This window comes from Gossypium hirsutum, chromosome A10, assembly GCF_007990345.1.
Source record: "Gossypium hirsutum isolate 1008001.06 chromosome A10, Gossypium_hirsutum_v2.1, whole genome shotgun sequence".
Classification (NCBI taxonomy): Eukaryota; Viridiplantae; Streptophyta; class Magnoliopsida; order Malvales; family Malvaceae; genus Gossypium; species Gossypium hirsutum.
In genome coordinates this window covers 83,214,314-83,286,402 of record NC_053433.1, presented here as the reverse complement: position 1 = coordinate 83,286,402, position 72,089 = coordinate 83,214,314, and the positions used below count along the sequence as shown (strand labels likewise).

The following is a 72,089-nucleotide window of genomic DNA, read 5'->3' as shown; positions in this document are numbered from 1 at the left end:
AAGCCTTTGGAGTGCGATTCCTTTCATCCAAAATGTGACCATTGGGCCATAAGTACTGCACCTCAGTTGCGAGGAGTACGGTACCTCTTAAGTAGAGGTCCAGTACTTGAGCTTTTCGAGACCATAAAAAAGGAGGCTTGGGTGCGGTTCCTTTGAGGGGATGGTGTACCTTGTGTCCATTTTGCTTACTAATTCTTAGGTACTGCACCATTTTCCAAAATAGTTCAATTCTTTTTAGTCAATGTGCTTAGTGACTTTTAGGTACCATTTTTTGCCAGGGCATCACACTTGATTTGGTTCATTTAGAAAATTTTATTTTTCATTTAAAAGAAGATTTGAAAATAATTCTTAAAAATTTATTTTACCAAATTTAATTTAAAGAGTATTTGTTATATCAAAACATTAAAAAAATAAAACTAACAATATTAAATGATAAATAATATTTAAAATAATATAGTGAAACATTAGTCATCGGTAACTATCAAATAGTAAAAAATTAAAATATTTTAAAATGAACAAAAATAACCTAAAATGCTAAGTGAAGGTGTTGATGGGCCAAGTAACTTGCGCTTGGGTTTTACATTTTCGACTTCAAGCCTAGCCGATTTACTATACAATAATTGAAATATATAAAAATATTTTTTATTAATATTTATAATATTTATAATTAAATTTAAATAAAAATACTTTTATTATGATTTAATAAGTGAAATGAGCTTTTCGGATAAGCTAGTCTAGAAATTTTTTAGAATTAGGCCTAAGCTCAAGTAGACCTATGAATACCTCTACCGTCAAGTAAATATATTTACTTCAGTTAAAGGTAAACAATAAGTAATAAATTATAATCATTGTTAAAAATAAGTAGTAAAAAATGTAAAGTTAAACTATTCAAATAGTCAATCGAGTTTACCTATGTTCTTATTTTGGTCATCCATTTTAAAATTTTGTAATTTTAGTCATTCCCATTAGTTAAATTTCATGTTTTAGTGGCCTTATTTTGATTGTTATAATAACAATTCTAGCCATTAACATTTTATGCAATATGTCTATTTGATCCTAATTTTAAAAATTTTAACAATTTTCTCCCTCAATATTTACATTTTCGATCAACTCGGTCCTATAAATTCAAAAAATTTATGATTATAAAAATTTCAAAAAAATAATAAATAAAAAATTGCATAAATTTTCATAAAAAAAATTATAAAAATTTGCATAATTGATGGTGTTAATTTTTGTTTCGGTTGGCTGAGAGAGTTTGAGTGGTCTTGAAATTCTGAGGTAGTTGGGGTTGAATTATTAGTAGGAAATTGAGATTTAGTGGGGTGTTTATTTTGATTTTATTTTATTTTATTTTTCCCCCGAAAGACTTCTATGTTTGACATTCTGTCTTCTTCCTCTTTTTTGGACTTCTGCCAATTTTTTCTTTCCTTTTTCCTCTTTGATTCAGTAATCAAGTTTTAGTGCAATTCTTTGTGTTTCGGTGTTAGGTACCTAATTCTCGGTTTAGTAAGTGTGTTTATTGTTTTTGGCTAGTGAATCTTTGGTTGATGGGGTTTCGTTTTTGTTGCTTAGGAGAAGATCAAGGGACTGAGGGCTTCCAACAAGTGCTATACTTGTGCGAAATCATCGTTGCTCATTCGAAGGTAAAGGTTTTGGTGAAATAAGAGATTGTATGTTCCGGTGTAGTTTCGATTTAGTATCAATTTAAGTGACTAATTCGATGATTTATTGATCAATTTTAGGTGTTGCGTGGCTTGGGAGTGTTTTCGCATCGAAATCGTATCAGGTGTGTTCCCAAAATGCAAAAAATTGAGTTTTGGCTAGAGCCGAAAAAGTATTCTATCGACGCCACACGAGTGTGTGCCCAGCCGTATGGTTGACCGTCTGCGAGACACAATCGTGTGTCTGACGAAGGTACGACCGTGCACAAGACACGATCGTGTAATGGTGTGAATGTGGCCATGTAGGTCACACGGGCTAGGCCATATTGGCTGCGCCGGCCTACACGCTCAGCGTGTGGGTTTTGGACCAAGCCATATGGGCCACATGGGCAAGGCCAATCTGGGCGTCTGGGCCCAAATTTTGAAATTTTCCCTAAGGTCGCACGGGTCGTTCTGATCAGCTATGGGCCTACCGTAGGGTTGATAAAGGCTAATCAAACCCTAAATTATTTATCTGATATTTTGATAGTCTGCTCTGAATAGGACACCGTTATGCATGCTTGACTATTCTGTTAAATATATGGGTATTTGTATACGAGCATGTAAGCATGATATTTTTGTATATGTATTCTATATATATATTTGGGGTGGGAATCGCATATGTGGAGGAAGTGATTTGTACAGTGACCTTTCGCCTATATACTGGTAGCTCGATTACATATTATCTTCGATGTGTCGTATTGACACTATATGGTGTGTAGGGATGGGTGGGTGTTTTTAACCCCATATGGTGTGATGGGATGGTCAGAGCTGGTGTGTAGAGGATGGGATTAGGATTCTGTATATCTGTTCTGCTTATCTAATTTTGTTATCTGTATTTGTAAAGGACTTAAGTCTGAATCTGAATCCAACTGTATATGTGATTTCTGTATGTATAGCATGTCTATTTTTGTTGGGTTACTCATTGAGTTTACAAAAACTCACTTATGTTTGTCTGTTCTGTTCAGGTAATCCACAGACTTAAGTAGTTCGGTGTAGTGGAGTCTCACGGTGACCATAAGTTTGTGAATTATTTTTGATTAATGGTTTTTATATAATTAAGGATTGTTTCTGGGAGTTTTGTAATTAAGGGACTCTTCGAACTGTTTGGTTTTATTTTGGACTTGGATTTTTTATTTAACTCTTCATATACGACGGTTGGCTAAAGACATGGTTTTTACTAAAACAAAGGTTTTTTTCTGAAAATACGAACGGGATTTTCAAATATAACAATTTCTAAGACTTCCACTGTAAATTATGTTTTGACAAATGAATTAATTAAACAACGCTTTCAGTATTAGTTATAAACGAATATGAGTTATAAAACTTGAATGATTTATCGAAATCATTCTGTTTTCAAAACCCTTCTTTGTGACATCTCTAAATTCGGCCATAATGTTTAGGCCAGGGTTAGGGTGTTACATTTAGTGGTATTAGAGCCAGGTTGTAAAACTCGGGTTGTGAATTTTGGGTTCCGAAATTGTGTTTCAAAAAGAATTGGCTTTCAAATAATTTAGATCACTCAAAGTAAATTTGTGGTACACTGAGTCTCCGACGCCGATCCTGTAAGTATTTCTGAACTTAGATAGAATATTCTAAAAATACTGTAGTTAGCACTTTCTGAAGCTATGCTAAGCTAGTGAGAGACTAAAATCTCTGAAATACTTTTAAACTCTTGATAATTTACACATAAAATATCTGCTAATAAACACTGCAACTGATACATAAAATTTTATAATGTAGATAAATTTAAAATATACGATGAGTGCTCATGAAACTCGCGGCCGTGGCATTTGTGGGTGTAGTAGGGTCGTAGAGGGGCCTGAGCTGAGTCTTTCTTTTTGAGAAATATGTCAAATTTAGACACGAGTACGACACCAGTTTCACCTGCTAGTAAAACTGGGTCTCAAAGCCACTTGGTTGGGGACGAAGCACTGTTCCAAGCCATGTTGAGGGTGTTGGAGAGGGTTGCTAGACCCCATTTTGGATCTGGGGACTGTAGGTCGGTAACTGAACGACTCCGGTCCAATGGAGCTGAGCTGTTTAGGGGTGTCACTAAAGTCGTCCCCATTGTGGCTAAGTATTGGTTGGAGGCCACTGAGAGGATTATGAACAATATCGACTGTACTCCTAAGTAGAAACTAAAGGGTGCAGTCTCTTTGCTTCGCGATAAGGTATATCAGTGGTGGTTGAAATTGAGGAGGGTACTCAACCGAATTGTCTGAACTGAGATTATTTTAAGACTACTTTTCAGGGAAGTATGTGGGGGCGAGCTATGTTGATGCTCGTAGGCGTGATTTCATGAATCTCACGTAAGGTGATAGATCTGTAGCCGAGTATGAGGCCGAGTTTTTAAGGTTGAATCGCTACGCTCGAAGTATGGTGGCGTCTGAGTATGAGAAATGTGTCTGTTTTGAGGATGGTTTGAGAGACAGTTTAAGGGTTCTTATTGCTCTACAAAGGGAGCGTGAGTTCATTATTATTGTGGATAAGGTGAAGATCGCAGAGAGGTTAAGCGCGTGGAACGCCAAAATAGGGACCGAGAGAGAGGTAAGAATAAAAGGGATTCAAAGCCCTCTATTTACTTCCAGAGGCCTAAGAAACGGGCCAAACCTGATGGGCTTGTTAAAGTAGGGGTTCTTGTTGCTCCTATTGGGATTCAGCCATGTGGTGATTATGTAGGCACCATCTAGGTGAGTGTTGGAGGAGATTAAGGGCTTCTCTGAGATGTAGGTCTTTGGAGCATCGGATTAGAGAGTGTTCAAAGTGTACTAATCAGATGCAAGCTTCAAGACTGAGTCCAGTACAGCCTTAGAGGGCAGTTCAGCAGCCAATTAGGTATCATGGACCGGCTAGGGGTGGTAATGGTATGGGCCGAGAGTAGAGAGCACCGAGCAGATGTGCTAATCAGGTTGAGGTGAGACAGTTTGTACTAGTTTATGCTGCTCGACGTCGAGAGGACAGAGACGCCCTTGATGTGATCATGGGTGCACTTTTTATTTTTTATGTTCCTTATACTGCTCTAATAGACACATTCCTATGTAGCTAGTACTGTTTCAAAAAACTTGGGGATTTTTATTGAGTGTACTTCTAGTGAGATTATCATACTGAGTCCGTTGGGGCAGTCTGTTCAAGTAGACTTTATAGTTCTGCATTAAGTTGAGCAAGTGTGAGTTCTAGTTGCTAGAGGTAACTTTTCTGTGGCACGTGGTTTCTACTGAGGGGATCCGAGTTGATCCTAGAAAGATAGAGGCTGTGCTTGGTTGGAAACAGCCTAAGAACGTATCAGAGATTCATAGTTTTCTAAGTATTACAGGATATTATCAATGTTTTGTTGAGGGGTTCTATCTGATTGAAGCTCATTTGACTAAGCTTCTGCGCAAGGGTGTTCCTTTTGTCTAGACTGATGCACAACAATCGAGCTTCGAGAAGCTCAAGTCTGTTCTGACACTGGCTCATGTTCTGATACATCCTGAATCTGGTAAGGAGTTTGTAGTGTATAGTGATGTGTCACACATCAGTTTGGGTTGTGTATTAATGTAAGATGGTAAGGTTGTGGCTTATGCATTCTGTCAGCTTAAGTCGCACGAGGGGAATTATCCAAATGCATGATCTCGAGTTAACTACTATGGTATTTACGTTAAAGATCTGGAGGCACTATCTGTATGGTGAGAGGTGTATCATCTATACCGATTACAAGAGCCTCAAACACCTCCTTACTTAAAAGGAGTTGAATCAGACAACGTCGGTGGATTGAGCTGCTCAAATATTACGACTACATAATAGAGTATCATCTTGGTAAGGCCAATGTGGTGGTCGATGCTCTCAGTCGTCGAACGATGACTGAGTTAAGGGCGATGTTCGCTCATCTTAGTCTATTCGATTATAGCAGTCTGTTAGCTGAGTTACAAGTTAAACTGACTTGGATTGGACATATTCGAGAAAAGCAGTTAAGGGATGAGTCTTTGGTTTTGCGATTTCGTCAGGTTGAGAATGGCAGTACTTTTGATTTTGTGATGAATAAAGATGGGGTTCTATTTTTTTAAGGTCGGGTTTATGTACCGAGTAATTCTGATCTGAGACAGTCGACTCTGAGGGAGGCGCATAGTAGCCCTTATGTTATACATCCTAGTGGTAATAAAATGTATCGTGATCTTCGTGAGCTGTACTGGTGGCTGGGTTTGAAAGGTGAGGTTACGAATTTTGTTACTCGTTATCTGACGTCCCAGCAAGTTCAGGCTAAGCACCAGTAGTCTTTGGGTTTGCTACAACCTGTTAAGATTCTTTTATGGAAATGAGAATGAGTGACGATAGATTTTGTTAGTGGGTTACCCTTAACACTTACTAAAAAGGATTATGTTTGGTCATCATGGATCGATTGACCAAGTTCGTTCATTTTATTCCAGTTCAGGCAGACTACTCTCTACAAAAGTTAGCGAAGCTTTACATTTTTTAGATTGTAAGACTACATAGGGTTTTAGTTTCTATAATTTCTGATATAGATCCTCACTTCACTTTTCGGTTCTAGAAGAAACTGCATGAGGGTTTGGGTTCGAGATTGAACTTCAGGACTGCGTTCCATCCTCAGACCGATGGTCAATCTAAGAAGGTGATTAGAGTTGTGTGATAAATTTTCGAGGTAGTTGGGAGGATTTTTTGCTGTTATCTGAGTTCACCTATAGTAACAATTTCTAATCTAGCATCCAGATGGCACCTTATGAGGCATTGTATGGTCGTAAAGTGTCATACTTCGCTATGTTGGACTAAGTTGGGTGAGCGTTGGGTTTTGGGTCTTGAGTTGGTTTTTGACACTAAAGATAAGGTTAGACTGATTCAGGATCATCTGAAGGCGACTTCTGATAGACAGAAGTCTTATGCAGATTTGAAAAGGAGAGATATCGAGTACTCTGTGGGTGATTTCATTTTTCTTAAGGTTTCTCTGTGGAAGAAAATTCTGAGGTTTAGCAGTAAGGGCAAGTTATGCCCTAGGTTCATTGAGCCATATCAATTTTTGAAGCGTGTAGGACCGGTCGCTTATCAGTTGGAGCTACCTCCATAGTTGGACCGTATTCATGATATGTTTCATGTTTTGATGTTGAGGCGGTATCAATCTGATCCATCTCACATTGTCTCTGTTGAGGAGATCGAGGTTAGACTGGATTTGACTTTTGAGGAGGAGCCCGTTCAAATTTTGGATCGTGATATTAAGGTTCTGAGGAGGAAGTCCACCCCGTTGGTTAAGGTTCTGTGGCGAAATCATGGTATTGAGGAAGCCACGTTGGAATCTGAGGACTTGATGCATTAGCAGTATCCTCATCTGTCTGGATCAGGTAAATTTCGAGGTTGAAATTTCTTTTAGAGGGTGGAGTTGTAACACCCTGCTTAATTTATTTCTGTTTCTGTAAATACCTGATATAAATGAATATATGCTTCAGTGGTTAAGTGTTCTGGGTGTGTGTATGAGGTCTTGGGTTCAAGTCCCACATTTGAAATTTTTTGTTACTTTTCTAATTCTAGCCTTATCCTTGGTGGATAGGGTTATCTCTATCTTTAGTAAACTCATATCAGAATGAGTCTGCGAGTTTGAGTGGTAAGGGGTAGTTGTGCTAGAGGTCCTATGTTCGAATCCCTGTGGGAGCGATGGTGTTAATTTTTGTTTCGGTTGGCTGAGAGAGTTTGAGTGGTCTTAAAATTCTGAGGTAGCTAGGGTTGAATTGTTAATGGAAATTTAAGATTTAGTGGGGATTTTATTTTGATTTTATTTTATTTTATTTTTCCCCCAAAAGACTTTTCTGTTTGATGTTCTTTCTTCTTCCTTTTTCCTCACTGATTCGGTAATCAAGTTTTAGTGCAATTCATTGTGTTTCAGTGTTGGGTACCCAATTCTCGATTTGGTAAGTATGGTTATTGTTTTTTGTTAGTGAATCTTTGGTTGATGGGGTTTTGTTTTTGTTGCTTACGAGAAGATCAAGGGGTTGAAGGCTTCCAACCAATGCTATAGTCTGTTTCGACGTAGTTTTGGTTTAGTATCAACGTAGTTTCGATTTAGTATCGATTTAAACGACTAATTTGGTGATTTATTGGTCAATTTTAGGTGTTGTGTGGCTCAAGAGTGTTTTCGCATCGAAACCGTATCAAGTGTGTTCCCAAAACATATAAAATTGGGTTTCGGTAAGAACTGAAAAAGTATTCTATCGACGCCACATGCGAGTGTGCCTGGCAGTGTGGTTGGCCGTGTGCGACACACGGTCATGTGTCTGACTATGGTGCAGCCGTATGCGAGATACGAATGTGTGCTGGTGTGAGTGTGGCCATGTGGACCACACAGGCTAGGCCATATTGGGCATGTAGGCCACACGGGCATGTGGGCCCACATAGGCATACCACACGAGTAAAGCCAATCTTGACGTATGGGCCAATATAAGTAAGCCACGCGAGTATGTGGGCCCAATATTCTAAAATTTTCTCTAGGGTCACTCGGGTCGTTCTGATCGACTGTGGGCCTATCGTAGGGTCGATAAGGGCTAACCAAACCCTAAATTATGTGATCTGATATTATGATAGTCTGCTCTGAGTAGGACACCATTATGCATGCTTGACTATTTTGTTAAATATATATGTTATCTGTATATGAGCATGTAAGCATGATATTTCTATATATGTATTTTGTATATATGTTTAGGGTGGGAATTGTATATGTGGAGGAAGTGATCTGTACGGCGACCTTTCGCCTATATACTGGCAGCTCAACTGCATATTATCTTTGATGTGTCGTATCGACACTATATGGTTTGTAGGGATGGGTGGGTGTTTTTAACACCACATGGTGTGATGGGATAGTCGGAGCTGGTGATTAGAGGATAGGGGTAGGATTCTGTATATCTGTTCTGCTTATCTAATTTTGTTATCTGTATCTGTAAAAGACTTAAGTCTGAATCTGAATCCAACTATATATGTGATTTCTGTATGTATAGCATGTCTATTTCTTTTGAATTACACACTGAGTTTATGAAAACTCACTTTTGTTTGTTTGTTCTATTCAGGTAATCCACAGACTTAGGCAGTTCGGTGCAGCGGAGTCTCACGGTGACCACAAGTTTGTAAACTATTTTTGATTAATGGTTTTTATTTAATTAAATATTATTTTTGGGAGTTTTGTAATTAAGGGACTTCCGGACTGTTTGGTTTTATTTTGGATGTGGATTTTCGATTTGGCTTTTCGATTTAACTCTATATATGCGACGGTTAGCTAAAAACATGGTTTTTACTAAAACAAAGGTTTTCAGTAGTAATTATAAATGAATATGATTTATAAAACTTGGATGATTTATAGAAATGACTCTGTTTTCAAAACCCTTCTTTGTGACATCTCCAGATTCGACCATAACGTCTAGGTCGGGTTTGGGGTGTTACAGATTCAATCTTGGGCAAATTTAATAGCACGAGATTACTTCGACTAGACCCCTTATAGTTACGTAGTATTTTGTTATTTATAGTTAAATCATGTTCTTTATACATGTTTTCGACATTTAATCTGTCATTAAAAAAATCAAAAGTCTATTTTTTGCTAAAAATCAAAAAAGTTAAAAATATTTATTTATTTTACGATTATTTTCAATTCTCAACTCTAAATCAAAAGACCAACTCATTTAAGGTTGAGAACAAAAATTGAGAAAATTAAATCCAATTCAGATCATAGTTTTTTCTTTGATTCTGATTAAGAATTTAAGATAAATTAAATTTGATTCCATTGCAGTTCAGTCCATACTTAAAAAAATTTTGGTTTGATTTTAATTTCATAATAAAACCTACAATTATGTGAATTGAATTGAATTTTTAATTATTGTAGCATAAAATAAACATATGGTATTTAAAATATTATATAAAATATATTCAAGTGTACTAAACAATTTGATACAATTGAACAAGCAAATAATCAAGATCATGTATATCAAACCTAGATTAGCAATTAGCATCACAATCAACCATCAATAAAGTTTAAAACAACATGAAGTTCAAAGTAAAAACATCCATTCCAACATTCAACTAATAAAAGATGAATAAGAAAAAGAGTTAGAAATGCTCATTTATGGAGAAGAATTCAAATTGAGGGATGAAGCTTGCTTGATCTTCATTTACAATGTTATTGATCTACCGTCAAATATAGTAGTTAATTTGAGCTATTTTCCCACTTAAGGAGCTAGTTTTCTAGGCAATTTAATATTTAATATTATGTTATTAGTAATTAGTAATTAGTAATTAGTAATTAGTAATTAGTAATTAGGATTAAATATTAGTAAAATAAGTAGTTTTAACACATTTTAGGAGTGTTGTGACATATTAGGCCAACATGGGCCTTAGGTAGTTCTAATATCTGTAGCTGAGTGTGTAGGATGATGATTTATAGGCCCAACTGATGTAGAAGCAAGGGACAAGTGATGCACAAGCCTCCCGAGCTGTCAAAGCATAAAACAAACCAAACAAGGCATGGAACACCTGTCGAGTCATGCCATGCAAGGGCAATGGTGCGACATAGGTCAACTTGCTACCCAAGTATATCAGGGCTATTTTCACCATCACAATCAACTTTATACGAAGACCTAGGACGTATCAAAAACCTAATTTGGGCTGCCAACACTCCTATAAATAAAACCTTAGATGTTTGATGTAACTAACTCATCTTAGATGCAATAAAAAACCCTACTAGTTTAGGAGTAGGATTATAGTTAGTTTCTTTCAGCTTTTCTAAACTCCTTTTTTTCCTCTTGAAATCGGTTTCAATCCAAGAGTTCTTTTATGTTATTAAAGTATTTCAGTTTGATTCTTCTTTGCAAGCGGCATATTTTATTTTTCTGATCGAGAGATTTACTTCTTTGTACTCTACTCGACATCAATCTAGAATTATTCTAATATCTTTTCTCTACCAATTTATTTGTGTTCTTTACATGTTTATTTCAATTGAGATTAAGATTATGAATAACATGAATGGCTAAATCCCTTAGGGAGATTAATAAGTGGATGGGAATATGATTAACGGAGGATTCAGGGTTTCCCAAGAGGTTTAGTTGGTATAGATTACATGTTCTTAAACCATAGGCTTGACAACCTTAGGAAGTAATCATAGGTGAGACAAGATCAAGAGATAAGTCAAACCAAGTAAATCATAATTGATCTTCCATAAATCATACTATTACTTAAATTCCTTTTTCACACATAATTATAGCTTGTTTAATAGCAAATCAAACCATTTTAGTATATATTTAGGTTGCCATACTTAAAGTAGTAATTTATGCTTTCTAGTAGTTTTTATTACATTTTATATATCTAAATAAGGTTACATGGTCTTGTAGGTCTTGTAGATCCTTATTCTCTTCTTTATATTTCTTTCTTTAATGTTGTTAGATAAATGTTTGTGTAAATATTAGAATTAATTTAAACTTTCTACATATGTTTTAATTGCTTTAACTTAATTAATTGATTGAATGATAGAGTTTCTTAGAAAATCAACTATTTGGGAGAGGAAGAACTTAAACCCTAGGCTCCACAACCCTAGGAAGTCATTTAGGTGGGAATTAACCCAAAATTAGTATGGGTTATTCGTTAACACCTTAACCCTAAATTGGCCTAGACTATGAGGTCAGAGGATAAGTTGTCCTTGATGACTTGTTATTTTAGTGGAAGATCAGAAGATCCTGCTAGGGTATCGACTAGTTGATTGATTGGAACCCTACATTAATAATTAATTAGGTAAAACAATTGGATCTAGGCTAAAAGGAACTCGCATAGTCAAAATAAGGAATAAGAAAAGTTGATACAGGAACCTAGGAGTAGAGTTAGGTTTAGTTAAATTTATTTAGTTTCTTATTATTATTTTCACCTTGCTTCTTGATTAACACTACTAATTCGTGATTCGAGTAGATTAGTAATTATTTCCCGTATTTGGCTTGATAATAGTTTTCCCTAAACTGCAATCCCTTAGGTACGATCCTCAGAATCCTTACCAAGTGTTTTGTTGTAAACAAACCATATTGCAACCTGACCTGTATACGTGCGAACACCGCCTCAAATCTATATCTTTAGTTGTAGTATTCACACTTTAGACATCGGTACGTTCAGAGGCGGTTAGTAGTTATCCTGGTTAAGAAAGTGAGACTGAAAGATAATCGAGTATCAACCAATCGATTAATTAGTTTAAGGTTAGGAGGTAATACTTGGTTAATCGATAGTTAATCCACCTTAAAAACCTAATCCAAAGTTAATTACAAACCTTAAAGCGAGTTAACCTTCCTAATTGGTTTAATGATTTTAGTCGTTTGTTTATTTTCTTGTTTATTTACTTTAGTTATTTAATTTCTCTTATTAATCTATTTTATTGTTTATCATAATATAGGAATTAATTCTTACTATTTAGATTTATTATTTTAAAAAGATTTTGATAGATTTATTTCATCCTCCTTTGGATATGATCCTCGAAATATTTCTTATGTTCCATTGTACACAATACTATATTACAATTTGACTGCTATGATTGCAAACATCGTCGTTCTAATTATATATATATTTTTTGTACTATTTTGCTATAAAAGATTACTTGTTCATAGGCGGTCAAGTTGTTGACGTTGTTGCTAAGGAGATTTCGACATTAAATCTAGAAATATTTTTACAATTAATAAGATAAGTAGCAACATTAAAGCCTATATATACGATATTTTCAATTTTTTTTAATTTTTATTTGTTTTCATTCTTTTTAATTTTTTTTCAAATTGTTTATGACTTAAAGCTCCAGCACCTTAATTGAACCATATCCAAATCCGGAGCAATTACTTAGGCGCACTCCTCAATTAATGAATATCGATCCATACACGGTATTTAATTTACCCTGGGAAAATTCATTAATAAGTACATAACCGGGAAGAAGTCCTAATGGATCAACAGACGTGAATATGCCTTACCTACACTAGATGTTGTGCGCAGTAACATTGAGAGGCCGACAATTAACGGCAATAATTCCGAGATAAAGACAGCCTCAAATTATTTGAAATACACTGCAATTCAAGGGGAACATGGTGGACGACCCAAACTAGCACTTGAAGTGATTTTTACAACTCTGCAACACCTTTAAGTACAACAAGGTATCTATTGATGTCATGTGTCTTAGGTTATTCCATGTCTTGATTGTGTGACAATGTGACTGATTGGTTAGACTTATTAGAATTCCATTGCAACATAGAACGGTTTAGTGGGAAAATTTCTCTATAAATTTTTCCTAATAAGTAGAACCATTTAGGTTAGGCGAGAAATTGCCAACTTCAAACAATATGAAGGTGAGTCTCTGTACAAGCCATCGAAATGCTTCAAGATAACATTAAAAAAATACCTACACCATGGGATTGCAAGCGTGGCTCAAAATTCAAATTTTCTATAATAGTATTGACAGACACATCAGATCCAGCCTAGACAGAGTGGCTGAAGGATCTCTCATGTTCCATACATATGAATGAGCTTATAAAATCATAAAAAAACATGGCCATAAATTCGTGTACAAATCCAAACCCCCAACAGTAAAAGCTATAAATGAAGACAACGAAGATGATCAATTCCAACAGATCCTAGAAAAGATTAACCTTTTGGAGACGTCAGTCAAGCCGACAAGAACGGAGTCAAATTCGAAGAACCAACTGTAGGAGGTGAGCTACATCAGTTATAGGGGTGCAAATCCCTATTCAAATACCTAGAACCCTAGGTGGATAGATCATCTAAATCTTAAATGTGAAGCCAACCAATGAGGTACAAATGAATATCAAACTCGACAAAATCCTTTCTATCAACCTCCACCATTACAACAAAGAACCGTGGGGAATGACCATTCTGCATATGGTTAGAGATTTGATCGACTAAAAGGGAATATGCAAATAATGAAGACAGATATTCAACAAGTCTAAGCTACGTATGGACAACTCAAATCTAGAATGGATAGCCTCTGCAAGCAAATGAGCTAGTTAATGACGATGTTTCAAAATAAAATAGCCAAAGTCTCCCCAGTAATATAGAGAATAATCCTTAGAGAAATGGAAAGGAGTACATAAAGGCGATCGCATTGTGATCGGGCAAAGTATTGAAGCAGTCAAACATGTCCATCCATGAAGAGAAGGAGATTCTCGAAAAGGTCGGCAAACCCATGTAGGAAGGGGCCAAGCACAACGAACCGATCAAAGAGGTAGTCGAACTAGTGTCTGATCCGGTAATATCAAACCCAAGCACAAAAAAAGTACCATTCTTAATAAAACTAGAGGACAAGAAAAAAATGGACGAGACTGATTTTGTAAGTTTTCTGAATCTATTCAAATCCCTCAATGTTAACTTACTGCTCCTTGAACTTGTTGATAAAATTCCAAAATATGTTAGGTACCTACAAGAAATAATGGCACGGCATAACAAAATGAAAAAAGGGCAAGTGAATTGACATTTATGCCTCGTGTAGCGCTTTAATAGCTGAGAAGATACCCCCGAAATTAAAAGATCCAAGTAGCTTCATGATTCCAATAAAGATAGGGGATCAACACTTTAGTAAGACCCTTTTCAATTTAAGGGCCAACATAAATTTGATGCCCCTATCAATCTATAGGAAACTCAGACTCAGGAATCTCAAAAATATCTCGATAATGCTACAACTAGCTAATAACTCTTTGGTACACCTGAAAGGTGTAATCAAGGATGTATTGGTCAAGCTATGAAGATTTATAATCCCCATTAATTCTATAGTCCTATACTTCGAGGAAGATCGGGAAATCCTTATTCTATTGGGTAGGCCATTTCTAGCCACTTCTAAATTGACAATCGATCTCAAGTGAAATGAGCTTATTATAAAAATCTATGACCAGATAGAAGTGTTCAAATATTGTAAAGATTACCAAAGTGAGGGATTACTTAGGGAGGAATGCTACGTTCTATTCAATTTAATCCCTAACGTCCTTGATCAAATGTACTTTCCTAGTTGTGCAAGTATAGGTACTTGTAATACAAGAGAACAAACAGATGGTGAGATCCTGACAAAAATAGAATTGATTGGAAGGCCAATGATGGTCGAGAGCAATAAATGAGGTCGATGGTGAAGTTTAAGGAATTGTCAGAAAAGTCCAATAGTGCGACATAAATTTTAAATCATTAAACTTTAATTAATTTGTAATTTTTTTTTGATTTGTTAGAATTAAGAATTAGATTTGTTATTGTATGTTAGTATTAGAAGGAAACTGGTTTTCGAGAACAACAAAGGAGCTAGATGGTAGTTGGATACAAGTACGGGCAAATGAGGGCATTCTACAAGTCCTGAATGAGCCAAATCGAAGCCATGTCACAATGTACCAAGGTCATGCCACAATACAACCCCGTTGAACTAAAAAATGATAATTTTTTTCTAAGCAACTTAATGTTTAATATTATGTTTTTAGTATTTAGTAGTTAGGAGTAAATATTAGTAAAATAAGTGTTTTTTTAACACATTTTATGAGTGTTGTGACCTATTAGGCTGACACGGGACTTAGGTAGTTCTAATATGTGTAATTGAGTGTGTTGAATGATGATTTATAAGCCTAATTAACATAGAAGCAAGAGAAGAGTGATGCACAAGCTTCCCAAGCCATCAAAGTATAAAACAAACTACACAAGGTGTGGAGCATCTGTTGTGCCAGGCCATGTAAGGGTTATGGGGTAACATAGTTCGACTTGCTACCCAAGTATATCAAGGTTATTTTTATCTGCACAATCAACATTATATGAAGACCTAGGACGTGCCAAAGACCTAATTTGGGTTGCCAACACTCCTATAAATAAGACCTTAGGGATTTAATATAGCTAAGTTATCTTAGATGCAATAAAAAACCCTACTAGTTTAGGAGTGGGATTAGATTTAGTTTCTTTTAGCTTTTCTGAACTCTTTTTTTTTCTCTTAAAATCAGTTTTGATCCAAGAGTTCTTGTAACAGCCCATACCCAGTCTAGTCGTCGAACCCAAGCTATAGGATGCTACAATAGTAAACCAGAACATTCCCAAGCAATTTATTCAATAATACTCAATAATCAATAAAGACAAACTAATTTCATGTTAAACATGCATTACAATTAAAACCAAGTCTTAATCGGGCTTACGAAAGCCTTTGAGCAAAATCGAAACTAAATGGGGACTAATCTGAAACATTTATAAATAAACAAGCATAAATGCAAAATAGGGGTCACAAGGCAGTGTGGCCAAGCCATGTGATAGCCTGAAGCCGTGTGGTGCAAGGCGACACACTCGTATCCTCAAAAGCCTTTCAACGAAGATATTTGTCGATTTGGGTTCGGGTTTAGTTTCGGAAATTTATGGCCCATAAGTTGGTTTGGGAAATTAAAATTTGGTAACCGAAAAATATCTTCGTTGAAAGGCTTTTGAAAATAAAATCGGTTTATGAAAGAAATGAAAAAATGCTTTTAATTTTAAAATAGGATTGTTTTGTAAAGAGATTTAAAGTTGAGAGTAGCTCAAAAGAAAATATAACAAGGTTTTCAAATCATCTTATTTTCCCCCTTCACCTTACACTTGACTCACGACTTCCCTTTTCCCCATCTATTACCATTAATTGAAAACCCCTAAACACATTCATAAATTTTGATCTCCAAAAGCTTAATCATTGTGTCTTTCAAACAGAAAATTCTTTTCAAAATCAAAGAAGAACATCAAGAACACCATCAATTTCATTATTCTTCCCGAGTGAGTTTTTCGCAAATTTCAATTAACCATTCATTGTTTTCTTCAATTAGGGTAAGGTTTTGTTTTTCTATTATATTTTTATATAGTCTAGCCTTTCAAATCAAGTTTTAATCCGTTGAAACAAGAATTTTGGGTGTTAGCCAAAATTGGGCTCGTTAATGGCAGAATTTAGATTCTTAAATGAAACTATTGTTTCTAGGTTTTTTTTCAACTTGTTTCAGTGAGATTATAAGGTTTCTAAACTCGTTTTAATCTTTCATTAAAGGATTTTAAGGTTATATTGATTTTTCATTGAAAGTAGTCATGGATGTCGAAATTTTCCAAAACCATAAATCTGAAAAATTTTAGGTGATTTAAAAGTTGAGACCCATTCTTTATTGAGTAATAAGATGCGTTAATGCAGCAAGAATGTGTGATTTTATTAGGATGTGATATGGAATTTTTGGTTTTATGCATATATATGTGATTTAATATGGATATAGCTTATCGAGCATTATGTGAGCATTTGTAAGTGTGCAAATGGGAAGCATGATAAGCATGCTATGTGGAAGTGTTAGTGTTGTGTACATCAGGATTAAGAGCGGTGATGATATGCATTAAAATGATAGGTGAAAATGTGAGTACTAGTGGATACTTTGGCCTTATGATCTCTTGAAACCATTGGATATAGTTGGCATGCCATAGGATTTGTAAGTACTCACCCTTGTGTTGTGATTTGGACATTGAGGCCTAGGACAGTTTGGAGAAATAAGGGAATGTGAGCTAAAGTCAATTCATCGGGACATGTCAGTAACCGTCTTAGAACTGAATCTACAGGGTCGAAATCACGACCTCCACTATTGTGACATTGTGATGTTGATGAATGAATTCTTCTAAGATTTTCTCCAACATCGCAACTTCATCATGAGCACATGGTGACTTAGTGACCCAACATCATAAATTTGAGTCTTTCCATGACGCAATGTGACTGGCTATCGAGTTATTCTCCTATGGTCATGTTGCACGACGTCGCGACCACAAAGAGTTCATCATCACAACGTGACACACTATTCAACCTCTTGATTTCAATTTGGCCTCTCGATTCACCTGCATACTCATTTAACATTTATTAAGCATTACAACATTAAAAATATTAGATTAAACACAAAAACATGTCAAAACCTAAATTTAATGCAAGAAAGTATTGAGTACCTAAAAAGACTCAATTTAACTTGAAAACACACTAAAGTAAGCATGAACGAATCATATTTACATATGTTAGGCCCAAAAATACCAAGAAGGGGTGAATTGGTATTTTAAAATTCTTTGCAAACTTTTTTAAATGATAAGAAAATGAAAGAAAAGTTCAGACAATTTGATTTATAATGACTTGGCCTCAATTGTCTAACTCCACTACCTCGGTATACCTAAAGCAAGGATTTTACAATTCATTATAAGAATTTCTACCTTTCAAGGAAAAGTTATGACCTTTACAATATTTATCTTTTACAAAGGCTAAGATAGAACCTTCCCCCTAGTTTTTATAACTAAACTAGAACTCTCTCGCTATAATGGCTTAACTAGAAACCCTATACAATTTACCTAAGGTTTTATACCACAAAAACCTTAAATAGATCTTTACAACAAAGATGAAGGATGTAAACAATGAAAGCTCTCAAAGATGTGTGTTTACAAGTGTTAGCTCTCTCTCAGAGAAAGCAAATGAGAATGATAAATAGATCAAACAATAAGCACCTAAGAGATGTATACAAGAGAAAATGAGAAAAATAAAGAATTGGAGATTTTTCTCTTGATTTCTATGATTGAATGTCCATCTCTAATGTCTTGATGTGTCTTTAACTTGTATTTATACCAAGGAATGAGTTTGTGGACATTTATGGTCGGTGGAGATGAATTCTAGTCATTGGAAGTGTTAACTTTGTGCTTAAAAATACTTGTAGAGCTTTGGGGTATGGTACCTAGTCTTTAAGGTGCGATACCTTTCTTCAAAATTTGACCATTGAGCCATAGGTATTGCACCCCAGCTGGAAGGGTGCGATACATTTTGAAAAATGGTGCAATACCTCTTGAGTAGGGAGCAATACTTGGGTGGAAAAGTGTTATACCTTTGTGCCTTTTTGCACATTGGCTTCTAAGTACTATATCTATTGGCCAAGGTGTTGTACCTAGCCTAAAAACACTTTAAAAATCCTTAAAAATTATTTTTCAAGCCTTAAAATTGTTTTGAAAATGTTAGATAAAATTTTCAACCATTTTTTTTATTAAATGACCTAGAAAATGTAATATATAAAATTTATCTTAAATGTTGTTATATCAAAATCTTGGGACATCGAAGCTAACAACATATATCAAGTTACCACTCATCAACATAAGTAATGATTTTTTGAAGAGGATATTTCAAGTCATATTTGAATAAGAATGTCACTAGAGAAAGATGAAAGTTCATTCTAATCGATGATGAGGTAAAATTATGATATTCTTTCATCACACACATATTTAGTTTATAATACATATTACGCTAAGTTTATTTTAAACTTACCATTATTCACTTTCTCTTATCAGTCTGTTGTTTAATGTGAAAGTTTCACTTTATAATTATACATTCTTATGAATTTTAATTTTATTTTATGTTATTTTTTAATTACTATTATACTTATAATTATAATTTTATAAAAGTTTTCGATTTAAAACAATAATCTTTTTATTATTTATTTTCATAATTTTAGGATTGTTTAGTTAATTTGTAATTACAAAATAATTAATTACATTATAAATCTAATGTTGATCGAAAATGATGACACTAGCAATAGATTGATGAAGAAGATTAAAAAAATAAGATTTAAATATATTTGTAATCCTATTAGCATTTATTTTAAAATTTTATTTTATTTTAATTTTTTAGGAAGTTGAATTTTTTAATTTGTCTAAATATACTTTTATTTTAATTATTTTTAGGAAGTTTAATTTTTTTTTCATTTTTTTATAATACAACTAGATGATTTAATAATATCAGCATTTGTTTCACTTATTAAAATAAACTATTATAAAATTAAAAATTGTATGATAATCACATTTCAATTAGATAAGTTGAACAAGATTCATAAATTTTAATTTGATTATATTTGATAAAATTTGAATTTATTTTTAATTAATAAATTTTTATTTTGTTTTAAATTAGAAAAATATTAAATATGAATGGTTAAAATAGTTTTTAATATTAAAACTAAAAAATTGAATTCAATGTTTTAACATTAAATTTAATATTTAATAGTTAATTCAATAATTTTAATACATTAATTCAATAATTTTAATACATTAAAATCATAATTAATTTTCTCTATTATTAGTTTGACATCCAAATTGAATCAAACTCTATTATCAGTATCAAAGTATTTTTTTTATTTTTTTTGGAATTTAATTTTTAAGATATTTACATAGATTTTCAATATAGAATTGTTGTTTTATCTTTATTTACATTTGTTAAAGTAATTCATCTTCAATTACGCTTTCATTATAATTTAAATTATTCAATTTAATCAATAAATATTATTTTATTATTTTAAATTATTTTTATTTAAAATGTGATTAATTTTATTATTAGACGATAAAAGCACAAAAAAGAGGCATACACAACAAAATATGGTAAAAGAGGTGTTACTATGAGGCAAACAAATATAAAACATTTATTTTATTACTGAAAGCAACATTATTATTTAATACATTGATAACATAATTAATTTATTTACATCAATTTTGTAGATATTAAAAAATTAAGATTGAAAAATAAAAAAATTACACTTATCTCCATATTTTAAACATTATATAGGTACACCTTTCTAATAATACACAATTACTTAATTAAATTAAGATTGTTTTATCTTTTACCAGTTGTATTTTCTCTCCCCCCTAATGTTAAGAATGTTTTCATCAAAATGACAATCAATAAATCGTGCAGTAAATAAATCTCCAGTTAATGGTTCAATATATTTAATTATAGAAGAAGATTCATAACCAACATATATTCCCAACGTCCTTTGAGAACCCATCTTTGTGCGTAGCAATTGGAACATATTCTTCACATCTAAAAATTCCAAGATGGAAAATATTTGACTCTTGACCAAAAGCTAATTGTAATAGGGAGTACTTATTATAATTTGTTGGTCTTAAGCGCACAAGTGCTGCTGCATGCAAAATAGCATATCCCCTAGCTGTAATAGGGAGTTTTATTCTCATAAGTAATGGCTGAGCTATTAGTTGGAGGCGTTTGATAAACCATTCAGCTAAACCGTTTTGTGTATGAATATGAGCTACAAGATGTTCAACTTTTATCCCAATTGACATACAATAATCATTAAAAGCTTGGGATGTAAACTCACCAGCATTATCAAGACGAATAGTTTTGATTGCATAATTTGGAAATTGAGCTCTTAATCGAATTATTTGAGCAAGTAGTCTCACAAACGCCAAGTTGTGAGTCGATAATAAACACACATGTGACCACCTACTAGATGCATCTATTAATACCATAAAATATCTGAATGGCCTACATGGTGGATGAATGGTCCCAAATATATCACCTTGAATACGTTCCAGAAATGCAGGAGATTCAATCCCAACTTTAGCTGGTGATGGTCTAATTATCAATTTTCCTTGAGAATAAGCAACACAAGATAAATTTTTGAATTTAAGAATCTTTTGGTTCTTTAATGGGAGTCCAATTGAATTCTTGATGATTCTTCGCATCATAATAGATTCGGGATGACTTAATTGGTTATGCCAAATACTAAAAGTATGTGGTTCTACAAACTTTTGGTTTGTAGTAACATGTGACTCAATTGCACTAATATGTGTATAATATAAACATGATGAAAAAACAAGTTGCCTTTCCAAAACATATTTCTTTCCATGTTCAACATTTGTAATATATAGATATTCAATATTTTTCTTATTCATAGTCTCAATATGATATCCATTAAGACGAATATCTTTAAAACTCATTAAATTTCTTTGAGACTTAGTGGAATATAAAGCATTATCAATGATAAATTTTGTATATTTAGGCAATAATATAATAGCTCTTCTAGAGCCTTCAATAAGTTTTGAACTACCCGATATTGTATTAACATGGGCATTACTCATTGTCAAATGAAAAAAAATATTTTTTATCTATGAATATCGTGTGTGTTGTAGCACTATCTGCAAGACACATGTCTCCATTGATTTTGGGTCCATCGTAATTTTGTTGAATATTCATATTCGTATATAGTTTAACGGGAGTTATACGGGAAAATTATATAAAGTGAAATAACATGAACTTCACTATGAACTCGTAGAAACTCGTGCTGATAACGTGTTATAAAATAATTAAATAAAAGAACACTTAAAGTAAATAAAGAATTTTCTCGTCTCCTCTTTTCATTTATAAAAGAGCTATATATAAACCATTAATATTCAATGCAACATAAATGAATGAAGCTTATTTAACTGATTCATTAACACGTACATTAAGCATCTTTAATAATGAATTGGGAGGATTTAACTCATTATTTTCATAAATGTTTAAAGGTTATAGACATCCATTTAATGTATTTACAGCAAGTTGAATATATTTTTATTTTTATTATTGAATCTTAAATATTAAAAAATATTTTATTAAAGTTAATTTTTAGTTTATGCTGAAATACACGTTCTAGCTTTAATTATTCGATTTATCACTACAAAAATAGATGCATTAATATTCAATATTTAGATTTTTTTCATTTAATTTTTTATTAGATATTTTTTTCATTTAATTACTAGCTAACAATCAAAAAGAAAAAAAGAAATCAAAATTTATCATTATTTTCATTTTTACTTTAATTGGTTTCAAAAGTTTTTACCTACTCTTTTAATTATAAAATATTTAATTTATATTATATTATTTTATTATTTAAGCCCTTTATTGAGTTGGTATTATAATCGATTGGGCATCAACTTGGTTAGGAAAATTACAAAAATATCCTTTTGTAATTAAAATAAATTATATTATTTCAACATATTTTAATCTTTTATTTTTAACAAACCTAATAAAAAATTTGCATATTGTCTGGTTTGAACTTGTGTTTTTTACATAACCAACATATTAGTTTTACCACCGGACTAAAATTTTATTTTAATATAATATTTACACTTTAATCAAATTATGTATACTTTATTACTTAAATCAATTGTATTTGTACTTACTATTATTTACAGTGGCGGAGCCAGAATATTAATCTTGAGGGGCCTAGTCGATTTAACATATAAAAAATTTATTCAAAAGAAACAGTATTCTAACATGACAATCGGTTTAAACATATAAAAAATATATTCAAAAGCAGCAGTATTCGAACAATTAAGATGAAATAGCCATCATTTGACTCGGTTAACCATTTTTTATTCTGTTTTTCACAGAGATGCTCACTGCTTCACAAGCTCTCATTTGACATAATTTTAAACAAAGTGACCAATGTTTTCTTCCTCCCCTTCACTTTAGCCGAAACTTACTATAACATTATCTAACTATTTTTGTTTTATTTTTACACTTCTAACAAGTTAGAAGCCATGTCTTAATCATTTTCCATCAAAAAATATACACATTTCACTTAATTTTATAAGCTTCCAAGTTCCATCAATATCCTTTAATGACAACTTTTAATATACTTGATAAAACAAAAAATTATTGGTACATATATGTAAAACAAGTTTCATATATTCAAAATCTATGAAAAGTTTGAAGAAAGACATACCTTATACTTCAAATTTGGAGGAAAAATGATAAAGAATTTTTTTTCTTCTTTTCTTGCTAAGCACCAATATGAAGAAGAAAAATGATAAAAGCCTCTTCATCTTTTCTTTTCTTTTTATATATTTTATTATATTACTTATAAAATATTATTAGGTTAAGTAAAATATTAAATAAACATTAATTTATTATTTAGCATTTTCAAGAAGATTTTCTCTTTGTTTTTATTAAGAATTGTTAAAAAATAAAGAGAGATGAGGAGAATAAAGAACAAATAAAATATGAAAGCAATATAAAATGTACTTTATTGATCAAAAAAGGGTGATTACAATGCTTCATCAGAGTCTCTATTTATAGGCATAAGAAGTATAAAAGAAGTAGAGATCTAATTCTAATAATTATTAGAATTTAAAGTACATAAAAACTTTATCTTGATCATGATGGGCATCCACTTAATAAGATATTCATAACACTCCCCCTTGGATGTCTATTGGTAGATAGTGTGCCTCATTAAAACCTCATTAGGAAAAACTCGGTGGGATAAAAACCTAATAAAGGAAAAAGAGTACACAATCTATAATACGCATAATATGCTGCCTCATTAAAACCTTACAAGGAAAATCCAATGGGACAAAACCTCGGTTAAGGGAAAAAGAGTACAACTCGTATATACTCCCCTTCATGAAAACATCACATATTTTATCATATTCTACGTATTCAATCCTGAATACTAGTTTTTCAAATGATTATTTTAATGTATTTGCTAAGCATTTATATTACCATTCTTTTAAAAGTCATGAGTGGGGGAAATTTGGGGAAATATATTTTGATCTCTTCAGGAGATTCAACAATAATCATAACAAACTTTAATCATGATTCTTATATAAAAACACAAATAGGTATTTTGGATCATTTTATAATCCTCATTCAACTACTCAAATTTACCATATATGTTCAAATTATTTCAATTCATATAAATGAACAATTTCTCGAGAATTTCAATATGCTTCTAGCATCCTAAATCCTTCGAGGATTTTAATATAAACTTTACTATATAATGGTTCATAAAAGGTTGTAATATAACCATTAAATGCAAGTTAAATTTTTTATGAATTGTCAATTTAATAATATATCTAAAAGTTATTGATCCGCCACAAAAGAATATTATATCTTTTCATAATCAATACAAGTACTTAGCGAAAAACTTTATATTTTTATTTCGCTTTTGCAAAACTACTTCATTTGCACCCTTATTGGCTTTATATCTTTAGATATTTGGACTACTGGTCCAAAAACTCCACGAATTTAAGTGTACTTGAGTTGCATCTTTCTATTTTGATCAATTTATTCCATATCTATATTTCTCAATAGATCTATTCAAGATCCTCATTTTATTTCATTATTTCAATAATAATATTGCATGCAAAATCATTGTCGACCACTTTTATTATTCGGTTCCACATTTTCTCGAATTGACATAACTTATCGAGATCTCTTATTTTCTGTAATGCCCCAAAATTTTAATTTTCAACTAGAAAAATCTGCAGTAATTAATTTCTGTATCTATGGTTCTGTGTTCTACTTCTGAGTTTAAAGTCTGAGGTTCGAATCGCATTATCAAAGTTTTATTGTTTTTAAAACAACCCATAAGTAAGTTTTGCCGCTTAAATTCAATTCGTTGTGTTTTTGTAACAAGAATGAGCATGCTGGTTCACCAGTTAAGCATCTGTCTGTATTCTGTCTGGTACCGAGTTCGAATCTCATCGCATGAGTTAGACGGTATTATTTTGGCTATTGCCGGAAGAGGGTGGTTAAGCTTTAAAAGTCTGAAAGTTTTTATTTTCTTCTTGTACGTTACTTTTATTTTCTTTCTTTCTTTCTTTTTTTATTTGCTCTTTTGTACTTTGATTTTCTTAAAATTTGAAACAATTCGGTGTTGTTGTTTGGTCGTCGGAATATTGAAGGTAAGTATTTTTGTCTTCTACTTTCAATGCAAGTTTGTGGCGTCAACAAAAGTTGTCGAAATGGTTTAGTCGAACTAGGTTTTACCAAGTGGTGCAATGTTGTTAATTGATCATTTGATTGTCTTGTTTAGGCAATAATATCGCAAAAGACGCTAACCATCCGTGTTAGTATGATATATTACGTCTCGAGCAAGGTGAGTGGTTGATTTGGAAGAGGTTAATGTCGAAATTCTCGACAAGTTGATGTTAGATTAGTGTGGTGAAAATGTCGAATTGATTGTGAAATTTGGTGTGAAATGATTAATTAGGGTCTGAAAAGTCTCTGAAATAGTTTTTTACAAAGCGAAATCAGGTGCGTTATGAGATTCTCAAGTTTCGCAAGTTACGGGTCACCAAAAATGGTGGCTGTCAACGCTATACAGCCAGGCACACGGACGTGTGGCTAGGCCATGTGCGGTCAAATAGTGCAGGTTCACAAGGGTACAAGACATGGCGTGTGAGGCGAAATAGGTGATCATGATAGGTGAGCGACGAGATTACATTTCTAATGTAGTCTCTGCTCTTGTAGCTAAGAAGCTAATGCAAAGCATTGTTGCCTATATATCAAATTCTACTCCCAAAAAGCTGTCTGTAGGAGATATATGTACGGTTAAGGAGTTCTTGGACGTATTTCCCGAGGAATTACCTAGAGTACCTCCAGTCAGAGAACTGGAATTTGGAATTGACCTGCTACCTGGTATGGCTTTTGTGTCTATTGTGCCCTATCACATGGCACCAAAAGAGTTGACCGAATTAAAAGCCCAAATTCAGGAACTTTTAGATCAAGGATTTATTCGACCGAATGTGTCTCTATGGAGGGCACCAGTGTTGTTAGTTAAGAAGAAGGACGGGTCGATGCGAATGTGTATTGAGTACAAACAGTTGAATAAACTGACAATCAAAAACAAGTATCCGTTACCGAGAATTGACGATCTATTTGACCAGTTTCGAGGAGCGTCCATCTTTTCTAAGATTGACTTACGCTTCGGATATCATCAACTTAAGGTTAAAGAGACAGATGTGTACAAAACTGCTTTCAGAACACGATATGGCCATTACAAGTTCTTGTTTATGCCTTTTGGGCTAACAAATACCCCAGTAGCATTTATGGATGTGATGAATCGGGTGTTCCAACCGTATTTAGATCAGTTTATAGTAGTCTTTATTGATGGCATCTTTATCTACTCAAAGACCAAAACGGAGCATGATGATCATCTTTGTATTATACTTTAGACACTTTGAGAAAAATAGTTATACACTAAGTTCAGTAAATGCAAATTTTCATTACGGGAAGTCACCTTTTTGGGTCATGTGGTGACAGCTGAGGGGATCCGAGTTGACCCCAAGAAAATCAAAGCGGTTGTTGAGTGGAAACAGCCAAAAAAGTGTCTGAACTCCATAGTTTTTTAGGCTTAGCTGGATATTATCGGAGGTTTGTCAAAAGATTTTCTCTGGTTATGTCACCTTTGACAAATTTATTTCGTAAGAACATTCTATTTGTATGGTCTGAGGCTCAACAATCTAATTTTGATAAATTGAAGTCTGTTCTGACGCAGGCCCTGGTATTAGTGCAATCTGAATCGGGCTGAGAGTTTTTCATATACAATGATGCCTCACATGTTGGTTTTGGTTGTATACTAATGCAAGATGGAAAGGTGATTTCTTATGCATCACGACAACTAAAAACGCACGAAATTAACTACCCGACGCACGATCTTGAGTTAGCCGCAGTTGTGTTTGCTTTGAAGATATAGAGGCACTACTTATACGGTGAAAGGTGTATTACTTACACCAATCATAAGAGTCTCAAGTATTTGTTGACTCAGAGGGACCTAAATCTTCAGCAATGACGCTGGGTTGAATTACTTAAGGATTACGATTGCACAATTGAGTATCACCCGGGAAAAGCTAATGTGGTAGCTGAAGCCTTTAGCCGTAAAGCTATGGTTGATCTGAGAGCGATGTTTTCTCATTTAAGTTTAATGGAATATGGAGTATTATTGGCTGAACTTCAAGTTAAACTGGATTAGATAGAATAGATTCAGACTGAACAGTTGAACAATGAATTTTTAATTCAACGTATGCAACTTGTTGGCTCGAACGAGAATTCTGATTATAGTTTGAACAGTGACAATGTATTATGTTTCAGAGGCCGGATTTGCGTGCCTAATGATAAAGAATTGAGGCGCTCGATCTTGTAAGAGGCTTATTGTATTCCTTATGCTATGCATCCCGGTGGGAATAAAATGTATCAAGATCTACGGAAACTATATTAGTGCCCTGGACTAAAACGATAGGTGGTCACTTTCATTTTACACTGTTTGACGTGTCAAAAAGTTAAAGTCAAACATCAATTACCTTCTGATTTACTACAACCAGTTAAAATTCCATGGTAGAAGTGGGAGTGGATAACTATGGATTTTGTTACAGGTTTACCTTTAACCCCTACTAACAAAAATTCAATTTGGGTCATCATTGATCGATTGATAAAGTCAGTTCATTTCATTCAAGTCCAGACGGATTACTCCTTACAAAAATTGGCTAAACTATACATCGCCAAAATTATGAGACTACAAGAAATTTTAATATCAATTATTTTGAATAGAGATCTGAGGTTTACCTTCTGATTCTGGAAGAAACTTCATGAAGCACTAGGCACCCAGCTCAATTTTAGTATTGCTTATCATCCTCAGACTGACAATCAGTCAGAGCGTGTTATTCATATTCTCGAAGACATGCTTCGAGGTTGTGTGATAGATTTCAGAGGTAGCTAGGAAGAATACTTACCATTAGTAGAATTTGCATACAACAATAGCTTCTAGGCCAGTATACCGATGGCACCGTACGAAGCTTTATATGGTTGTAAGTGCTGTACCCCGTCGTGTTGGACGAAGTTGAATGAACACCGAGTATTAGGTACTGAATTGGTGTCTGAGATTGAGAATATTGTCAAAATAATTCGTGATCAATTGAAAGATGTCTCTAATCGACAAAAGTCTTATACAGATTTAAAAAGGAAAGAGATTGAGTATTCTCTTGGTGAACAAGTTTTCTTGAAGGTGTCACCGTGGAAGAAGGTTCTCTGATTTAGACATAAGGGTAAGTTAAGTTTGAGATACATTGGACCTTACCGTATACTAAAATGGGTCAGACCTGTTTCCTATTAGCTAGAATTACCGCCAGAGTTGGATTGAATTCATAATGTTTCCATGTCTCAATATTGAGATGTTATCGGTCAGATCCGTCACATTTTGTTACTGTCGATGAGATTGAACTGCGACCTGATTTAACCTTCGAAGAAGAACCTGTACAAATTTTAGATTGTGATGTCAAGTTGTTGAGGAAGAAAGTTATTCCTCTAGTTAAAGTCTTGTGGCAGAGCCATGGTACCGAGGAAGCCACGTGGGAACCGAAAGAATCTGTTCGACAATAGTATCCGTATTTATTCGGTTCAGGTAAATTTTTTAGGCCGAAATTTCTTTTAGGGGGAGAGAGTTGTAAAGCCCCAAAATTTTAAGTTTTAACTGGAAAAATCTGCATTAATTAATTTATGTATCTGTGGTTCTGTGTTCTGCTTTTGAGTTTAAATTCTAAGGCTCGAATCGCATTATCAAAGTTTTATTGTTTTTAAAACAACCCATAAGCAAGCTTTGCCGGTTAAATTCAATTCGTTGTGTTTTAGTGACAAGAATGAGCCTACTGGTTCACCAGTTAAGCATTTGTTTGTATTCTGTCTCGTACCGAGTTTGAATCCTATCGTATAAGTTAGAGGGTATTATTTTTGGCTATTGCTGGAAGAGGGTGGTTAAGCTTTAAGAGTCTGAAAGTTTTTATTTTCTTATTGTACATTACTTTTATTATTTTTCTTTCTTTCTTTTATTGTTTATTTACTCTTTTATACTTCGATTTTCTTGAATTTCGAAACAATTCGGTGCTGTTGTTAGGTCGTCAGAATATTGAGGGTAAGTATTTTCGTCTTCTACTTTCAATCTAAGTCTGTGGTGTCAACGAAAGTTGTCAAAATGGTTTAGTCGAACTAGGTTTTACCAAGTAGGGGAATGTTGTTAATTGATCATTTAATTGTCTTGTTTAGGCAATAATATCGCAAAAAATGCTAACCCTCCGTGTTAGTACGATATATTACGTCTCGAGCAAGGTAAGTGGTCAAATTGGAAGAGGTTAATGTCGAAATTCTCGAAAAGTTGATGTTAGATTAGTATGGTGAAAATATGGAATTGATTGTGAAATTTTGGTGTGAGATGATTAATTAGGGTCTGGAAAGTCTCCGAGATAGTTTTCGACAAAGCGAAATCAGGTGCGTAACAAGATTCTCAAGTTTCACAAGTTGCAAGTCGCCAAAAATGGTGGCTGTCAACACCACACGGTCAGGCACACGGACATGTGGCCAAGCCATATGAGCCACACGGGCATGTGGCAGGCCATACAATCGGCCGTGTAACTCACTATTTGTTGAATTAGGATCACATGGCCTAGCACACGAAAGTGTGGCTAGGCCGTGTGCGGTCAAATAGTGTAGGGTTCACACGGGTACAAGACATGGCCGTGTGTCTAAGCTGTGTGACTCTCTGTTTATAGATTAAGGACCGCATGAGCTAGCACACGGGCATGTGCTTAGGCCGTGTAAGTCACATGGGTAAGGACACGGCCTAGTGTCCAAGCCGTGTAACTCTCTGTTTATTGATTGGTAGCACACGGGTACACAACACGGGCGTGTAACAGGCTGTGTGAGTCACATGGGTCAGGACACAGCCGTGTGTTCAGGCCGTGTGACATTCATAGTGGTTTAGAAACCCGTTTTTCGACCGTAATCGTTGTTGTGACTAGTATTGATTATTTGTGACTTGTTTGATATGGAATGAGAAACTATTGTTAATGTACAAGTGATATCTGACTGATCAAATCTATGAATGTAACGTGAAATTCTGTGTTCTGAATGTGTTGGATTGGAGGAGTTCGAAGAAGGAAGTATTCTGTTTTGAACAGTGGTTTAACCATTTTCTAATTGAATCTGAACTTAACGTTTAGCGCAAAATGTGTTTGCATCTATTATGTGATTTTGTAATGTGTCGAACCGACACATTGCGGTGTGTAGGGATGGATGGACATTGAACGTCCTTAATGGTGTGTTGGGTTGGTCGGAGACAGTGTGTAGAGGTTGGAAACTAGGAAATACTCTTATGAATCTATTCTTCTATCGGATTAAGCATGATGGTAAACTACTACCATTCATATATGTTATCTGAGTATATAGGATCTGCTCTATATCGAGATTGTGAATATTAGAACTGTATAACATTCTGAATAAGATCACTTTGTGATCGTATTAAGGTTGAATTACTTATTTTTTTATTACGCATTAGATTCACAACTCATTTTGTTATGTTTGGCTTTCAGGTGACCCACCGAATTGAATGGGATCGATGTCGTGGCGGCTCGGTCAGCTTTATTAATTTATTATGCTTAATAGGAAACTATGTTGTTAATATGTTATGGATCTATGATGTTTGGGCACCAAACCTTTCTAGAGACTATTTGAAGTTCTGTAATTAGGTTTATCAATCATATTCACTTGTTAACTATTGGTATGATGTTTGTAACTCCTTGAGTTCAGTCTGGACGTCTAGGCCGGGGTTAGGGTGCTACATTTAGTGGTATCAGAGTTAGGTTAATCAACACTCGGACTGTGTTTGGGCTCTTAATATATGAGAAAAGTAGCTAATAATGATTAACAAGTGAGCTAATACAAAAATATGGAAACTGTATTTAGTAACCGAGCTCCCGACGTCAATCCTATAAGTATAATTTTCATTGTTTTATTGTCATAAAGACTGTGATTCTGAAACTGAGATGTGTGATATGGATTGATGGATTTGATATATTGGATGTTTGAACTAATCTGTGAATTCTACTATTGTAGTCTTTGATTAATATGATGAGTTCGTGTGGTAGTCCTGGACGTGGTAGGAGAGGGCGTCGAGGACGCCGAAGAGGATGAGCTTGAGTAGAGTCTTTTTCAATTGGTAGTATACCCAATTTAGAGACTAGCAAGACAGTTGGTACTCCCACTGTTGAGACGAAGTCCCAGACTCCGACAGCTGGGGACGACGCACTGGCCCAAGCTATGGTTTGGGCATTTGAAAGGGTTACTGAAACCCATTCAGGATCAGGAAGTAGAGGGTCGATTACTGAATGACTTCGTTCAACTAGTGCTGAACTGTTTAAGGACGTCACTAGAGTTGCTCCTACTGTTACTGAGTACTGGCTCGAGGCTACCGAGCAAATTATGATTGATCTCGACTGCACTCCTATTTAAAAATTACTAGGTGTTGTCTCTTTATTGCAAGATAGGGCCTACCAGTGGTGGTTAACTGTTGAGCAAAGTGCTCAGCCGAGGCAGGTGAATTGGGACTACTTTAAAAATGCCTTCGAGGGTAAGTATGTGAGGGCAAGTTATGTTGAGGCTCGTCAACGCGAGTTCATGAGTCTAGTTCAGGGTGATAAGTCGGTCGCTGAGTATGAGGTTGAGTTTTTACGATTTAGTAGGTATGCTCGAGCCTTAGTAGCATCTGATTATGATATGTGTATACAGTTTGAAGAAGGTTTGAGGTACGACCTACGTGTTCTAATAGCTCCTCAGAGGGAGCGAGTATTTGCTGCTTTAGTTGACAAGACAAAGATTGTGGAAGAGGTAAAACTCCTCAAGTGCGAACGCCGTGACCGTGAGAGAGGTTAACTTAAGGGTAAGAGGGATTTGGGTCCCTCTTGTTCTGTTCAGCAGTAGTGATCGAGGTTCAGTTGTGTGGTGAGTGCGGGAAGCGCCACCCGGGCGAGTACTAGAGGAAATTGGGAACGTGTCTCTGTTGTGGTTGATAGAGCACCGAGTTAGGGATTGTCCCCGGCGACTAGATTCAGTGCCAGTTGGGACACAAACTCAGACTCCTAACCCTATTCGACCGCGAGAGAGACTCGACAATCTTTTCATGGTCGCGGTGCTGGTAGAGGTGGTAGTGGATCCGAAAGAAGTCAGAAGGCACCGACTAGAGGTGCTGATCAGACTGAGGCTCGTCATCCGGTACTAGTTTATGCGGCTAGACGCCATAATGAGAGCGATGATGTTGATGTCATTGCAGGTACTTTCCTTATTCATTCTGTTCCGTATTATGCTCTTATTGATATCGGCTCTACACACTCGTACATAGCTAGTGTTATTTCTGTATCTTTGGGTTTATTTGCTGAAGATACGGCTAGAGCTATTTTTGTGATTAGCCCGTTGGGTCAGTCGATTCGAGTCGATAGGATATATCGACGGGTACTGTTGGAATTTCAGGGCATAGTATTTCCAGTTGATTTAGTGGAATTACCATTCTATGAATTTGATTTGATACCGGGAATGGATTGGCTAGATTGTGCAACTAAAAGGGTTACTTTAAGACCAACCGAAACCGAGAAGGTGATCATGATAGGTGAGCGACGAGATTACCTTTCTAATGTAGTCTCTACTCTTGTAGCTGAGAAGCTAATGCAAAAAGGGTGTGAGGCGTATGTCGCCTATATATCATATTTTGCTCCTAAAAAGCTATCTATAAGAGATATCTGTAGGTTAAGAAGTTCCCAGACGTATTTCCCGATGAATTACCTAGAGTACCTCCAGATAGAGAAATGGAATTTGGAATTGACCTGCTACCTGGTACGACTCTTGTGTCTATTACGCCCTATCGCATGGCACCAAAAGAGTTGACCCAATTGAAAGCCCAAATTCAGGAACTTCCAAATGGAGGATTTATTCGACCAAATGTGTCTCCATGGGGGGCACCAGTGTTGTTAGTTAAGAAAAAGGACGGGTCGAGGCGAATGTGTATTGATTACAGACAGTTGAATAAACCGACAATCAAAAATAAGTATTCGTTATCGAGAATTGATGATCTATTTGACTAGTTTCGAGGAGCGTCCGTCTTTTCTAAGATTGACTAACGCTTCGGATATCATCAACTTAAGGTTAAAGAAACGGATGTGTACAAAACTGCTTTCAGAACTTGATATGGCCATTATTCTTGGTTATGCCTTTTGGGCGAACAAATGCCACGGTGGCTTTTATGGATCTAATGAATTGGGTGTTCCAACCGTATTTAGATCAGTTTGTGGTAGTCTTCATTGATAACATCTTAATCTACTCATAGACCGAAACAGGGCATGATGATCATCTTTGTATTGTACTTCAGACACTTCGAGAAAAAAAGTTATACGCTGAGTTCAGTAAATACAAATTTTGGTTACGGGAAGTCACCTTTTTGGGTCATGTGGCGATGGTTGAGGGGATCCGAGTTGACCCCAAGAAAATCGAAGCAGTTGTTGAGTAGAAATAGCCGAAAAATGTGTCTAAACTCCGTAGTTTATTAGGCTTAACTGGATATTATCAGAGGTTGTCGAAGGATTTTCTCTAGTTACATCACCTTTGACAAAGCTGTTATGTAAGAACATTTTATTTGTGTGGTCTGAGGTTCAACAATCTAGTTTCGATAAATTGAAGTCTGTTCTGGCGCAGGCCCAGTATTAGCGGACCTCAATCAGGCCGAGAATTTGTGGTATACAATGATGCCTCACATGTTGGTTTAGGTTGTGTCCTAATATAAAATGGAAATGTTGATTGCTTATGCATCACGACAACTAAAACGCAAGAAGTTAACTACTCGATGCACTATCTTAAGTTAGCCGCAGTTGTGTTTGCTTTGAAGATATGGAGGCACTACTTATACGGTGAAAAGTGTATTATTTACACCGATCACAAGTCTCAAGTATTTGTTTATTCAAAGGGACCTAAATCTTCAGCAATGACGCTGGGTTGAATTACTTAAGGATTACAATTGCACAATTAAGCATCACCCGAGAAAAGCTAATGTGGTCGCTGACACCCTTAGCCGTAAAGCTATGGTTGATCTGAGAGTGATATTTGCTCATTTAAGTTTAATGGAAGATGGAGTATTATTGGCTAAACTTCAAGTTAAACCGGATTAAATAGAATAGATTTAGACTAAACAGTGGAACGATGAATTTTTAATTCAACGTATGCAGCTTGTTGGCTCGAACGAAAATTCTGACTATAGTTTGAACAGTGACAATGTATTATGTTTCAGAGGCTAGATTTGCGTGCCTAATGATAAAGAATTGAGGCACTCAATCTTGCAGGAGGCTCATTATAGTCCTTATGCTATGTACCCATGCGGGAATAAAATATGTCAAGATCTACGGAAACTATATTGGTGGCCTAGACTAAAACAGTAGGGGGTTGCTTTCGTTTCACACTGTTTGATGTGTCAAAAAGTTAAAGCCGAACATCAGTTACCTTCTGGTTTACTACAACGAGTTAAAATTCCACAGTAGAAGTGGGAGCAGGTAACTATGGATTTTGTTACGGGTTTATCGTTAACCCTAACTAAGAAAAATTTGATTTGGGTCATCGTTGATCGATTGACCAAGTCAGCTCATTTCATTTTAGTCCGAATGGATTACTCCATAAAGAAGTTGACTAAACTATACATTGCCAAAATTGTGAAACTATACAGAATTCCAATATCAATTATATCTGCGGTTTACCTCTCGATTCTGGAAGAAACTTTATGAAGCACTAGGCATCCGACTCAGTTTCAGTACTGCTTATCATCCTTAGACTGACTGTCAGTCGGAACGTGTCATTCATATTCTTGAAGACATGCTTCGAAGTTGTGTGATCGATTTTAAAGGTAGCTGGGAAGAATACTTACCGTTAGCGGAATTTGCATAAAATAATAGCTTCCAGGCTAGTATACCGATAGCACCGTACAAAGCTTTATATGGTCGTAAGTGCCGTACTCAATCGTGTTGGACAGAGTTGAATGAACGCTGAGTATTAGGTCCTGAATTGGTGTCTGAGACTGAGAATATTGTGAAAATAATTCGTGATCAATTGAAAGCTGCTTCTAATCGACAAAAGTCTTATGCGGATTTAAAAAGGAAGGAAATTGAGTATTCTGTTGGTGAACAGGTTTTCTTGAAAGTGTCACCGTGGAAAAAAGTTCTTCGATTTGGATGTAAGTGTAAATAAGTCCGAGATACATTGGACCTTACCGTATACTAAAACGAGTCAGACCTGTTGCCTATCAGCTAGAATTGCTGCCAGAGTTGGATCGAATTCATAATATATTTCATGTCTTAATGTTGAGACGTTAACGGTTAGATCTGTCGTATATTGTTACTGTCGACAAGATTGAATTGCGACCTCATTTAACCTTTGAGGAAGAACCCATACAAATATTAAATCGTGATGTCAAGTTGTTGAGGAAGAAAGTTATTCCTCTAGGTAAAGTCTTCTGGCGGAACCACGGTACCGAGGAAGCCACGTGGGAACCCAAAAAATCTGTTCAACAATAGTATCCGTATTTATTCGATTTAGATAAATTTTTTAGACCGAAATTTCTTTTAGGAGGATAGAGTTGTAACACCCTAAAATTTTAAGTTTTAACTGGAAAAATCTGCAGTAATTAATTTATGTATCTGTGGTTCTGTATTCTGCTTCTGAGTTTAAAGTCTAAGGTTTAAATCACATTATCAAAGTTTTATTGTTTTTAAAACAACCCATAAGCAAGCTTTACCGCTTATATTCAATTCGTTGTGTTTTTGTGACAAGAATGAGCATACTGGTTTACCAGTTAAGCATCTGTCTGTCTTCTATCTGGTACCGAGTTCGAATCCAATCATATAAGTTAGAGGGTATTATTTTTGGCTATTGCCGGAAGAGAGTGGTTAAGATTTAAGAGTCTGAAAGTTTTTATTTTCTTCTTGTACATTACTTTTATTTTTTTCTTTCTTTTTTTATTTACTCTTTTGTACTTCGATTTTCTTGAATTTCGAAACAATTCGATGTTGTTGTTAGGTTGTCGGAATATTGAGGGTAAGTATTTTCGTCTTCTACTTTCAATGCAAGTCTGTGATGCCACCGAAAGTTATCGAAATGGTTTAGTCGAACTAGGTTTTACCAAGTGGTGGAATGTTGTTAATTGATCGTTTGATTGTCTTGTTTAGGTAATAATATTGCAAAAGACACTAACCCTTTGTGTTAGTACGATATATTACGTCTCGAGTAAGGTGAGTGGTTGAATTGGAAGAGGTTAATGTCAAAATTCTCGACAAGTTGATGTTAGATTAGTGTGGTGAAAATATGGAATTAATAGTGAAATTTTGGTGTGAAATGATTAATTAGGGTCTGGAAAGTCTCCGAAATAGTTTTCGACAAAGTGAAATTAGGTACATAACGAGATTTTCAAGTTTCGCAAGTTGCGAGTCGCCAAAAATGGTGGTTGTCAACGCCACATGGCCAGGCACACAAGCGTGTGGCCAGGCCGTGTGAGCCACACGGGCATGTGGCAGGCCGTGCGATCAATTGTGTAACTAACTTTTTGTTGAATTAGGATCATATGGGCTAGCACACGGACGTGTGGCTAGGCCGTGTACAGTCAAATAGTACATGTTCGCACGGGTACTAAACATGGCCATGTGTCCAAGCCGTGTAACTCTCTGTTTATGGATTAAAGACCACACGGCCCAGCACACGGGCGTATGCTTAGGCCATGTGAGTCACATGGGTGAGGACACGGCCGAGTGTCCAAGCCTTATAACTCTCTGTTTATTGATTGGTAGCACATGGGTACACGACACGGGCGTATAGTAGGCCGTGTGAGTCACACGAGCAAGGACACGGCCGTGTGACATTCATAGTGGTTTAGAAACCTGTTTTTCGACCGTAATTATTGTTGTGACTGGTATTGATTATCTGTGACTTGTTTGATATGAAATAAGAAACTATTGCTAATGTACAAGTGATATCTGACTGATAATATCCGTGAATGTAACGTGAAATTCTGTGTTCTGAATGTGTTGGATTCAAGGAGTGCAAGGAAGGAAGTATTCTATTTTGAACAGTGGTTTAACCACTTTCTAATTGAACCTGAATTTGGTGTTTAGTGCAAAATGTGTTAGCATCTATGATGCGATTCTGTAACATTTTGAACCGACACATTGCGATGTGTAGGGATGGATGGACATTGAACGTTCTTAATAGTGTGTTGGGTTGGTCGGAGACTGTGTGTAGAGGTTGGAAACTAGGAAAAACTCTTGTAAATCTGTTCTCCTATCGGATTTGTAACGCCCCAAAATATAGGTACTTATTTTCTGTATGTTGTGTAGCTCAATTGCATGCTTGTCTCAATGGTTAAGTGTCCTAGGAAGTGCCTGAGAAGCCTTGGGTTCAAGCTTGGGCATTTGTAAAAAACTTTGTTTTTAGGAAATTAACCCTTGCCTTTAGTTAGTAGACTTTTAAATTAATGTGAGTAGAGCATGACAGAAAGGGCCTGCTGGTCAAGGGGTAAGTGGCGTGTCATTACTGTTGAAGGTCTTAAGTTCAAGTCATGTGTTGCGCATAGAGAGTTATATTTTGTTGCTGTGCCGTGTAGGAAGTTGAGTATCGGTAGAACGTTGAAGCTATTGGGCGGTTGGAGTGTTTAAGGGGGAGAGGGTGTGTGGCTGAATTTTAGTAGGAGTTTGAAAGGGATTTAAATTAGTCGGTTAAGGAGCTAGAGGAGAGAATTGGTGAGAGATTTGAGGAATGGATCAAGGAGTAGGGGTGTGGTAGTTGTTGCCGAAAATGGGATTCTCTTTGTGCCAAATCAGTCTTAATGTCAAAATTTTGCTCTTTGTTTTCAGTAGCTTTTCCCCATTTGCTTCCTTTTTCTATCTTTTGTTTTGTACTTGTTTGGTAGCCAAATTTTACCTTGACCATTTGGGTATTTTTCCCTTTCTGCATTCTTTTCGGTTTTTCTATTCTTCCTAACGTGCTCATTCTTGTACCTTTAACCGAATACCATTTCTTTCATATTCTTTTGAGCAGTAGTCAAATATTCCTTTCTCACCTCATCTCTATTCTTTCGACTTTTGTCAAGTGTTTTCTCTCATATTGTTTAAATCGTATACATCTATTCTTCCCCCTCATTTTTATTTTTTTCAGTTCTCTTTTCCTTCCATGTTTTTGGATTAGGCAAATACTTCCCTTCTACTTTTTTATTTTGTTGTCAGCTAGTAAAAGTTCTTTGACGAATCTGTAAGTGCTCTTGGTTTATTCTTGTTTCTCTCTACCATTGTGATCGTTCTTCTAACATCTTCCTGTGTTACTGATTCTTGATAAAAGTACAATCGTTCCGTTTTGCCTCTATTATCCTGTGTACTTTCTGCTCTTGTGTGGGTATAGGTCGATTTCTTTTATCAACCGTTCTTAGTTCTACATAGTGGTAAGTTTTTGATCTATTGGTTCTAGTTATTTTCGTTCATGGTGATAGTTAAAGATATTAGGATACAATGCAGGTTGTGCCAAGGATTTGGTAATCACTGGTTTAAGGAGGGATTAAACCGTACTTGCGTAACTAAGGTAAGTAACATGCACCATATTGGGGATTAAGCGTTAATAAGAAGGTGTTTAACCCTAACGATTAAAGGACTAACATTGAGTCATGTTTGAATCTAGGTTGGTGTACGTGGAGATTTGCGCTCTTCTCATAAACAGGTGTGTAATCACATTGTTATAATCATAAATCGGCAAAAGTCGGAAAACATGACTAGTGTCGCTACGCGAGCGTGCGCTCGCTCGTATGGTGAATCAAAAGTACAAAACATAGGCATTTGATCGTAGAGGCCACCATGAGCGATTTCATAGCTTTAGGCCGTTTTGGGTCATGTTAGGCCAAAATGGGCCGTGTGGGCCCCATGGGCTCTTGGGCCCCCCACGAGTAAACCACACGGATGTGTGGATATTATTGGGCTAGGTTGTGTGGTTTACACAGCCATGGTCATATTTGGGCTTTGTGGGCCATACGGGCATGTGGGCCTACTTGGGCCGTATTAAAAGCTTTGGGCCCATTTTCATTAATTGACTGTTAAGGTTGCACAGGTCGTCCGAGACGACTGTGGACCTATTGTTGGGTCGGTAAGTATACTTAGATCCTACACTGATGAAATGACTGTTATACCCCTATGAGGTAAAATAACTGATATGCCCCTATGATTTGTATAACTGTATTCGAGCATGACATTTTTGCATACACTATGATATTATGAAGTGACATGTTGCATGGGGGTGGGTTTGATATATTTGAAGGAAGTGTACTATACTGGCAGCTCTGCTGCATATACTGTTTAGTGCCACAACCGGTGCTATATTTTGAACTGTAGGAATGGGTGGGTTGATTTTATCCCCACATGGAGTGTAGGGCTGGACGGAGTGGAGTGTAGCGGATGGATGGGTAGGACTTTTGATTGCATTTCTGTTACTGTTACTGTAATGGACTAAGGCCCACACTGCTACTGATATTGTATTAGGCTAAGCCCTAAATGTTACTAGACGGTTACTTAAACGGGCTTAGGCCCAGACTGTATTTGCCTATTGTATGACTAATTGTTTGTTTAATAAGAGATTACACACTGAGTTTGCGTAAACTCACCCTTCTACTTCTTTGTGCAGGTAATCTTTAGGCGGGACGGTGCTGCGAGAGACTCGACGAGGGCCACACAACCGCACTTGTTTTCACTTTTTAACTTCTATTTTATAAGTAATTTAGTTTGGGGTATTTGTTATGTAATAAGGCCTTTTTAAAGTTTTACTTTTGAGTTGGGTTTTATTTATCCTGAATCATGTCTGATAGAAGTAGGTCGCGGTTTTTCATAAGATTAAATGCTTTCAAAACACCACTTTGCAACATACTTTAAAAACTTCCGCAAGCAAACATTGTTTTTAAAGTGCAACAACAATTTATAATTATTAAACTTTTTGCTAAACCCACTTGAGTTTTTAACAACGAACAAGATACCCTAAAGTTTTTGTAAAAGATCACTACTAGGGTCTGTATAGTATGGATTTTTCAATAGAACGATGCTTTTCAAATCACACTTCAATGTGGCATTGCAGATTTGGCCATAACGTCTAGGCCAGGTTTAGGGTGTTACAGGATTAAGCATGATGATAAACTGCTACTGTTCATATATGTTATCTTAGCATATCTGATCTGCTCTATATCGAGATTGTGAATATTAGAACTGTATAACATTCTGAATAAGATCACTTTGTGATCTTATTAAGGTTGAATTACTTATTCTTTGTTACGCATTAGATTCACAACTCATTTTGTTATGTTTGGCTTTCAGATGACCCACTGAACTGAACGGGATCGATGTCGCGGCGGCTCAGTTAGCTTTATTAATTTATTATGCTTAATAGGAAACTATGTTGTTAATATGTTATGGATCTATGATGTTTGGGCACCAAACCTTTCTGGTGACTATTTGAAGTTCTGTAATTAGGTTTATCTATCATATTAACTTGTTAACGATTGGTATGATGTTTGTAACTCCCTGAGTTTGGTCTGGACGTCTAAGTCGGGGTTAGGGTGTTACATTTTCATTATTTTAAAATTCAATTTCAGGTACCTGAATCTCTTCTAAAATTTTACTTATTAGTTATGTCTTGGGTCTCTTTTAGAGCACCCGCCTCCATTATATGATTATCTAGAATAATTTTCATCTTTGGAACCGATCAATCTATTATTTATTCTAACTGATTGTCCTACTAGGACTTTGATTCAAATTAAAATATTAGATGGTATATAACACTTGGTTATTCACATTAAGGTTGTAAATACATCTAACAGTTAACTTGTAATGAGTTATCCTTATTGAACTTCTGGTTTAATTACTCTCCCCCTAACTCATTACAAGTTATTGTTTCTTTCCCCCTAATGTTGGGAAAACTGACAACTCATGTCACAATTAAATCTCAAATTAATTGCTCAAAAATATTATAAGGAAACTCATATAAATATACATTCCCAATATCTTATTATGACCTATGCGTTGTGGTGGAGCAGTTGAAACATATACCGCACATTCAAAAATTGTAAGATGGAAAATTTTTTGTTCTTGACCAAAAATCAATTGTAATGGGGAGTATTTATAATTTATTGGCTTGATGCGTACAACATGTAAATCAATACAAGCATGAATCTCATGCTAAAATAGAAAGTTTTGTTCTCATAAGTAATGGTTTAGCTATTAGTTAGAGGCATTTGATAAACAATTCAGCTAAATCATTTTGTGTGTGAACATGAGTTACAGGATGTTCAACTTTTATCCCAATTGACATGCAATAATCATTGAAAACTTGGGATGTAAACTCACCAACATAAGCAAGATAAATTTTTTTAATTGCATAATCTGAAATTAATCATTTAAACAAGCAATCTCGCAAACGGCAGGTTGCAAGTTGATAACACATGTGATTATTTTGTAGATGCATATACCAAAATCATAAAATATCAAAACCATCCACATGGTGGATGAATGAGCCCATATTCATTTCAGAAATGCAAGACATTAAATCTCAACTTTAACTAGTAAGTTTCTAAGAACCAATTTTTATTGAGAACAAGCAACAAATGAGAATTCTTTAAATTAAAAAATGTTCTGGTTCTTTAATGGATGTCCATATGAATTTTTAATTAATTTTTGCATCATATACGATCCAGGATAGTCTAACTGGTCACGCCAAGTAGTAAACACATTTGTATTAGTAAACTTCTGGTTTACTTTAACATGTGTTTCAATTGTACTAAATTGTAACAATTTGATAATTTTATTATCATTCCTTTTAATTTGTATCCACATATAAGTACTATTGTAACATTTACTACTGGAAATGTCTAAATTAATATGAAGTCTATAATGCCACCAAGTCAATAAATATAATTTCCGAATAATTGTAACCAATATTCGCTTCAGGGAATATGCCAAAATTTTCAAATGCCCAAAAATCTATTAATAGCAAACTTTGAGAGTGGATCTTATTTTCCAAGTGTACAACAGGTATAAAACCAATGATTTTTCATACATAAGTTTTCTCTCTTGCAAGTTCTCATCAGTAATATTTTACCACGTAATTTTAATTGAGAACTTATACTAAATACTGTAAAGTTATACTCACAGTTTTTTTTTAGAAACTTGCAACTTTAGGTGCATCCAACCATAATAAGCTTTAGATAGAATTGTCATATTCTATCGCTCATGAGTAGATCTTTCACAGTCAATTATTTTGCTTTCAACCATTTAATATGGATGATGACATAAGAATATCATAAATATTATAAATTAATAATTAAATCCCCTTTTTTTATCCATATGAAATATAATATTTTTCTCATGCACAATCTCAACATGAGATCCATTACAAATAACTTTTAAAAGTAATGCATTCACAAATTTTGTACTTTTTAGATAGTGATATATTAGCTCTTCTGGAGCTTTCAACTAATTTTGTATTATCAAATATTGGAATAATATTTGTTTGTTTCAGTACCAAATAGGATAAATATTTTCTATCTGTAATGATAGAATTCATTACTACATTTTCATATCATTCCTCAAAGAATATTAATAGAAACAAAATATTTGGGCATATGCCACATATGTAGCTAATAATTTTTCATATCACATTGATAACATAAGTTATCTTTACCTTTTGAAAAGTTATCTTGAGAACTTTCATTGTTCTCTTATTTATTACTATATTCCCTCTTTTAGTGGTCCATGAGTATATCTTTTATTTTCTTTATGTTTACATTCACTTCGGGGAATGCAACAAATCTAGTAGGACGGACTTATAAACATCCCAATAGATTCTTTATTTCATAATTACCATCGCAAACATGCGTGAGATTTCAAATCAAAATCTATCTATGCATGTTGTTATGGTTAGTCTCCAATTATAATAAACAATAAATAAAACATAGTAAAATATACCTGAAGATCTTTAATATCATCGTCATCACTACAAGGTATGAGATAGTTTGAAAATGTTCTTGATTTCATATGGATAACGATATCAAATCTTTCACTATCCTTAACAACAAAAAAGTAAAATAAGTTAATCAAAACAATGATAACATATAATGAAAGAAGAATGAAAAATAATAATTAGATATGAAGTATTAAATAAAAGAAACTTCCTATAAAAACTTTGCATCTTGCCGTCAAAGAAATTGAAAATCATGGAGGATAAATTTGATCGTCGATAAAAGTAACTATCACTTTGAGTAAGATCGTGCTAATAACGTGTTATAAAATAAAGAGAGATGGGGAGAATAAAGAACAAATAAAATATGAAAGTAATATAAAATGTACTTTATAAGATATTCATAACAAGAATAATTTTTTTAATATTATTTTTAATCCTATAAAAATATTGGAGGAGCCTACTTATATTTTTAGGAGAGCTATAATACATATACAAAGGGGAAAATTGTAAAAATCTTAAACCTTGGGGGGCCTAATTATATTTTTGGAAGGGTCATAGTGTAAATTTATAAAGGACTAAATTAAAAATTTTAAACTTTGGGGGGCCATAGCCCTCTGGGCCTCAACGTGGCTCCACCACTGATTATTTAATCCTTTGACTAAGTTGGTGTCACAAGTTTACCAGGCACCAACAAAGTTAGAAAAATTATGAAAATATCATTTTATAATTGAAATAAGTTATATTTTTAAGATTATTTTAATCTTTTTATTTTAAAAAAAAACTCAATAAAAAATTTTCATGTGGTTAGATTAACAAAATATTAGCTTTAACACTAAACCAAAATTTTATTATAATATAATATTTACACTTTAATTTTATTATACATACTTTATTGCTTTCAACAATTGTATATATACATTATTTAAGCACTTGACTAAGTTAGTTTCACGAGTCAATCAGATACCAACTTGGTTAAAAAATTATAGAAATATCATTTTACAATTAAAATAAATTATATTATTAGTTATTGAAAATATTTTAAACATAAAATATTTTATTTCCCTCACATAATGAATGTGACAAAATCTAGTATATTTTAATTATATTAAAAAATTTGAATACAATTATTTAATTTTTAATTGAAATGGATAAATTATAAACTTTAGTTAAGTTATATTAAATATTAATTTATATGAAACGTGATTCATGAAACACAAATTCAAATTGTATCACTCTATTCTCACCCTTATTAATGGTAGAGCCTAGTAAAGAACTAGGGGAGCCATGACCCCCAAGGTTTAAATTTTTAAGTTTTAACAATTTAGCCATTTGTAGATATGCTATGGGCCTCTCAAAAATATAAGTAGGCCCCCAAAGTTTAAGATTTTTGTAATTTCTTCCTTTGTATATATATTTTAGTTCTCCTAAAAATCGATTATTTATATGTTTAAATCAATTGTTATGGTGAAATATTACTTCTTCTTCTTCTTAATAGATTATTTATATATTTAAATTAATTATTATATTAAAATATTACTTCTTTTAAATCGTTGAAATAATATTTATTTTGAATCAATTATTTATATATGTAAATTTATTGTTACATAGCATGTCTATTTTTAAGTTAACCTTTCAAGATTAACATATTAAGTCTGTCACTCGCCCTATATTATATAAAATAATAATAAACCCAAGTTAAAAATTTAAAATTATCGTTACCGATTATTTTTAACATCGTAGGAATTTAGAGTCAATTTTACAGTCAACTCTCGACATGACATGTCCACATGTCTTTACCCCAACTTGTCAACATTGACTATAATGGATGTGATTTGCCCTAATTACACTCAAGCTTAAACCACTGATTAGTGCAAATAAGATCCAACGTTTTCTTCAAATAATTTATTTAAAATTTTATAAAAGAAAAAAAATAGTCACAACACAATTTGTTGAACTAGTCAAACCAATAAACTTATATACATATATATATTATTTTTTCAAAATAGTCTAAAGAGTATCCAAAGGGTCGAATAGGTTGAGATCTTTTTCCTTTTTTTTTTTTGACATCGAGAGCGAATTGTTAATAATGTATTTTAAAATTTGAATTATTAATTAATAATAATATTATTATATTCTATATAAATTTAATTATAAAAATATTTTTTAATATTTTAATATTCCGACCATTCATTTTAGCTCTTAAACATTTATTTTCACCAAAGTTATTTTCATTTTACAAAAATCGAAAATACAAAAGTTCAATCTAATTCAAAAAAAAATGATGTGAGGATTTAATTTTATTTCAAAAAATATAATTCTTAAAATTTTTAAATTTAAAACGATGTCTAGTGATGTTATGGAAAAAGCTAACATTTTTTTAATTTTATGACAAATCTCAGAAAGGTAGATAGATTATTGTTATGGCTTTGTTTGGTAATGAAAGCAGCATTAAAGGAAGGGATGGGCTCTTTGGAAGGACAGCTTTCAAAATTGGATCTCATAATGTCTTATTACTACACGATTCAATCATAGTATAAAAACTAGAACGAGAACACATTTTTTCCTTCAAGGAGGAAAAATTATGGGTAAAATAGGTATTATATAAAAAACCCAAAAAATCTTTAATTAAAATCAAATTAAATTATAATATATAAAAATATATTAGAAGGAAAAAGTTAGATGAAGGAAATCAATTCCGTATATCGGGGGCTTAAATGTGGGCCCAATCTCCCTAAAAAATATTATATGAAACTGACAGCAGGCAATGTTTTTTTTCCGTAGAGTCAATTGTTGGTGGGAGCCATGCCTTGTCATCAGTGTCCCACCAATCCCTAACTGCAGTTCCACTTGTTAAGAGTCGGATATTTAACTTTTGTACTTTTTCTGTTTTATTGCTCTTTGGGCATTGTCGATATTTTTGTACGCATAAATTAAAAGAAAAAAGGGTTAGTATTTGTGTTTTAAAGTTTGTTTTAAAGTTTTAAAGTTTGTTTTAAATATTTGTGGATTTTTTTATCAATAGTCCTAAGATTTGTTTCACTAAAAAGAAAAAAAATCCTCAAATAAAGTTTAAACATCCAATTTTGGATTGTTTTGATAAATCATTGTGGAATCTCATATTAATATTTTACTTACTATAAAATCTTTTAAGAAAAGTGAAATAAGTAGGTAAATCTTAGGTTAAAATTATTAAATTAATTTTACTTTTTTAAAATTAAAATCGTTAGATAATAAATACTTAATAATACAATTCTACACAATAATATATCTTTGAATTAGCCATCTATATCTCATAGTGATGTATCGATTATTAGTACTTTTGAATTAATTATTTATACTTCAAGAATATATATGAATACTTTACTCTATAAAAATTATTTTGATTATTGATCCCTAAATATCGATATTTAACCACTAAAATATTTAAACCTACTTTAAATTGACAATTTTAAAAATGTTTAAAGAATTTTTTTAATAATATTTTCACAAAATAACTTAAAAATAAATTAATAAACATTACCATCAAATTCAAATAATTTACTAAGAATAAGTGTATCTTATTTGCCCATACCATTTATTATATATACATTAGGTATCGTATTATATTTATGACACTATTTCATATTTACGTCGGCCGAAACCAAACAACTAAGATTATCTTAAGGGGGCGACACGTGCTAATATGCTTTAGTTTGAAGAGGGAAAAAGATCACATTAGAATAATGAAAGTGACATTAAGCTTGAAGCATGTACAAAAATGAAATGTAATATTTTTCTATAAATATATTATATTCTCTCCATTGACGATCACTTATTAATTTTAAGTTCCACACACTGAATAAGTAATAATAAATAATAATAATATGTTGTTTAATTATCATAAAATTTTATATTATTAATCAAAAGAATAATTTTATGCAACATGTCATAAAAAGTAATTTTTATATACATTATTCAAAACTTTTAAATTAAACCTTCTCCATATTATATAATATTATTTTTAATATTTTTTATAAATAAAACGTCATAAAAATAAAAATAAATATTAGAAATAACTTTGAAAGAAAAATAATAATTTAGATATTATATTATCTCTCACATAACAAATTTCATCTATCATAAGAATTTCGTTTTTCCTACCCCTAAAAAAATCGGTTTTTTTTTATTTTCTAAAAAAATAGTTAATATGTAGTATTTTAGTTTTAGAAAAGAAAAAAAATCAAAACTACTCAAAAAATTTAGTTTAATGTGAATGCTATAAATTTTGATTTTGTACAATTTTATATATAAATTTTTAATTTAATTTAAGTTTAATAATATTATCAGTTCAGTATCAATTTATATTTATATATAAATAATTATATTAATCAAATACAAAAATAAATAAATAATTTATTTATTTATTTAAATAATAAAATTGACTTAAGATCAAAATTTTATATGTATAATTATACTAAATCAAAATTTATATTTTAAATATTGTATATTAAAATAAAATTTAAGTGTAATTTTAATATTTATTTTATTTTAGAGAAAAAGTCAGTCAAAATCAAATTGAATATAGTGATAGTTGAATCTAGATGTAATTATTTATATTTTTTAGAAAAATAAAAAAATCTCTTGGATAACATTTTGAAAATTTTTACTCATTAAAAAGTAAAATATAATTATTATTGAATTTAATTCAAAGAATAAATTATAGATTTTTTTCGGCATTTGTCTCTCACAACAAACACAACGTTGTACGTTGTAATAAGATAGACAGCACTATCAATGAATATTTAGGTGAACGCCATTTTCGGTGGTTTCGTGGGTTGAAACAAAAAACAAGCAAAGGAGAAAAACCAAAAGCCAAGTTTCGACCATCGTTTTTTTTGCCTTGATTTTCTCTTTTCTTATTAGGCCCCCTGCGCTTCGCTCGGATCTCAAATCTTCTATCCTTCATCTCCTCATTCAGGCTTCGGCTCGATATCGGGATCCCTGAGCTTAAACTTGCTTCTCCGTTTTCTCCCCCCATTTGGCTCTCGATCGTCCGAATCCAGATTTACTCTTCACATTCCCTTGTTTTATCGATGATTATGTGAATTGTGTTGCTGTTCCAAATTTCTGGATTACCCTTTTAATTTTATCTTAAGAAACCACCATGGCATTAGCAGATCAGTTAAACCGGGGAATCTCCCGCCAGTTCTCTACCGGGTCAATGAAACAGAGTTTCAGCCGCCAGTTCACGCGGCAGACATCGCTGGACCCTCGGAAGAACAATCAAAGATTCAGCTTTGGTCGGCAGTCGTCGCTGGACCCAATTAGGCGGAGTCCCCTCCACGATGATATGGCGGTGCCGGAAAACCTTGACGCGACCATGCAGCTGCTCTTCATGGCGTGTAGAGGGGATGCCAAAGGAGTGGACGATTTGTTGAATGAAGGCGTTGATGTTAATAGTATTGATTTGGATGGCCGTACTGCTTTGCATATCGCTGCTTGTGAAGGTCATGTTGAGGTTGTTAAGCTTCTTCTTGTTAGGAAGGCTAATATTGATGCCCGTGACCGTTGGGGTAGTACGGTACGTTTCTTCTTCTTCCTTTTTTATTTATTTATTCATTTTGTCTTATTTTTTGTCCGTTTTCTTTTAATCCTTTATTTGTTCGAATTGTGGGGAAAGTTATTATTTATTTGCAGGTTTCAACTATTTCATTGTTATCATTGTGATTAATCATCTTTATTGGTCGGTTTTGTTCATACAACTTATTGGTTTTGAACATGGAAGTTTAAAGATGTTATTTTGTTTCAATGCTTAAGCTATTTAGCTTTGATTGAATATTGGGATCTCGTGTGGTGTGGTTTAGGGGAGAAAACAGGTAGTAAATTAACAAATTAGGGCTGAACTATGAATAGGAAAGAAGATGGACTCTAGAAAACTTAGGTTATAGAAAACCTCTAATTTTCTATTAATTCAAAGACTTTCATTCTTGCAACTAGGCCTTCTTGTAAACAAAGTTTTGTTCCTATTCCTAAGTTTAAATCCTAATGATAGTAGCCGTCTATAATATATCCATACTTAGATAAATATTATAAGATAAAACTGTCATAATAAAATATTGTAATAAAAAGAAAAGCTCCTGTCTCATCTCCCCTGTTTGAAAAATTCAACTCCGGTGAGAAAAGTTTCACCACTTCAGCATAATTTTCTAGATCGGCTCTTTGCAGCCTCTTCTCCATGATTAATATCTTTAATGACTCAACATGTGCCTTTTCATCTTGTTCATTCTTTAGTTTCAATTCCATCCCCAAACATTGCTTCCAAACTAACTCCATATTCCACTATATTTGAGTAAATCTTTCTCTTTCAATAAAAAACCTTGCTGCATGTTTTCATCACAATATTCTCTAGTGGTTTTGAGTTCCACTACCAAATCCTTGACCTTTGTTTCTCGAAACTGTCCAAATGCAACTTCTTGATTCAACCTTGATACAAGATCTGTCATGCTTGTTTTTGCTGTAGCTAGCCTCCATCTTTATTTCTAGACTTCTCTATGTCATTCACAAACAACATTAAGGGACTGGTTTTCATTCGATGCAACCACAAAAAGTTCATTAACAACCAGCTTCTGAACATCACCTCCAGAACTGTCCAGGCATAGCGAGGTAGCAGCACAGAAGAAACCATGATCTTCACAAAATCCACTAAGGTCATTGCCCTCAGGAATAGATCAGTTAAACCTGACCTCAAATTCCATTTGCATCAAAAGCAAGAACTACTTTTGCCCCAAACACCAATTTTTGCCCCCCTTAAAGCAGATTGTAGAGAGGAAAATCTTGAAGGTGGTGTGGCACTTGTTGTATCAGCTTCTATGCTCTGTGCAACACTTTTTGCATATACAGATGCCCTTTCAGCCCTTGTAGTTTCTTTCACACTATTTGCTTCTCTTGATGTTGATCTAGCTCCTAAATATGCTCTAGCATAATAGCTTAGTTCCACATAGACATCTACTGTGGGAACAAGCTGTGACTCAATTTTTCCGCCCTCATAATCATGAACAATAACAGCTTTATTAACAACAATAAAACATGTTATGTCCTCTCTTTTCCATCCCCAAAAGTTGTAGATCACAACAATCAAGTTATTTCCATTAGACAGGTCAGTATCTGATGCAAGGCACTAAGGTATATTCAGAAGTGGACACTACTGGAAATTGGTGGTTGAATCCCCATATCCCGTGGATGACTTCGCATCAGCTAAGCAAGTGAGTGAAGATGCAACAACCTCAACATGATGTTTAGCAATAAACCGAGTATCTGCCAATGAGTCTGTATTTGGCCTCTAATCATGCTTCCCTTTTTAAAATTCAAGTTGCCTTGCTGCCAAATAGTAGACGCTTAGTATTCTAAAATAAAATTTTAAAGTTGGTCTGCTTGTAAAGCATCCTGTCCAGTAAGCATTTTCACAATCTGGTGAAGACTCATATTTTGTTTTAGTCGGTTGCAGCATTGCTTTTATTTGGATAAAATAGTTGCATGCGAACTTGGCACACAAAAGCATTGTACAAAAAGGAATGTACCTTACATGTGCAAACTGACTTTCCTGCATTCCCCTTCCAACATAAACTCTAGGCAAAAGTTTAGAGAACAAATCCACGTTGATGGTTGAGGCTCATCAAAATAAGATGCAAATTCGGTTGCCAAGGAAGATGGTCATGCAAAATCATTAATTGAAAGTCCTCATTCATGCCTTTTTCTCCGAGATTCTCTCCTTTTTCTGAGGATATTCTAGCACAGTCTATTTCACTTGAAACCACTGGAACCTGATTTTTAGTTGCAGCTTTGAAAAAGTTAGCTTTCACGTTGGATGCAAGCTGTTTTTCTTCCAAAAACTGCATCACTTTTTGCAGTATTACTTCCCTCCAACATTTCTTGCTTTTTCTTGTGTTCAACACTAAGTTTCTCCTAACAGAATCTGTTTTGATTGTAGAAACAGAATCAGTTCTTTTTACTCCAAAATTATCATTGGATGTTGCGTCCCTTGACATATCTAGGAGATTCTTGATTCGCCTCCAATCCTCTCCTTCCACTAAGGTTGTGGTTGTCAATGCATCACAAACGATCAAGGATTCTTCCTCGATTTCTTCCTAAAGCAGATAAACTTCTTTATTTCCTTAGGATATTCATCATAGATTGGTTCTAACTTCTAACATATCATAATCTTTCTCGTCCACATGCACCTTGTCATGGAAATCATTAACTTCAATGTTAATTCCACCCTTGTTTAATTCAAGAGCATACACTAACTGCTCCTCCAATCCATCTTGTACCGCATGATCTGCGGGTCCAGCATCAAGAAAGGAGTTCTCTTTCTCCCCAAAATCAGATTTTTCATTGAGACTACATTCCGGTATGTCAAATTGTGGGCACCCTTCAGAGTCTCCATCAAGGTTCCCTTTTGTTCCTGTCGCGGTCAAGCATAAACTGCAGCCGACAATTTCAGTCACACATCATAGCTAGCCAATTCTGCTTCTTGACACTGATTTCGTCTTCCTCGACCACTAACACATCCAACCATTGCTCAATAGCAAACCCTAATATAAATTCTAGTATCATGTTATTTAAGTAAAGTTATAATTGGAGAAATTATTTAAACAGATCATTTACTTTACTTTCCACATCTTAATCAAAAAAACAAATGTTAAAACTCCTTTCATTTCCTTTCCTGTATTAATTTTAGCTATCCAAACAAGAAATAAATATTTCTTTACGTTCCTTTCACCTTGTTTTCCCTCCCCTTCCCTTCCTTTCTTGTCTTTTTTTTTTTTAATTATCCAAACATAGGGTTAGGGAAAACCTAAGAAGAATAATAATAATGATAATTATTATGGCTGTAAAGCCAACAACTTATTTATATAGACTTCCATTCTTGCAAGCTACTAAGCTTTCTTGCAAACAAAGTTTTACCCCTAGCCCTAGGTTTAAATCTAATGATACTCAATAACCCTAGCCATCTATAATATATCGCATACTTAAATAAAATATTATAAGATAAAATTGACATAATAAAAATATTATAATAAAAAGAAAAGCTCCTGCTGGAAAATCATTCGCTCTTGGTTTTGGCAAATTAAGATGAATAATTTAGGGAGAAAAAGAGGCAGATAAATGTGCATAAGTCTGAGATTTAATATCAGCCCAAAATTCTAATTTTAATTCCCTTGATGATACCACATATAGCAGATTACCTATCAAATGCAGTTTGATTTATCATGATGTAAATGCATGTTGATTATGTTAGTATTTTCTTTTTTGTATGGGCAGGCAGCTGCGGATGCGAAGTACTATGGAAATATGGATGTCTACAATATTTTGAAGGCCCGTGGAGCCAAAGTACCTGTATGACCTTAAACTTTCTTCTTCCATATAAACGTCAATTCCGCTTTTGCTTGTTATTTATGCATGCATGAAGATTGCTATTTACATATTTGCTGTGATATTAGAAAATCAGGAAGACACCAATGGCAGTCACAAATCCTCGAGAGATTCCAGAGTACGAGCTTAACCCATTGGAGCTTCAAGTTCGGAAGTCTGATGGTATAACAAAGGTATGGTTCTCTCAACTTACTTTTATTAGATTGATTTACTTGGATGATCATGTATGGTCCAAAGTGAAAGATGATCAGGTTGATGTGCAGATAGTATCTTATGTTTCATGTATTCTGCTGGAAAATGATTAGGCTAGTTTTCTTTTGCTAGATTCGGATCTCTTTTCAGTTTTGTTCCATTTTCAAGTGGCATGATGCTTTTCTTTAAGGTTAATTGTGACTTATTTGGCATTAGATTGGATGTTACATGCATCCTCCATTTTCTTATGGTCTCTGTATTTTCGTCATTTGTTAAAACAACCTGTCATCTTATATTCTTTGTGGTAAACCATTTTAGATTGCCAAGACAGACTAATGTATCAGCTCTGCATTATCTCACTCAAATGTTCACCAAACTTGCTTCTTTGAGCAAACTTTTTTATAGCCGTGACTGACTTTTAGGCAGCTACAATTGTTGTCTCTGGGGTTGATGCACAGGTCTGCATCGTGATGAATATATATTTATCATTGTTTGGAAGTTTAGAAGATCTATCAAATGCTCTTTGTTCTTTTTATATTTAATTATTTATTTGTTATTTTATATAGATTGTTAACATATCATACATAAATCACTTGCCAGGGATCATATCAAGTTGCAAAATGGAATGGCACGAAGGTAGCTGTAAAGATACTAGATACAGACAGCTTTTCAGACCCTGAAACCATGTATGCACTTACCTTGTTTTCTTTTTTAGATGTGTTTTACTCATGTGAATGAAAACATACATATGTACTGTGAACATTCCTTGGCTGTTTACACTTTCTTGGAATTCAGTGACCCTCATGCATCATGCCACTTGCTTGTTTTTGTCTAGATGCCAATGCAGCAATACATTTGTGTGTTTCTTATCATGCTTACGTCTGGAACTGCTCATATCCTTTTTTCTCACTTTTATGCATGTTTTTATGGGCTATGCAAATAAGCTTGTCTATAAATGTTTCAAACTGTTGACCATATGATTCCCGAACAAGGTAAGAAACAAGTATGATTTGCTATTTTCCTTTTAATTAGCAGATAAGTTCTGCAGTCTAAATTTCAATGAGAAGAAACTAAGGGATACTTATTGGGAGCAAAAATAGTCTAATATAGCTCTAGTTCTGATATAATTAATACTGAAGAAAGATGTAAAAAAAATTTCTAACAGCCTCTGGATGCTAAAGTGCTTGGTGTGTAAAATTTTGATGTAGTTTTTACCAAGTATGCATTCATTCATTCATTCATATCAGTATCTTCTCTCAATTTAATTGGGGAATATGCATGAGTTCCTTGAATAATTTTTTATCTGGTATAATGCTACCAGATGTGTTAAATGCATTCAGTACAAATTTTGAGGCTACATGGCTAAGTAGATGATTTTGTTGTCTCAACTTCTATGGTGTTTAGCACATGTTTATTTGGTTACTGCACATTTCTTGTTTACTGAGAGTTGTATGATTTTTCTAATTCTTGTTAAAGGGATTTTAGGATTTCTTTTTGTTTATCAATTTTCTTGCGAAGCCTAACACAACTATATTCATATATATTCTCTTAACAGAAATGCTTTCAACCATGAGTTAACTTTACTAGAAAAAGTTCGACATCCTAATGTGGTTCAATTTGTTGGAGCTGTTACACAAAATTTTCCCATGATGATTGTTTCAGAGTATCATCCAAAAGTAAGCATGTTGCCCCCCCCCTCTCTCTCACTTCCTGCCCCTTGACTATCTTGCCTGTATTCATGTTCTGTCAATTAGTCTATTTTATATTTATGCATGATTCTACGTTAAGTCATGATTGAAGAAAAACATGCAGCTTGTCCATTTAGAGAGAAAACGTGAAAAATGAGATGACTAGACAATTAACATAACCTCCAGGACCTAAAAATTTTCTCCCATATACTTTAGGTGGTGCCGGAATATAAAAAAACATAAGCAGAACAATTGACTCTAGGTGGGGGTGGGGGGGGGAGATCAGGATGTATGTGCATTTTGTAACCAAGATCACTATATGTTGCCTGTGTGGAGAAAGGAGGAATCGAGTAACAACTTATCCATTTCCTGGAGTGGCTCCCTCTTTAATGGGCGTAACCTCACAACCATGTTCAGTCAGTTATTGATTCAACTTTGTTTCTTTTTACTGCATTTCTATGCTAGAGCTTTTGATGTTTCAAATTTTTTGCACATATTATGCAGCCTTGAGATGGCATGTACTTTAAGCTTTTCTGGCATGTTTCCTTTATTTGGTTATTGAAATGTGTTCCGCACCAGCGCATTGTTCCATCAGATTCATTTGCTTTTTCGGAGAAAGTCTTTAGCGTTTTACTCACTAGATTAATATTGATATGGTTATTATCCTTCTATTTTAGGGTGACTTGGGAAGCTATCTTCAAAAGAAAGGGCGTCTATCACCATCCAAAGCTTTAAGATTTGCTCTTGATATTGCCAGGCATGTTTTTTTTTTTTTTTTTGAATTATACTTCAAGAATAAATATTGTTATTATCACTTTAGTAATCAGAAGTCCTATTTTCATCTATGCTAAACTCGGACAATAATGTGCTGAATATGCTTTTTCTTCTATCCTACACATCCTTTATATAATATTGGATGGAACTGCTTCTGGTCATTTATTTCTCCTGATTCTTCACTTTACTGGCTGTTATTTTCTTGATTTATCAGGGGAATGAATTACCTTCATGAATGTAAACCAGAGCCAATTATTCACTGCAATTTAAGGACAAAGTAAGGCAACCACTGTAGAAGTAGATATAATGCTTGCAGAAACAGCAAGTGATAATTCTTTATTGTACTCATTGTGATGTACTGTTCTTTAATATTTGAAATTTGGTAAGGTGCCAGAAATGTTTTGATGGATAATGGAGATCAATTGAAGGTATCTGGATTCGGTTTGTTAAGATTGACACAAATATCACCTGACAAGGCAAAATTAGCACATCCAGACTATTATGTTGATCCATCAAGTACGTTTTGTGACAAAAAAAGTTCTTTGGATGTTTAATATAAGTTCGATACATGTATTCTTTCTGCTCACGGTAAAACTGTGACCAATAATTTGGTTTTTCTGATTGCAGATGTATATGCAGCACCAGAGCTTTATAAAAATTTGGTATTTGATCGGAGTGTTGATTCGTATTCTTTTGGTGTCATTCTATATGAGGTACACAAATGAATGTTCCTTTCTGATTAAAGGCAGTTTGATTGCCTTCAATAGTTTCATTCATTGTTTCTTGCTGACATTTTCTGGATATGAATGTGGTTTTTATTTTCCTTCTGCAAAAATCGGATGCTCACCTGTTTCCCACATTGTGATAATTTCTGATGTAGTTCGTTCTGTGTGTTAGTTAGAGTGAGATTTATGAGACTAAGATGTCAAGGTGGGGATTTTTGGAGGGGGTGTATTTGTTTGGACAAATTAAAGCTGCTTTTTATTTTGATAGTCGGTATTAACTGCTTTTTCTGTTTTGTTCTTGTATGAGTTTAGATGATTGAAGGAGTAGTGCCTTTTCATCCCAAGCCTCCTGAAGAGATTTTGAAATTGATGTGTTTAGAAGAGAAGAGACCACCTCTTAAGACAAAATCAAAAAGTTATCCTCCAGAATTAAAAGAGTAAGTTTGGTGTTTGAGATGATGTGCTTTCTGGCCTCAAGTCAGTTTATTGAATTAGTGACTGGGTTTTTTTTTGTTTTTACGTATTTGTTGTTTTATGTTCCGTACACCTTTAATTGAAAAGAAAAGCCTAGTTTGTTTATATTTCTTTCTTCTCAGAAGAAAAAAGTGCAATGTAATCTAAGGCTAATCTAGTTCTGAACATGCAAATATCCTAGGTTTACTAGATTGTAATGTATGAACAGGTTAATTGAAGAATGTTGGCATAGAGAAGCTGTTGTTAGACCAACTTTTTCAGAGATCATTGTACGATTAAACAAAATAGTTGCCAACTGCTCAAAACAAGGGTGGTGGAAAGATGCTTTCAAGCTGCCTTGGTATGCTTCTATTACCAATTTTCACTCACACCCAACATTTTCTGATTCTACCTTTGAGTTTATCTTTGGCCTCTTAGAAAAATAGGCTGTTTCTACGTTGGATTTCTGATTGAGATGCCTTAAGATTTCTGATTGTTGTCCATTTGTTGCTAGTTGATTAAATGCATTATTTACTCTAGATGCAAGTTTGATTTCATTTTTGTTTATCATTCAAGAAAGTAGGGGAGGTAGTTAGAAATTAGTTCTAACTTCATTATGTGGGAGTTGAAGCCATGTGATGTCTGTAGACACCATTTCCATGCATGTGCTTATAGTAAAGTAGCATCTTCTTCAATTTGCGATAGACAATTGCATTGAAACATGCATACATACACACACAGAGACGTATATATATTCGAAATGAGAAGTTCCATTTTGATACACATGGACATGCATGCATGCACTCTCACACACACACCTAGTTAACGAGCAAAGGGTGAATGGAGAGAATTTATTGGTGTCTCGTTTTACTGAAGAGGGAGTTTGTTGCAAAAGCAGGATATATAACCTGAATTTGTTGATGATCTCTATTGCTATTACTTTCACGACCAAGTAGGGTGGCTTAGGAGACTAAATTCTTGTACTGAGAAAATGGAAGCACACATTTAGTGTTCAAGCATTAAATCCTGGGTAGACTTAGCTGTGCAAATGTTGTTATTCCATAGTTTTGGAGTTCCCTTGGTAATCTAACGCGATGTATTTTACATGTGATTGTTGGCAGGAAATAAGGGGAGGGAAAATGGAGAAGCGGATGAAGATTTTGAGGGAATTTCAATCTCGGGTATTTGAAGCTTCATCTTAAATATTAGAACGTACAAAATCCGGTTGAAATTATTAAAAGAAGTGACCTTCACTTTCCCTTTCTTTCCGTCAATGAGCTGAAGTAGTTCCTTATGTATGAATACTGTGTGAAAAAAGTAGCCACAAATTGAAAATTGCAAATCAAGAGAATGGCATCGACAATAAAATTGTAGTTTTAGTTTTGCGTGTTTTCTCCCTAAAGTTACAAGTTAGACTAATTTTAACTTAAATCCACAAATGAGATTACCTTTCCATAACTAATTATAATATATTTTGACTTTTATTTTTATAAATACCCTTAACTATTGTTCTTTCCCCCTCTTTATTATTAAACTTTAATTTGTGAATTAATGTTTCAACAACTCCTATAATGTTTTCAAATTTGTAATATTTTTCATGTAAATTTTTATTTTTATTTGGAAACGGGTGTGACTCATGCTATATTAAGTTAATTAAGATAATTATTAATTATTTAGATGATATTATCTTAATAAATCCTGTTTAAGCTAAATTGGGTGAGAAAAGTTAAGCATAATTGCTTTGTAAGTGAGTGACTAGAATAAAGTTGAACTTAATTTTAATTAGTTTTGTTGTATAAAATTTTATTCGAGTCAATATAAATTATTAAAGCTATTCTTTTAATGAATAAATGTTTGGACTTCGGGAGATTAAGGTTGCTTGACGAAGGTTTGGTTAAAACTTGTTTCACTTTTGTTGAATTCGTTTCAAATTAATAATATAATATTTTATTTTAATTTTACTCAAATTAGGTAAGCTTTAAATAAGTTCCAAAGTCTGTGTGGTGGTTACAATATAGTTTTTCTTTTTTTTATTTACAGGATCTAAAATTACTTATAATCTTTGTCCAACCTTTATAATCTTTGTCCAACCTTTAAATAAGAGTATAAATGTACTTTACGTTTGAACTTACATCCCTTGAATTGGCAAAAATATTGATGCAAATCATCGGTTTGTGTTAATTCTTCACAGTTTCTGATAAAGAATGAGGTGAATGAATACAGAAGCGAATCGTAAAGTTTGTTCAAGTTGCAGATTTGACTTATGGCTCTAAACATTCAGAAGAAACTTGGATGAAGAAACTTGGATTTTAAAACAACTTGAAACACAAACAAATCTAAGTTAGATAAAAAAAATTGAAGATTAACAATTGAAATAAATAAACTAAGATAAGTAAAATAGAACAATAGAATAATAAAGAAGAAAATAAGGAAGATAGATGGAAAAGATAGAGCGTAGCGTGTAGAAGTCCTAAGGAGCTTTGGAAACAAGAAGAATCCATAACCTCTTTTCAAGCGACTCTAATTTCCCTCCGAGAAAGAAAGCTTGGTAAGAAAAAGTTTGAAGATAGTTCCCACAATCTGAAAAGATTGTTAAAACTCTTCTAGAAGAAACTTAAGAAAAATTCTTGAAAAGAAAACTCAAAGAGAATTTATTAACTCAAAATAGAAGTTGAATAATAATGAATTGAATGATTTGTGTACAATGCAAAGGCCTATATATAGGCTAGCTAAATAAATTTAAATAAAACTCTTAAGTATAATAGAACTCTAATTTAATTTAAACAACAAGTAGTTTTAAACTAAACTTTTTTGTTAACATAAAACTCCTAAATAACTTAAAATATTTAATAATTATAAAAAAAATTAAAATAAAATAATAATAAAATAATAAGAGTTAATAAATACAATATTGGGATCATATATAATAAAGATTAAGCCTAGAACCCGAACCTAATATGAAACGCCTAAGCTTGTGGGATTGATTAGGGTCCTTTTAGTGAAACGACTAAGCTTGTTAACATTTTCCACATGGGCTTGTCATCATAGTCTGAGAGTTTAGGCCCTGATATGTTGTAATTCAATGTAGCAAATTAAAATAGTTTTTGCACTTTGCGAGCTTAAACATAAGCATTTTAGTTATGTTTTAATTACATTTTAGTAAGTTTAGTTAAAGTGTAATAAAATGTGTTATTCGAGTCTTTTATTGACCTTAGGGACCAAATGAGGCCTAAAGGTGAGCTAATATGTTGTGTGAGTTGCAGGAACCATTAGAATGCATATTAACCCAATACTAGTCGCTAGGTTGCAACATAGGAAGTAGAATTGAAGAAGTCTAAGACTGGCTTCGATGTCGTGACACAACCTGAGGATGTCGCGACATACCCCTGAAAACACCCTGAAGCTGAGCATACTGCCCTTGATGTCATGACATAGGACCTGGTGTGTCACGACATCGCCTTTGTACGTGAAATTAATATGAGCCAAAGGTGTTTTGGTCCACAATCCAACTTTAAACTTGGGAGCATCAGCTGACCTAGGGTTAAGGATGCGGTCATCCTAAGTCTAAAAATAGGCTCAACTAACACATGTTATGAACACATTTTTCCTTTGTATAATTTTCTTTTTACTTTTAGACTTTAGTTTTTCTTTTCTTTTAAGGTTTAGACTTTATTTACATTCTTGTTATTTGCTTTCGAGAAGAAATCAAATTTTGAAATTATTTTCAAACTCTGTGAAGATTCTGCGTTTAAAGAGAACACAATCAGGCTTCTTCTAAACCATTACCTTTGAAATTGTTCTTCATGTTCATTTTTTCATTGAAGTTTATATGGTTTACTAGATCCATGAGGAACTAATCCTCTTGTAGGGGATTAGCGAGTGGAGGTATGAATAATTAACTGTTTTGTAGGGATTTCTTAATGAATTAGCTGTTCAGGAAAGGAAGAACATAAACATTAGGCTTGACAATCCTAGGTGGAATTAACCCAAAATTGGTATGGCCTATCCATGAACACCTTAACCCTAATCCAGTCTGGATTGTGAGATTGGAAGATAAGTAGTTCTTGTCAACTCAGTATTTTACTGGAAGAATCAGAAGATCCTGCTAGGGTATTGACTAGTTGATTGAACGAGAAAACCCGAGACGAAAATTGATTACCATTACCAAAGCGAGCTAATCACCCATGCCCAGATTTGATATATATTTTCTTATTTGATTTCTTACTTTTCGTTTCTTTTTTGTTATTTTTTTTCTTATTATTTTATTATCATTTATCCAAAAACCCTTCTTTTAATCTTTCATACTATAATCCGACTATAGTATTAATTAGATCTATTTATGTGTAATTTAGAATTAATTTAGTGCTCGCCTCCCTTGGGTACGATTCTCGGAGTACTCACCTACTCTATTATAACTATATTACAACCTGACTAGTATACTTACGGATATCGTGTTTCTACATCTTTTGTACAGGATTTCCACTTTGGGCATTGGTATGTCCAGAGGCGGTCAAGCCCACGAACAAAATTAATCCCTTTTAATTCATCATCGCTCCAAGATCCGTCATCTTGAACCTTCAACTCTTCTTATCAAATTTTATTTCTGTAATAAAGTCTTGAACGAATAAGTTGAGTTTTGACTTTAACAGCTTGGATTTGGATATCTTGATTGGGCCTTGAGGGAAACTAAGTTCATCTCTATTATGGCATTTGAATTGAACCGAACTGCTCGTATCATTCCCCCTTTCCACAAAAGGATTCGTCTTCGAATCTACAATATCAAAAGGAGAAAAATCAGCAAAATTAAAAGTGTCACTAACATTATACTCACTAGGAAGATTGGTTTGATATGCATTGTCGTTAATGCGCTTGAGTACTTGAAAAAGTCCATCACTACGTGGGTTTAATTTCATCTTGCAATTAGTCAGAAATCGTTCTTTTCTCATATGGACCCAAACCCAATCACCGGGCTCAAAGATAACTTACTTGGACCCCTTGATAGCTTTTTTTGGCATTTACTTCATTTATTTTGGTGATTCATTGTCTTACTTTCTCATGCATGCATTTCACCAGTTCAGCTTTCTTCTCCATATCTAAATTAGAAATGTTTTTTATAGGCAATGGCACAAAATCAAGTATAGTTAGCAAATTAGAGCCATAAACAAGTTCAAATAGGGAATAGCTAATTGTAGAGTGAATAGATCGATTATATGCAAATTCAACAAATAATAAACATTCTTCCTAATTTTTAAGGTTCTTACCCACAACAGCTTGTAGTAAAGTACCTAAGATTCGATTGACTACCTCAGTTTGTCCATCAATTTGAGGGTGACATGTAGTAGAATATAATAATTTAGTACCAGGCTTACCCCCACAACGCTTTCCAAAAGTGGCTTAAGAACTTTACGTCTCTATCAGATAAAATGGTGCAAGGTATCCCATGTAGGCGCACCATCTCTTATAAGAATAAGTCAGCCACATGTTTAGCATTATCCGTTTTGTAGCAAGGAATGAAGTGAGCCGTCTTTGAAAACCTATCAACAATAACAAAGATACTATCTCAACCCTTTTTAATTCGTGGCAAACTAAGAATGAAATCCATGGATAAGTCTACCCTTGGCAAAAAATGAATTGGCAAAGGTGTATAGAGCCCATGAGGCATTACCATTAATTTTTCTTATTTACAAGCAATACATTTAGAACATACGTTTTCAATGTCCTTCTTCATATGTGGCCAGTAAAAATGTTCTTGTAGAATATCTAGTGTTTTGGCGACAACAAAGTGTCCCATTAAGCCTCCACTATGTGCCTTATGAATTAGTAACTCTCTCATGGAACATTATGGAACACATAACCTATTTAGGTGAAAAAGAAACTCATCTACAAGATAAAACTTGTTAAAGGCACCATTCCCACAATTGGAAAAAATATTTGTAAAATCAACATCATTTAAGTATAAATCTTTTATATGATCAAACCATAAGATTTTAGCATTTAATGTAGTTATCAAAGAATATCTACGAGATCAGGTATCAGCAACTACATTTTCTCTACATGTTTTGTATTTAATTATATATGGGAATGTCTCTATAAATTCTACCCATTGAGCATGTCTCTTGCTCAACTTACCTTATTCTTATAACCATTTTAGGGATTCATGATCCGTATGGATAATGAACTTATGTGGTAGCAAGTAATGTTGCCAAACTTGTAGAGCTCGAACTAATACAAGCAACTCCTTGTTGTAAGTTGAGTAGTTTAATCGCACCCCATTCAGTTTTTCACTGAAATATGCAATTGGCCTTTTTTCTTGCATCAACACGGAACCAATTCCAATACTTGAAGCATCATATTCAAGTTTGAAAGTATTAGAAAAATCAGGTAATTTAATAATGGAAGTAGAACATAACTTATCCTTTAAGGCTTGAAAAGCCTTTTCGTAAGCTTATCTCCATGTAAAATCTACAGACTTTTTAATAACCTCAGTTAAGGGGCAGTAATAGTGGAGAAATCCTTCACAAAATATCTATAAAAAAACTTGCTTAACCATGGAAAGATCTCACTCGGTAATTGATTTAGGAGTGGGCCACTCCCTAATTGCCTTTACTTTGTCCTTATTGACATGAATACCTTGAACACTTATCATAAAATCTAAAAAGATTAGTTTATCACAACAAAAAGTGCATTTATTAAGATTGTCAAATAACTTTTCAGTTCTCAGAATGTCTAAAACATATTAACATGGAAAACATGGTCATCTAAAGAAGTTAAATAAATCAAAATATCATCAAAATATAGTACCAAAAATTTACCTAAATAAGGCCTTAAAACACAATTCATTAATCTCATGAAAGTACTGGGTGCATTAGTTAGATCAAAAGGGTACCACTCATACAATCCAAACTTAGTTTTAAAAGTTGTTTTCTATTTGTCCCTTCCCTCATGTGAATTTGATGATAACCAGTTTTTAAATCAATTTTAGTAAATATTATTTAACCATGTAACTCATCAAGCATGTCATCAAGTCTAAGGATTGGATGCCTATACTTTACTGTTATTTTATTGATTGGACTACAGTCAACACACATTCGGAATGAACTATCCTTCTTAGGCACCAATAGGACAGGGATAACACAAGGGCTCAAACTTTCTCTAATGTACCCCTTTTGTAATAGCTCTTTCGCTTGCCTTTGTAACTCCTTTGTCTCCTCAAGATTGCTTTGGTAAGTTAGACGGTTTGGAATGGTTGCACTGGGTACTAAGTCAATTTAGTGCTCAATCCCTTGCAAATGTGGTAAACCTACAGGTGCCTCATTGAAAACATCCTCATAATCCTGCAAAAGAGATGTAAAGAACTAGGCAAAAAATTGTTAAGGTTAACTAAAGATAAATAATTTTGCCTAAACCTCATAAAGATACAAGGTTGTTTGTGTAATAGGGCTCTTCTCACATCCTTTTTACTTGTAAATAAATTTCATACTCTGTTTTTACAACTATAGGGTTCACTCACCATTAGGCCATTTGTATTTTGACTTTTATCATTAATGGCCTCTTTTCGCTCTGCCTTTTCAATTTTATCTTTCCCCTTAATCCACTCACAAAATTTCATCATTTTCAATTGATTTTTGTACATATCTTTGGGCGCCAAAGCCAAAATGTTTTTATTATTATTTTGTTTACCATGGTGCATCACGTCATGATCAAATTTTCACGGCCTTCCAAGAAGTAAATGGGCGGCATGCATGGGTACCACATCATACCATACCTCATCCTCATAATTCCCAAGCTTAAAGGTAATCAATGACTACTTTGTGACTCACACTTCAGAACATTCGTTAAACTATTGAAGGTGGTATGGATTAGAGTGTTTTGAACAAGGTAATTGTAAGGAGTCCACAAGATAACTACTTACTAAATAAGCACAACTCCCATTGTCCATAATAAGTGAACATAATGTACCTTTAATTAAGCATCGTGAATAGAAGATATTAGTCCTTTGATTGTCAAAATCGTCCCTCATATTGATATTGAGGGTACGTCGCACCACTAGGCAATAAAAGTCATTAAAATCCTCCTCCTTGTTTGTTGGTTCTATCACTTTCTCCTCACAGATGTCACCTCCATGGGTCACATTCTCTATAAACTTTTTCATTTCCAAATTATCAAAATTAGAAATATATTCACCATTTTGTTTGATGAGGAGAAGCCTTATGTTTGGGCAATCTCTACTGTAATGTCTATGCCTTTTACATTTGAAGCACTCAACCTCACGAGTTCTCTTCATGTTGGAACCACTTGATCTGGGTTGCTTAGAAGATACTTGCATTTTCGTAGGAGCCCCACTTTTCCAATCTAGTTTCTTCGCAGCACCACTTGTAGAGAACTTATTAGAAGTAAAAGATAGTTTTGAATTCTTAAAGGTTGAATTAGAACTGTTAACTTTATAGTACAGTGAAGTGGTGAACGAAAAAAGACCTTGTTCCTTCAACTGTTGTTCAATCTCATTGGCCTTGTGAACTATTTCATCGAGTTCTATATAAGTATGTAATCGCAAGGTGTTGGCTATATGCTTGTTCAATCCACCAACAAAATGAATCATAGTGGTCACATCATCCTTATCAACATTTGCTCATTGTATGAGCATTTCCATCTCCTTGAAGTACTCATCAACTGATCGACTGCCTTGAACAAGGAGTCAAAGTTTCCTTTTGCCCTCTCTATAGTAATGAGGAGGAACGAAACACTTTCACATCACTTGTTTCAACTCGTCCCATGTATCAATTTCCCTTTCTTGGTTTCTTTGATGACTAATTTAATATCCCTAAATCGGGTCTAGTAGTTTCAGGTATATTTTTCGAGTTTTGAGTGTGAAACTAAGAATTTAAGGGGTTTTTAGTAATTTTTAATTTAATTTAGGAGGTTAATTTCATCTAAAATCAATTAAACAATAATCCAGAAAAATAAAAATATTTTTGGAAAATTAATTTTAAAGTAATTAAATAATTATTAGTGAAAATAATTACTTTGGGTTGAAAAGAAATTTAAAATATTTTTTATTAGGGGTTAATTTGAGCTAAATTTAATTATTAGTTAAATTGGGTTTAATTGTAAAACAAGGAAAAATTATAGTATTTATTTGGCAAATAAACGTTAAAATTTAAAATTTTGGAGGGAAATGATTAAATGGTAAAATAAGGGAAATGTGGGAGTGACCATTAGGCAAATTCTCCAATTTTTAAATTTTGGTGGGTTGCTTCATCTTTAAAAACAATGTATCTAGCCTACTTTTCACACCATTTATATCAAATTAGAGAGCTACAAATTTCATTTTCTTTGCATGGTTTTAAAGATCTCTCAATTCACCTGAAATTATTTTCAAAAGTAGCCAAAAATATTTTTAAATTTCTCAAGCTTCTTAAATCAATATTTCCAATGAAAGAATTTAGAGCGAATCAAAGGTAATCTTCAATCCTAAACTTGTTTTTATGAAGATTAGAAACATTTTTACATGATTTGAGAGTTAATTAAAAGATTTTTTTTATCAATGTCATCTTCTTCAAAAGCTTAAGGTGCTTTAATGGTGAATCTTGAATTTTGAGAGAAAATCCACAAATCAATGGATGTTCCAACTCAAAATGGATCTATTAAAATATTTTTGGTCTTATTTATCAAGATTAAACATGATTTGTGAGGTAATTTGAAAAAATCCGAATTTCATCATCTTCTTGAATTAATTTTCTGGATTTTTGTGAAATTGATTTAAATGTTAAATTGATGCTTAGTATATGTGTATTTGGTCTAGTATTGATGTTTGGAAGTGATTAGGAGGGCTGGCGAGGTCGATTTTGTGAGGAATTGAGTTTTCGACTTGATGTTACAAATCTGGTAATGTATCTTTGTGAAATGATTTCGATTAGCATAGTTAATTAAAATTTGTGTTTAATATAGTTTTGAAAAAGTGGTAATGTCTACTTTACCCTTGTTGAAGCTCCAAATCTTGAAGAGGACCAATATAACCAGAATTGAAGTAGAAATTGCCTAGTTGATCACTTGTTGTGATAGAATAAAATTGTGTGGTGAGTATTTCTAAGGGTGATTTGGTAAATTGACCCTCAATTATGTTTAGTTAGTACCTTAAATTAATGATTAAAATTAAATAATTATGGATGAATGGTTGATTTTGCAAGATTGATATTAAATGTGTAAAAAATTGAATTTGTGTTGGAAAAAAATGGTAAGTGAATTCTTTAGTGGTGTTGTGCTATTTACTTAAATTAATTTTAAGGATGATTTTAAGCATGTGTACTGAAATTTTTTATCATGATATATTGATGTTTCAATTGGTAATTGATTATGGAAAATTGGCAAATGAATTGCTTGATTTAATTAGATATTAAATGCTATGTTACATGTTATACACAAGCATCTTGTCACATTAAATTGAGCACACTAATGACTGATTTATATGCTATGTTTGATTGAATATATTGGCAACATGCATGGTGGATACATTGGATATAGTTGGCATACCATAAGATTTGTTGGTACTCACCTTTATTTGTGACATTGTAAGCATATGACTCAATCGGTTACTTGAGGCGCTATAAGTGTAACAACACTTTTTTTAGTCAAATAGGAATAGTGGTTTTGGGACCACAAATCCGAGGTCAAAATAATTATTTTATTATTATTTTAATGATTACAATATGATAGAATAATTGTGTGAAAATTTCGTTAAGAAATTTTATAGTTTGAATGCTTAATTTGATAAAAAGGACTAAATCACAAAAAAGTGTAAAACTTGTGTTCTATTATTTAAAGGTGTCTAATAGTTATAGAACCTTCAAGTGGAGGTATTTATGTAGTAATTAGACCATTTTTATATTGGGTGGACATTTATGGACATAAAATGGATGTTATTAATGGTTAATATTAAAGGTTAAAAATGTAATATCATAAATAAAAGATAATAAAATATAGAAAACAAAAGAATCACCTTGTTTGTTAATCTTTTCTACCGAAACTGAGGGTGGGAAACTCCATTGAAAGAGCTTTAACATTCGGCTACACTAATCTCTTGCATGTAAGTTCATTTTTGTCTCGTTTTTAATGATTTTTATGTTTTTTGAGATCGTTGAGCTAAATCTAGCTAGCTTAGGGATTAATTTACAAAACTGTTAAAATTTTAGGGTTTTTCCATTGATGAATGAACATGTGTTTTGATATTAATGATAGAAAATGTATAATTGTTGTTAGATAAAAAAATTGTAAAGTGATTTTTGACAAAATTGTCATTTAGGGATTTAATTGAGAAATGTTAAAATTTTGTAGTTAAATTGTGAAATAAATGAAAAATATGGGCTTCTATGGTAATAATATAAATTCGGCTAGCATGGGTAGGGACCAAATTGCATGAATTTGTATTTTTTGAGATAATGACTAAATTGTAAAAATGTTGAAATATTAGGGGAAAAGTGTAAAGTTGCCTTAATGTGTATTTTGGACTAAATTGAATAGAATGATAATTAAATAAGTTAATTTTGGTTACATCTAGATCAAGAAAAACGAAATTTGGATTTAGATTGGGGGAAAAATAATGTTTCGGATTAGTCAACCGTTCTATCATTTTAGCGATCGAGGTAAGTTCGTATGTAATAACCATTGTTATAATTGTGTTTTAAATGCTTTAATATTGCATAAATTGTGAATACGACTTTGCGGACATATTCAACAAAGATTCGGCAAATGTGAAATCTCGGTTGAACCTTAGGAATAGATTAGGATACAAATGACATGTCATTATGGGTTATGTGATTTGGGTGCTGGTCTGTACGTTCTACCGGTGGCTGAGTTATTCGGCATGTATTGCAGATGCTAGTCATCTTGCGTGAGCAGCACCGTGTAATTTCGTCATGACAATCAGCTTGCGTGAGCAGACCCGTTGATAGCTCGATTATGTGATATGAGATTGAGATAGCTTCGACTATATATGTGGCACTTAGGGTGTGAGATTCTCGAGTATCCAATAGTATTCCAAATGGTTCAACGGGTATATCGAAGATAAGAAATGGTGAGAAATAGATATGTATTAGTACATGTATGTACGGAAACTATATAAGCATTAATTCTATGAAAGTTGTGAGTTATTGGTTAATTATGTGATTGAATATATGTTAACATTGTGATTAAATGTTTTGTAGTATGTTATATTCTTATTTTTGAATGGCAAATGAATGGTGAGTTTTGCTTATTATTTCATATAAGCTTACTAAGCTTTATAACTTACATTGTTTATTTTTCGTATTTTATAGTGAAATCCAAGCTAGCTCGAATTTGGGAATCCTCGGAGACCTCATCACACTATCAAGCTGTCACTTTGGTACTTTTGAATCTATGTTTATGGTTATATGGCATGTATAGGATTTATGGTCATTTTGATATATTTGGTAATGGATTTAACCATTGGAGTTGGCTTGTAAATGATGATGGATGTGTTATGATTTTAGCCATGTGATTTGGCTTATATTTGGCAAGTTTTGCTCATATATATATATGTGCGTATGGCTTTAGTTATGTGTTTGATGATGGATATGTGATGCTTATTGATAATTGGAAATTAGGGATATTCAATGGTTGAGATTTAAGATTAGTATATTTGTGATTTTAGGCAAGATGATGCTTAAATGAATTTGGTCTTATTAATGATTTGAGATTATGAGTTTTGGTATGATTTATGTTTGGTTGAAGTTGGTTGAATGTTTATTTATGCCATATTATGTGCCATTTGATTTGGTGTAGGTATAAGAAAATTTGGGCGGCAATATGGCTTGGTAAATAGCCTATTTTTGTCCACACGGGTAGAGACACATGCGTGTATCTCAGTCGTGCATGACACATGGTCAAGTTACACGGCCTTGTGTCCCTTGGTGTTGAATTAAGAATCAAGTCAGTATACTCCACACGACCCAGCATACGGGCGTGTGACTTGACCGTGTGGCATAAGCCAGTATACCTTACAGGTTTGGCACGGCCTAGCACACGGCCTGGCACATGGGCGTGTGAGGCCATTTAGAAAAGGCACACGGGCTGGTCATACGGGCTTGTGGTTGGCCGTGTGACCCAATTCAGGGAGATAAATGGGGTTGGACATGTGCTGGGACACGTCCATGTGATCCTATTTCGAATGTCCATGTGGCCTATGACACGGGCGTGTCTTTGGCCGTGTGAGACACACAATCAGGCCACAGGGGCGTGTGTCCCTTGTAGTTTGAAAAATATTCTAAGTTTTGTAAAAATTTCCTAAGTTATCAGTTTAGTCTCGAACCACTTTGAATGTATGTTTTGGGCCTCGTAAACTCATATCAGGGACAATATGAATGAATGTGAATGATTTTGAATGATGCTTATTTGAAATTCGAAAATGTATGTGAAATGTATGTTTAATTGTGTTATAAGTTCGGTAATGCTCTATAACCCTATTTTGGCAATGAATACGAGTAAGGGGTGTTATAATAAGAGAGTGCGTACTTCGGCTTGCTCAACTCGGTGGAGTGTATTTGATATTTGTGAGAGTTTGAAGATCCATTTATTCGATGTATGATTACCCGATTAAGCCATGAGAAATGAATGCCAATATATTTATGTATTATTGTTGCTATATCAATTGATGATTGAAAGCCATGAATGATTGATTTTTGGTATTGAAAATGCTTATGGAAATTAAATTGACATGTTTAATTATTTTTGGCTGACAATTGGTAAATGATTGGTTGTGAATTAAGCATGAATTGGATATTAATTTACTTGTTGTTTTTATTAACATTCACTGAGCTTTTTAAAACTCACACCCTCACATTCATGCAAATATTCGTCGGGATTGAGGAGTTGAGGAGCCGAGCAAGAGAGTTCCAAGAGATTTAGGCTTGGTAGAGACTTTATTACGTATTTTAGAGACTACAGTTGGCCTTTGTGGAACTCCCAGGAATTAGTTTGATTTTGGTTGTAAATGGACTTTGGACATTTATTTTGAATGGTTTTATAATAATTTAGAAGCATGTTTGAGTTTAATTATTGATTGATTTATAGTGTATCGTTGCTTGATAACAAAGTGTGTGAAGCATGGAATTTATACTAACGATTGTTTAAATGAAGCTTCCATAGAGTGGTTTACTAATGGCTAAGGTACGCCACTTGTTTGATTTATTCAGTGTTTGTTATACATGAAATTGATTGCCTAATTATATTTAATTAAGGCTTAATTGATGTCCATAAATTCAATTGAAGGTGTATATATATATGTTAGTTAATCGTAGTTAAATTAGGTTTAATTGGTCATTAAAATATGCAAATTCGGGTTTTAAATCGATATTTTCACAAAAATAGGTGCAATGATTTTCACACAGACGTGTGCCTATCCACACGGGTATGTGAGGGGCTGTACATGGGCGTGTGGGTAGGTGACACAGATGTGTAGAAACTGGAGCTATTGCACACGAACGTGTGCAATTTCCACACAGTCGTGTGCAATCTGCCAAAAAGTTTTTCACAATACGAACACAGGCATTTAGTGACACACGGGTTGGGGGACATGGCCGTGTAGGTTGTTGGGGGTTTGAATTTTTGTCTTTTTAAATTGGTATTCTAATTTGTTTATGTTACTATTTAGTCCTGAAAATTTATTAGTCTAATTGGAGCCCCAAATGATAAGGAAACTTGGTAATAATTTAGGATTAGTCTCGTAATGGTCAAAATTCGATAGAAATGCACTTAATTTGTAATTTAGAATAGGTCCTGATAGTTGATATTTATTACAATTTAGTCCCTAATAGTAAAAATTGAATTAGACATAGCAAACGAACTCAATTTAACCTGAAATTTTTAGGCTTGCATAATTTTGACTAAAAAAAGGTCGGTAAACATTTAGATCTAAAATCGGGTTAATTTTTTCATAGGTGGTAAAATGATGAAAATGTCTTTAGGTTAAATTACCTATGAAAAGTTTAAAATTGGCTCATAAGTTGCTTCCGCATTAATAAATAACTAATATTTAGATATGATTGAGGTATTATAAGGTTGGGGTGTGTCTTGAGTGGTCATTAGCCGGAGAGTCAGTTAGGTGGCTAATGTAACGTTTCAAATTTGGGTCGGTCCGTCCCGGTCGGGTTTGGGGTGTCACAACTAATTCCAAGTTAAGTCTACCAACTCAATGCATAATCCAAAAATTCAAGGGTTTCCAACGAGACTTTTCCATCTTTTAGGCATTTATAATAACGAAACATAAGTTCAATTTTTTATTCCCACTCACAATATGCCTCGGGACCATTCTTTCCCTGAAACTGTGGAATTGAGAACTTTGGTTTGGCCAAAGAAGGTTGCCTATGATCATTATTAACCAAAGTTTCATCATTTTCACAAGTGCCCCTAGCATTATTTCCGGGAACACAAGGTTGTTTAACAGCATCATCATTGCCCAAATGACAGTCAAACGTTCAAATTGAGCATCCAAGTGATTCAGAGTATTGCTAATTTTCTGAATTATAACATCTCGTTGTCTGTCTTTAACCTCTTGATCATCTAAATCTTGTTGTATCTTTCCAATCAAGTGTTCGAACTTATCATGGACCTCGTAGAGGTCGTTTTGCAATTTCGTCATGAAACCAACATGGTTCTCCGTGGTAACTGGTGGCTTTTCACTCGGATTATCACTCCCTTTACCACTACAAGTATCACGAGTCATTGTGAAAACCTGAAAAAA

General features: G+C 33.7%; 2 protein-coding genes across 2 annotated transcripts; both read left to right on the top strand.

Moving 5' to 3' along the window:
• Window positions 1–25,688: 25,688 nt before the first annotated feature.
• Window positions 25,689–33,589, top strand: LOC107895582 (uncharacterized). Its single transcript, XM_016820841.1, has 8 exons — window positions 25,689–25,908; window positions 31,271–31,402; window positions 31,556–31,934; window positions 32,232–32,362; window positions 32,471–32,682; window positions 32,832–33,052; window positions 33,168–33,354; window positions 33,410–33,589. The coding sequence occupies exons 1-8, from the start codon at window positions 25,689–25,691 to the stop codon at window positions 33,587–33,589; spliced, it is 1,662 nt and encodes a 553-aa protein (XP_016676330.1).
• Window positions 33,590–47,781: 14,192 nt separating this feature from the next.
• LOC107896890 (integrin-linked protein kinase 1) lies at window positions 47,782–57,718 on the top strand. Its single transcript, XM_016822188.2, has 12 exons — window positions 47,782–48,652; window positions 52,393–52,467; window positions 52,572–52,676; window positions 53,296–53,381; window positions 54,251–54,371; window positions 55,061–55,140; window positions 55,372–55,434; window positions 55,552–55,673; window positions 55,785–55,870; window positions 56,195–56,319; window positions 56,565–56,696; window positions 57,457–57,718. The coding sequence occupies exons 1-12, from the start codon at window positions 48,236–48,238 to the stop codon at window positions 57,461–57,463; spliced, it is 1,419 nt and encodes a 472-aa protein (XP_016677677.1). The 5' UTR covers window positions 47,782–48,235; the 3' UTR covers window positions 57,464–57,718.
• The last annotated feature ends 14,371 nt before the right edge of the window (window positions 57,719–72,089 follow it).

Bases quoted from the DNA above. Each gene is read 5' to 3' on its own strand.
- LOC107895582 (XM_016820841.1), top strand. From the start codon at position 25,689: ATGATAGGTGAGCGACGAGATTACATTTCTAATGTAGTCTCTGCTCTT. The intron at 32,683-32,831 runs GTGATCATGATA...AGATATCTGTAG, and splicing joins GACCAACCGAAACCGAGAAG to GTTAAGAAGTTCCCAGACGT. The intron at 33,355-33,409 runs GTATTTAGATCA...ATCTACTCATAG, and splicing joins ATGAATTGGGTGTTCCAACC to ACCGAAACAGGGCATGATGA.
- LOC107896890 (XM_016822188.2), top strand. From the start codon at position 48,236: ATGGCATTAGCAGATCAGTTAAACCGGGGAATCTCCCGCCAGTTCTCT. The intron at 48,653-52,392 runs GTACGTTTCTTC...TTGTATGGGCAG, and splicing joins GTGACCGTTGGGGTAGTACG to GCAGCTGCGGATGCGAAGTA. The intron at 55,871-56,194 runs GTACACAAATGA...GTATGAGTTTAG, and splicing joins TTGGTGTCATTCTATATGAG to ATGATTGAAGGAGTAGTGCC.